The following is a 72,089-nucleotide window of genomic DNA, read 5'->3' on the forward strand; positions in this document are numbered from 1 at the left end:
CGACGTCCCAAGGCTCAGCAGGGCCGCATCTCAGGAGCCCTTCTGGCCTTCGCGTGTGGGCCGCTGCGAGGGTCCACCGCACAACTACGTTCGCATGCCTTTTGGCCTGCCGAGCGTGTCGTCCGCCTATCAGTGCAACTTGCGGCGCGTCCTGGCGACTCAGGAGGCCAGGCATCACGCCGTCCTGACGGAGATGGAGAAGGTCCTCAAGGAACCGCGTGGACCCCCAGAGCCTCCCGAGGCTCAGAGCCCCGGTGGCTCGTGAGGAGCGACCCCTTCACCGCGTACCTCCAGCTACACCGACATCCCTTCATCGACAGAACTAGGTGACATTTTCCAAGTTTATTTAGCTGGGAGCGCCCCTCGGGCTGCATCATTCCCAGGCCCCGTGGGTCCGTCCCTGTGGCATGTACCCCTTTTTTCTTATGTCTTTAGCTTACCTTGATGGGGGCACCCCTCGGGCTGCATCATCCCCAAGCAGCTCGGGCTGGACCCGGTGGCATGTATCTTCCCTGCCTTTACCTAAGCCAGTTTGCCTTCCATGCCTAATCTACATATGACTATTACCTGCTTGATCGTCACCCATCGTGGGAGCCGCGCGCCGGCCGTCTTTCTTCAGGATCCTTCGCGTGAGTAGGTTAAGCACGGCGTCTGCGCTCGGGCCCGTCCCTGCAGCGTCGATAAATCCAACGGCTAAGCTCTGTCTGGCGGACCGTCCCCGTTCACGTCACCTCCTGGGGCCGTTGGTGCTTGGCCCTCTCACGCGATAACCTCAGGAGATTCGTTCGGCGCAGGTTGTCTGACCACCTCGCAGGACCAGCACAGCGAACAAGAACCAAGCGCAACCCGCCTTGAGGTAGGGCCTCGTGAGTCCCGCGTTGGCTCACGAGTGCCCAGATACACCTTGTCTAGCCCTGTCGTGCAAGCCACGTGTCAGGGCGGGGTTGTACACGCCCCCGGGGCTCTCCGCAGTAGGGAGTCGCCCTCCCACGTACCAGTGGAAGCACCATGCTCCGCGCTGGCCGTCGACACTGCCGAGGAGCGGCTATGCCCGTGCACAAGCGGAAGCACTATGCTCCGCGCTGGTGATAAACAACTGAGGGCGGCCTCACGGCCGTACCAACCTCAGGGAGCCCCAGAGCTCAGTGTTCGGCCTCACCGCAACGCCTCCCCTCGGGAGAGTCACGCGAGGGGGCTGGGCACGGGGGCTGCTGTAACGCCCGGATAATTAAGCTACAGTAACCACACACTAATGGGACCATGTCATCACAATTAATTTTCTAAACCTCACTTTGATCAAAGCCGAATTCAAATTCTAATTTAAAATAAAGTCAAATTATTATTTCTTTGAATACTAAAACAAAAATGTTCGCTGGGTTGTAAGAATTCACTAACAAATTGTCATGAACAAACCAACATAATTTGAATTATTAAAACACCCTTAACCTATCTAAAATTGGACCAACAACTTTTAATTGATCCAATTTCAATTAAATAAATATTTTCACTTTTCAAAATAAATTGAAACTTCCTGTGCTAGCTCATAGCAATGCCTTGTATTTATGTGCCAAGTTTCATCTGTAACAAAATTCGTTTGCTCGCTCAAATAAAATAAAAAACAGTAGGAAAATACATAGCATAAAAGTAAAAAAGAAAATAAAATAGAAAAGGTCCAAGGTAACTACTTTTCAACCCGGCCTTTGGTGGCCACTGTGAATCTGGCCCAGCCCAACCTCCCAAGCGTCCCCTACCTCTCGCTACAGGAACTAGAGGCTGCGTGGAGGCCATCCCCATGACACCCTCCACGTGTCGGCCATCCCTGGAACCCCCTGATGGTTAAAAGCAACCCCGTGACCCCTCCCCCCGAACCCTAGACTATGCTACCTCGCGCCGCCATCTCTCGCCCTTCCTGCCGTGCCCGAGCACCTCGAAACATGGTCGCCGCTGTCCACACGCCCACCGTCGTCCCCATCGCCTAGGCCAGCACTAGGAGCACCGCCGGAGGCCGCCGCTTCTTCTTCGCCCATCAAGCCAAGCCGGAGAGCCCCACGGTGCCGGATCCATCGCCTTCCACTCTGCCACGGCCACCGCACATTGCCGGTCGATCCGCTCGACCTCGCCCACCTCCGGCCTCACCGAGACGCCCGCGACACTCTCTGTGAGCCCCCCGTCCCTCGCGACCTCTCCCCTCTCTTCCTCGTGTCCGTAGCCACGTACCTGATCTAGTCCGATCCCCTCCGCCGCTAGGGCTCGTCACCGGCGCCCCTGCCAACCGCCACAACATCTGTTGCCCCGTTGTGGCCGCCCATAGCGGCCTGCCGTGCTGCCCGACTCCGCCTCGCGCCCCCTCCTGACCGAGCCCACCTCCGCCTCGCGCCCATGGCCGCGACCGGCGGCGCCCAGCCACACTCGCCGCATGCCGTGCCTACTGCTTTGCTGCTGCTACTGTTGCCTGCTTCCTACTGCTGCTTCTTGCTACTGTTGTCATTGTTGGGTGCTCCTCATGCGGCTACCACTGCTATCTGTTGCTTTTGCTAGCTGCTGAGCTCGTTTCCCTGCCTGTTGCTGCTGCCTTGCGGCTCGACTGCTGTTCTAACTGATGCTGCTGTCGCGCCCGGCCGCACTCGCTGCTGCTTGCCGGCCCACGGCCTTCTACGCGCGCTCGCCGTGCTGCACTTCGGCCATAGCCCGCCAGTATGCGTGCACATAGAGCATCTGGTGTTCCTAGGCATGCCTTGCATGCTCATGTGCGTGCCTGCAGCCAGCCAACATCCTTGGATTAGTGCTAGGATTTGTTTAGTCTTAGGTAAACTTGGTTGGCCCAATGACATGTGGACCCCGTTTTAATTCTACACTAGTTTAATGTTTGTGCCAATGACAAGTGGGCCACCACCTCCACTTTTGACCAGTCATTTTGACTGTATTGACCAGCCCCCTGGGTCCCACTGTCATACACATGGGCTAGGTAGCACTAGGTAACAAAAGTATTTTACTGTTTTATTTTCAAATTAAAATAAATTCGGAAAATGATTAAAACTTTGGAAAATCATATAAAATAATCCGTAACTCAGATGAAAACACTTTGTACATGAAAGTTGCTCAGATCGACGAGACGAATCCGGATACGTAGCCCGTTCACCCGACACAAATCCCTAGCATAGCGAACATGCAACTTTCCCCCTCCATTCCGTCTGTTCGAAAACGCGAAACACCGGGGATACTTTCCCGGATGTTTCCCCCTTCGCCAGTATCACCTCCTACTGCGTTAGGTCAGCTCTAGCACCGTGTATCGCCATGTTACGCTTTGTGATGCTTTGATTGCTCTGTTATTTATTGTGTTCCCCCTCCGTTACTTCTTTCCGGTAGACCCCGAGGCTGCCGGCGACCCCCAGTTCGACTACTATGTTGACGACCCGTCCTTCTTGCCAGAGCAACCAAGCAAGCACCCCCCCTTGATCACCAGATATCACCTATTCCTTCTCTCTACTGCTTGCATTAGAGTAGTGTAGCATGTTACTGCTTTCGGTTAATCCTATTCTGCTGCATAGCCTGTCTTTGCTACTACTGTTGTTACCCTTACCGGCAATCCTAAATGCTTAGTATAGGATGCTAGTTTTCCATCAGTGGCCCTACATTCTTGTCCGTCTGCTATGCTATACTATTGGGCCGTGCTCACTCGGGAGGTGATCACGGGTATATACTTATATACATAATATATGATACATGTGGTGACTAAAGTCGGGTAGGCTCGTAGAGTACCCGCGAGTGATTCACGGATTGGGGGCTGAAAGGACCTTTGTCCCGACGGCCCTCTGTGTGGATCTTTGTGGCAGAGCGACAGGGCAGGTTGAGACTACCTAGGTGAGAGGTGGGCCTGGCCCTGGTCGGCGTTCGCGGTTACTTCATAATAACACGCTTAACGAGATCTTGGTATTTGATCTGAGTTGGGTCGTTGACCTTATACGCACTAACCGCCGCGTGGGACAACATATGGGCAACCAGCGTCGTGGTATCAGCCGAAGCTCTTTTTGACGTCAGCGACTGAGCGGCGCGCGCCGGATTGGACCGTAAGCCCGCGCTTGTATTAAGGGGGCTAGGTCTGCTTCCGGCCGCGTACGCAACATGCAGGTGTGCAATGGGCGATGGGCCCAGACCCCTGCGTGGATAGGATTTAGACCAGCATGCTGACCTCTCTGTTGAGCCTAGGTAGGGCTGTGACGTGTTGATCTCCCGAGGCCGGACATGACCCAAGAAAGTGTGCCCGGCCAGAGGGATCGAGCGTGTCGGGCAATGTGGTGCACCCCTGCAGGGAAGTTGATCTATTCGAATAGCCGTGTCCACGGTAACAGGCGACCCGGAGTTGTACCTTGACCATATGACAACTAGAGCCGGATACTTAATAAAACACACCCTTCCAAGTGCCAGATACAACCCGGTGATCGCTCTCTAACAGGGCATCGAGGAGAGGATCGCCGGGTAGGATTATGCTATACGATGCTACTTGATGAACTTATCATCTATTCTCTTCTACATGCTGCAAGATGGAGGCTGCCAGAAGTGTAGTCTTCGATAGGATTAGCTATCCCCCTCTTATTCTGGCATTCTGCAGTTCAGTCCACCGATATGGCCCCTTTACACATATACCCATGCATATGTAGTGTAGATCCTTTCTTGCGAGTACTTTGGATGAGTACTCACGGTTGCTTTGCTCCCCCTTTCCCCCCTTTTCACTTCTTCCTGGTTGTCGCAACCAGATGCTGGAGCCCAGGAGCCAGACGCCACCGTCGACGACGACTCCTACTACACCGGAGGTGCCTACTACTACGTACAGGCTGCTGATGACGACCAGGAGTAGTTTAGGAGGATCCCAGGCAGGAGGCTTGCGCCTCTTTCGATCTGTATCCCAGTTTGTGCTAGCCTTCTTAAGGCAAACTTGTTTACTTATGTTTGTACTCAGATATTGTTGCTTCCGCTGACTCGTCTACGATCGAGCACTTGTATTCGAGCCCTCGAGGCCCCTGGCTTGTATTATGATGCTTGTATGACTTATTTATGTTTTAGAGTTGTGTTGTGATATCTTCTCGTGAGTCCCTGATTTTGATCGTACATGTTTGCGTGCATGATTAGTGTACGATCAAATCGGGGGCGTCACAAGTTGGTATCAGAGCCGACTGCCTGTAGGAATCCCCCTTCCACACTGCTTGGCCGAAGTTGAGTCTAGTCAATGAAAACTGTTTACTAACATGGATGTGCGGCCCATGGGCCCACATCGCCATTGGGTGGTATTAGGATCTTTTACTCCTCGTCTATACTCTGGGACTCTGATCTCTCTTATATTTGGGTTAAATGATTTTGCTAACCCTAACTCTAGGTTCTCGTAAATACTTTTTCCCGGAGATCCCCTCATTCTGGACGGTCGCTTGCTTCACCAGAAGAGTCAGAAGATACTCTCCGAGGTTTTCCCGAGACCCTTGTGCCCACCGACTTTATGAATTCCCTACCACCAATTTACCGTTATGGATAACTACCTACAATTGTCGTTCATACATTCATCCTCAGTTGCTCTTGTTATTACAAGATGCCCTGAACTACTCTCCGCTGTTCCGAAAATCCTTTGAGCTTACTGCCTTGCAGTTCTTTACCACATGAATACCCCTATGGATAATTCCTCGCACTTATCGAGTATCCGTTCATCCCCAGTTGTTCGTATGCTTCATAAGATACTCTGGATTAGTATCCGACCTTCTGAGGATCCTCTTCAAACTATTGCTCTGCAAATACTTGTATGCTTACATTATGGATGCTCCCATATGACTAGCAATATTCACTGCTATCTTTTGACACTGACATTTTGATCCTATTGATTCGACATGTGTGCGAATGCACACAATCATCAATTGACCCTTCTAAATTATCTTTCTGGCTCAGACGTCATTCTGAACATGAGCTGGTTCTTGACCAATCAATGCCTTGATTGGTTGTGCTTCTAAGTCTATTGAACTTATTCATTTTCGATCAGAATGATTGCTTCTGATCCCTTGATTTTGGAATCATAATTCCTTTGCATCTGAGCTTTGAATTAGTCAGTTGTTTCTATAATACAATGTCTTTGCATTGTTTTCTTCCTCTGGTTGTTTGTTGATGCTCACATCAGCTCTATTATGGACCGTCAGATCCTTTATTGAATTATCATCCGAGAGTGTCCTTCGTATACAAAAGAACTTGAGAAGTTCTTTCCCTGATACATAATGCCATTGGTAAATCCTATTATCTGATTTGGCCAACCATGCTCCGCTTTTGAGCTGGTGATATTTACTCTTGAAGCTTGTGGTATATGTTTCTAAGATGCCCCGATGGGTTGAACCTATACCTTCTCTAAAACTATGTGAACCCGAATGTTTTCACGAGTCATACTCTTCTGGTGCTTCGCCAGATAAAATTTCAACACTGCAACTTCTTCGTAGACGAGAAGTGAATGAAAGGTTATGCATTAAAGAAGTGGGAGTCGACCTTGAACTTTGTGTTCATGCCCATAGACCCGATGTGGAACTTATCATGGAAGCTTCTTGCAATATATTTAATCGTTTGGGTAATTCTTTCGGTGTCATTAAATTGGATCCCTTGTAGCTATGGTTCCGACCATATTATTCTTCTTTGATCCCAATTCTCTGGCAAGTTTAAATATTTGTCTTCTACGGATCAATACCTCAGTCCAACCTTTACTTTGATCTATCGTTGAGTATTACACTCTGGCATCTTGAGAATATCATGGAACTGCATCACTTCTTATGGGTTCTTCATCAACTGTTATTTCTCACCGATTCCAATTTCCTGGGTTCTGGGTTGTCGTCAACCGAGAACACCGAATAGTGAATCGAGTCCGCACTCCGATTCAATAACTCTAAGTAATTTTCGTTGCGTACGAGTTTAATAACCCTTCAAGTCATCCCAAGCCTGATCGGCTATATCATTATCATGCTAAATTTTAACTGTGCCACCTCGTCCTTCTTCCCGGAGCACAATTTTTGACGATGAGCTAAGCTTACGTCGATCTTCCTCATCGTATCATTTCGCTTTGAAAAACAATCTTGGTTTGGAGTTTGTGTCGTACACCCTTGGTTCCATTAACCTTTCGCTTCATCATTCCTTTGACTTGATGTCATCACCGATCGATTACATCTTCATGGAGCCTCTCGACAAAATTTGCCGTGATCATCATCAACATTTTGACTCCTTCTAGGATATCAATCTAATTCATGATGGTAAGTGCCATCCTCGTCCCTTGGTAATTTGAGTTACCATCGACAACATCTTTACCTTCCTTTTATCACAAAACTTGTTCATGTTATGGATGTAACTTGCTATCCAGTTTGTGTTATGTTCTACCTTGGAGTATTACCATCTTTTATGTCAAGGATGTTGTGGGAATTTCACCACCTCTTGAGAATTCTTGATATAAGTGATACTTATCACCGTCACCATTCTTTTCTTGGCCCCGTGTTGAGTGAACTCTGTTGTGAGAATTTAACATCTCTAGCAACCCTATTGCTTCAGAGTTAATGGACAATAATTCCAATTTGGTGTGCTGGTTGCTAAATCACCATTTGGACGTTGGTCTTGCAACCCAACCCATATTTCGAGTGCACCTTTCAACCAATGTTTAACTGTGGATATTTTCCTCGAACGTACATCATTATATTATACCATTTGAATTGACAAATATTATCTCCTTGTTCACATAATTGTCGAAATCCATCTTGTTGGAATTCTCGATAAATTGTCGCTGAGTCCATCAGCCACATCCTCGTCTTCTCCTTGGTCTCTTATTTCGGAACTTGCTTCCATAGTTCATTTCCCGAGAATCTTGGAATGTCATCTCATCAAATTGTGTTGCACCTTTCTTCTCGTGCATCCTGAGTCTGAGTTATCCTGACACCAATCAGATCTGAATCTCGGTTAGATATGATGGTTGGAATATATTCCAAGAGTTATAACAATGGTCTTTATGTGACCCGGTAAGGTGATGTCGTGTCTAGTACACCTGGCCGGAGGCCCTATTGTTATGGATTCCTTTTCAGCAAGGTTATCCATTCTTCCATTAGGAAATTTTAAGACTTATTCTACAAGTTATTCCTGATGAATCCATTGAGTATCCAAAGTCCGACCTTTGCTTCAAGACCATGTCAATGCTATCTCGAAGCATGTCTGTGGTACTCCGATTTTCGACAAGAACATTTGAAGCCCAATGCTAAATGTTTTATTGCTCAATTATCCAAACACCGTTGTTTGGGTAATGTCATGAAATTCCTCTCCCCTTACCTAAAAGGTTTTCTACTTTCTATCCTGTCATGGATATCATGCTCTACTTGTCCTTGGGAATGGTATACCCCTGAAACATGTGTTTAAACACAATTTCCTTTCCATTGTTCTGTTTAATATGATAATCATATTTTACTTTCCATTGTTTGTTTGAACCTTTCTTGTGATCTATATGATCTAAGCAGCAATATTCTCCTGCTTATGTAAACACCTCGGTGTACAATTCGGTCAGCAAGAACCTGTTACTATTGTTGATGACATTCCGGTAGCCACCGATGGACGAGAACTTTGCCTATTGGCCCGCCTCGTTCAACGAGCAGGAAAATGGTTCTCTTCGTCCCTCGCCCTTGGTACCGACATTGTTGCCGACATAACTGATAGGCTATCCTCTGACATGGCTTGCTATCGTAACCGTGCAAGATGCCAGCGCCTTTTCTACTTTTAACCCACAAGGTGGGCCCATAACCCACAGTTCCACATGATCGAAACCTGATTCTTTTGTACACCCCTATTCCCAAAGTCAATCCTCATGTTTGGCTTCGTATGTAATTCATGGGTCACCTTCCTAGTGATCTATTCTGGGATCAGACACAATACTTATTCCCGTTATTTTGAACCGCTTTCACGCCCTGTTTCAGGCATCGAACGATTGCCTGCCTGCTCGAAACTTGCCATGATATCTCCTTACTTTGCTCTCGATATTTTCTTATGTTTCAACTCGAGAGATACTTATGCTTCTTCCCCTAAGTTAACCGTAGGATGCTCGATCTTGTTAGAATCCGTCCTTATAGAGTTTTCCCTTCTTACCCTTTCGTAAGTACGATGAAGATCCCGAAGAAAGGATGCCTACTTCATCATGATGACCTGAAGCAGAGAAATGAAGACATCAAAGTAATGGATCGACCGCTTCGAAAAGAGCAACCAAGATCCAGAAGACTCGTTAGAATTTCGTAACCAATTCCTTCCTTTTAACTCTACCTCTTAAATCTCGGGACGAGAATTCTTGTAGTGGAGGAGATTTGTAACGCCCGAATAATTAAGCTACAATAACCACACACTAATGGGACCATGTCATCGCAATTAATTTTCTAAACCTCACTTTGATCCAAGCCGAATTCAAATTCTAATTTAAAATAAAGTCAAATTATTATTTCTTTGAATAGTAAAACAAAAATGTTCGCTGGGTTGTAAGAATTCACTAACAAATTGTCATAAACAAACCAATATAATTTGAATTATTAAAACACCCTTAACCTATCTAAAATTGGACCAACAACTTTTAATTGATCCAATTTCAATTAAATAAATATTTTCACTTTTCAAAATAAATTGAAACTTGCTGTGCTAGCTCATAGCAATGCCTTGTATTTATGTGCCAAGTTTCATATGTAAAAAAATTCGTTTGCTCGCTCAAATAAAATACAAAACAGTAGGAAAATACATAGCATAAAAGTAAAAATAAAATAAAATAAAATAAAAAAGGGCATAGGTAACTACTTTTCAACCAGGCCTTTGGTGGCCACTGTGAATCTGGCCCAGCCCAACCTCCCAAGCATCCCCTACCTCTCGCTACAGGAACTAGAGGCTGCGTGGAGGCCATCCCCATGGCACCCTCCACGTGCCGGCCATCCCTGGCACCACCCTGATGGTTAAAAGCAACCCCGTGACCCCTCTGCCCGAACCCTAGACTCTGCTACCTCGCGCCGCAATCTCTCTCCCCTCGCCCTTCCTGCCGTGCCCGAGCCCCTCGAAGAATGGCCGCCGCTGTCCACACGCCCACCGTCGTCCCCATGGCCTAGGCCAGCACTAGGAGCACCGCCGGAGGCCGCCGCTTCTTCTTCGCCCATCAAGCCAAGCCGGAGAGCCCCACGGTGCCGGATCCATTGCCTTCCACTCCGCCACGGCCACCGCACTTCGCTGGTCGATCCGCTCGACCTCGCCCACCTCCGGCCTCACCGAGACGCCCGCGACACTCTCTGTGAGCCCCCCGTCCCTCGCGACCTCTCCCCTCTCTTCCTCGTGTCACGTAGCCACGCGCCCGATCTAGTCCGATCCCCGCCGCCGCCAGGGCTCGTCACCGGCGCCCCTGCCGGCCGCCACAACATCTGTTGCCCCGCTGCGGCCGCCCACTGCGGCCTGCCGTGCTGCCCGACTCCGCCTCGCGCCCCCTCCTGACCGAGCCCACCTCCGCCTCGCGCCCACGGCCGCGACCGGCGGCGCCCGGCCACACGCGCCGCACGCCGTGCCTAATGCTTTGCTGCTGCTGCTGTTGCCTGCTTCCTACTACTGCTTCTTGCTACTGTTGTCATTGTTGAGTGCTCCTCATGCGGCTACCACTGCTATCTGTTGCTTTTGCTAGCTGCTGAGCTCCTTTCCCTGCCTGTTGTTGCTGCCTTGTGGCTCGGCTGCTGTTCTCACTAATGTTGCTGTCGCGCTCGGCCGCACTCGCTGCTGCTTGCCGGCCCACGGCCTTCTACGCGCGCTCGCCGTGCTGCACTTCGGCCATAGCCGGCCAACATGCGTGCACACAGAACATCCGGTGTTCCTAGGCATGCCTTGCATGCTCATGTGCGTGCCTGCAGCCAGCCAACATCCTTGGATTAGTGCTAGGATTTGTTTAGTCTTAGGTAAACTTGGTTGGCCCAATGACATGTGGACCCCGTTTTAATTCTACACTAGTTTAATGTTTGTGCCAATGACAAGTGGGCCACCACCTCCACTTTTGACCAGTCATTTTGACTGTGTTGACCAGCCCCCTGGGTCCCACTGTCATACACATGGGCTAGGTAGCACTAGGTAACAAAAGTATTTTACTGTTTTATTTATGAATTAAAATAAATTCGGAAAATGATTAAAACTTTGGAAAATCATATAAAATAATCCGTAACTCGGATGAAAACACTTTGTACATGAAAGTTGCTCAGATCGACGAGACGAATCCGGATACATAGCCCATTCGTCCGCCACACATCCCTAGCATAGCGAACATGCAACTTTCCCCCTCCATTCCGTCTGTTCGAAAACGTGAAACACCGGGGATACTTTCCCGGATGTTTCCCCCTTCGCCGGTATCACCTCCTACTGCATTAGGTCACCTCTAGCACCGCGTATCGCCATGTTACGCTTTGTGATGCTTTGATTGCTCTGTTATTTATTGTGTTGCCCCTCCGTTACTTCTTTCCGGTAGACCCCGAGGCTGCCGGCGACCCCCAGTTCGACTACGGTGTTGACGACCCGTCCTTCTTGCCAGAGCAACCAAGCAAGCCCCCCCCCCGTGATCACCAGATATCGCCTATTCCTTCTCTCTACTACTTGCATTAGAGTAGTGTAGCATGTTACTGCTTTCGGTTAATCCTATTCTGCTGCATAGCCTGTCTTTGCTACTACTGTTGTTACCCTTACCTGCAATCCTAAATGCTTAGTATAGGATGCTAGTTTTCCATCAGTGGCCCTACATTATTGTCCGTCTGCTATGCTATACTATCGGGCCGTGATCACTCGGGAGGTGATCACGGGTATATACTTATATACATAATATATGATACATGTGGTGACTAAAGTCGGGTAGGCTCATAGAGTACCCGCGAGTGATTCACGGATTGGGGGGCTGAAAGGACCTTTGTCCCGACGGCCCTCTGTGTGGATCTTTGTGGCGGAGCGACAGGGCAGGTTGAGACTACCTAGGTGAGAGGTGGGCCTGGCCCTGGTCGGCGTTCGCGGTTACTTCATAATAACACGCTTAACGAGATCTTGGTATTTGATCTGAGTTGGGTCGTTGACCTTATACGCACTAACCGCCATGTGGGACAAGATATGGGCAACCGGCGTCGTGGTATCAGCCGAAGCTCTTTTTGACGTCAGCGACTGAGCGGCGCGCGTCGGATTGGACCGTAAGCCCGCGCTTGTATTAAGGGGGCTAGGTCTGCTTCCGGCCGTGTACGCAACGTGCAGGTGTGCAATGGGCGATGGGCCCAGACCCCTGCGCGCATAGGATTTAGACCGGCGTGCTGACCTCTCTGTTGAGCCTAGGTAGGGCTGCGACGTGTTGATCTCCCGAGGCCGAACATGACCCAAGAAAGTGTGCCCGGCCAGAGGGATCGAGCGTGTCGGGTAATGTGGTGCACCCCTGCAGGGAAGTTGATCTATTCGAATAGCCGTGTCCACGGTAACAGGCGACCCGGAGTTGTACCTTGACCTTATGACAACTAGAGCCGGATACTTAATAAAATACATGCTTCCAAGTGCCAGATACAACCCAGTGATCGCTCTCTAACAGGGCGACGAGGAGAGGATCGCCGGGTAGGATTATGCTATCCGATGCTACTTGATGAACTTATCATCTATTCTCTTCTACATGCTGCAAGATGGAGGCTGCCAGAAGCGTAGTCTTCAATAGGATTAGCTATCCCCCCTCTTATTCTGGCATTCTGCAGTTCAGTCCACCGATATGGCCCCTTTACACATATACCCATGCATATGTAGTGTAGATCCTTTCTTGTGAGTACTTTGGATGAGTACTCACGGTTGCTTTGCTCCCCCTTTCCCCCTTTTCCTTTCTTCCCGGTTGTCGCAACCAGATGCTGGAGCCCAGGAGCCAGACGCCACCGTCGACGATGACTCCTACTACACCGGAGGTGCCTACTACTATGTACAGGCTGCTGACGACGACCAGGAGTAGTTTAGGAGGATCCCAGGCAGGAGGCATGCGCCTCTTTCGATCTGTATCCCAGTTTGTGCTAGCCTTCTTAAGGCAAACTTGTTTACTTATGTTTGTACTCAGATATTGTTGCTTCCGTTGACTCGTCTATGATCGAGCACTTGTATTCGAGCCCTCGAGGCCCCTGGCTTATTATGATGCTTGTATGACTTATTTATGTTTTAGAGTTGTGTTGTGATATCTTCCCGTGAGTCCCTGATTTTGATGTACATGTTTGCGTGCATGATTAGTGTACGATCGAATCGGGGGCGTCCCAGCTGCGCTCGAGTCACGCCCAGGCGTAGGCCACCCAACCAGGTCTCCCGGACCTGGTCGTCGCGCGCCCCTCCTCGGCGAGGGCAAAGGTATGGAAATTGTTTGCGCGTCAAGGGGGACTCCTGAGCATCGCGACTCAGGAGCCTAACTGGTCATGTAGCCCCTCACTCCTTGGTCCATCCTGGTCTCCAGTCGGCCCAATGGCGGTTGAGGTATGCGCGGGGCCAAGCCCTGCCGACGTAGAACATTAACCTATCCTCGCATCTCCTTCCTATTAGCTGTTTGCGCGTCAAGGGGGACTCCTGAGCATCGCGACTCAGGAGCCTAATTGGTCACGTAGCCCCTCACTCCTTGGTCCGTCCTGGTCTCCGGTCGGCCCAATGGCGGTTGAGGTATGCGCGGGGCCGGGCTCTGCCGACGCGGAACACAGAGCAAATAGGATGGAAAATCGCAAAATCTCAATGCAAATATTACAAGACATATTGTTCTCACAATATCAAACGCAAGTTTAATGCTTCCACGAGGCACGATGCATGCTGCAGGAATAAAACAGGAAAGGAGCCGCAGGTCACCCCTGAACACCATCGACGCCCGCGAGAGGCACTCCTCCCCTGATGATGTCGCCTTCGTCCTGGTAACCGGCCGGAGCTGCAGGAGTGGCGGCGCCTCTGGCCGAAGGCGCGGAAGCGAAGCCGCGGAACTTCTTCAGCAGGGCCTCCACCTGACCCCTCACGGCTGCGGCGGCAGCTGTGCAGTGTTCATCAGCCACGGGCTCCAGCAGCTCGTCAAGACGAGCGCTGGGGTCATGAAGGTGCAGATGGCTGAAGACACGTGTTAGTGCAGCTGAAGAAAGGACACGAGCCTCTACCTATGCCATGGGACCGATGCCCTCCACGACTTCCTCGAGCACCCTCACCAAGTAGGGAAGCAGCTGAGCGGGGCCGTCCTCATCGGTGGTGAGCGGCCTCTCCAAGCCCTTTTCATAAAGTGACTTTAGAGCCACGCGAGACCTCTTCTCAAGAAGCGCGAAGGCCGCGCGGTCCTTAGCGAGGACCTTCGCCTTCACGACAAGATCGACCTTCTCCGCCTCCACCTTCCGCTCTGGCTCCTCCAGCCGGCCGCGTTCAGCGGCTTGCGTCTTCGCCAGCTCCCCCAGCTCGGCGTCGCGGTTCTTGATGGTGTCCTCCCGAGCCCTCATCTCCTCCTCCTTCGCCCGGCAGCCACGAGCTTCTTCTGCGTGATCATCGTGTAGGCCCTTCAGCTCGTTCTCCAACACCCGGCAGCGGTCGTGGGCGTCCTTGGCGTCCTTCAGCGCTGCCTCGCGATCGGCCGCAGCCTGTGCGGTGGCCCGCTTCTCCTCGTCGGAGGCCGTTGCGGCCTGGTTCAGCGTCACTCGGACCGCCGCGTCAGACTGAAGCCAGCCAGATGCCAGCTCCAGGCGCCCGGCCACCAGGCGCGGATCCTTGACCCGGAGATCATCCCGCAGCTAGGTCATCTCTGAAAGGGCACGCTCCAAGACAGCAGAGGAGGCAGAAGAACCTGGGAACAATGGCGCGGCAGGAGAAGGAGGCGACGCCGTCACCAGGGCCTGGGAGACCAAGGGCTCTTGAGCCGTACATCGGCACTTCCGGAGCCAGCGGGGCCTCGGGGGCTGACTCCTCGTGACGACGCTCCCCCTGGTCTCGTGAGGGCGACCGGGCCGAGGAGGTGCGAGTGCTATCGCCTCCTTTCCTTGCAAAAGGGGGCACGGCCGCTGCATCCTCCTTCCTCTTCTTCGCCGAAGGCAGCGGCCTGGTCAACCAAGGACGAATGTCAGGAGGCAGCAGTATAAGCAAGAACAAGATGGAGCTCGAGCACTTACTGGTCCACCGCGGCGTAGTCCACCTTCCGCTTGGGGAGCTTGAAGCCCGAGAGCCTCGAGGCCTGAGGTATGGGCACACAGGCTCCGGGAGCAGAAAGCGGCGCAGCAGAGGGACCGGAAGCAGCTTCAGACGGTGCCAAGGCGGGGGCGCCATCTCGAGAAACCAGTGATGATCTGCCCCTTATCGGGATGACGGGCAGCTCCCCCTTCTCCTGGCGGGCGTCGGTCTCGGTGTCGTCTGGCAGGGCGCGGAGGATGTCAGCTTTGCTCAAGGGGGAAGTTTCCCCCATCCCTTCGGGGGTCACCTCCGAGTCCTCCCCCTCTTCTTCCTTCCCACGGGACTCGTCAGAAGACAGCTCCACCGGCTTCGGCACCGCAGAGGCTCCAGAGGGCGCAGGCGGCACTAGCCCGCGCCCGTCGAAGCTTCGGCGCCGTAGAGGCTTCGGAGGGCGCAGACGGCACCAACCCGCGCCCGTCGAAGGTAGGCCTGTCAGCCACGATCTGCTCCCAGTCCTTGCGGCGAAACAAGGGAACGAAGGCACTCGGCGGGTACTCTTGGTTGTCCCCGACCAAGAGGCGCAAAACTGCAGACAGCTCATCGTCAGGCAAGGCCTCCGGGCTCAGGCAAATCTTGTCCTCTTCATCCCCGAGCCTCCACAAGGGGCGCGCTCACGCCTGAAGAGGAGCGACACGCAGCATCAGGAATTCCCTCAGTAGCATGGCCCCTGTCACCTTCGCCGCCTTCGCGTTGCCCGGCTTCAGGTTGGTCTGCATCTGCTCCAACACCGACGACGCCCGCTCATCAGTAAGCTTCGCGCAAGACCACCCCTTGTCGGACTAGGGCATCTCCGTCGGCAGCGCCAAGCGCGGGTGGACACACTTGGCGCCCATCATGACCCATTTGGCCCTGAGGTTGTCGGCCTTCTTCCCCGTGTTCGAGATCGAGTTGGCCTTGCCGGCCGCAATGAAATTGGCGCACCCGGAGATATGGCCCTCGCTGACGCGGAGGAAGAAGAAGTGGCGCAGCAGAGCCACTGACGGCATCACGCCCAGATACGCCTCGCAATAGTAGGTGAAGATGGACAAGAGAAGGATGGAGTTGGGATGAAGATGCAGCGTCTGCAGCCCGTAGTGGCCGAGGACCTCATAGAAGAAGTCAGAGAAGGGGGGAACCAACCCTGCAGTGATACTGCTCGTGAAGAAGGGGAATAAGGTGCTTCCCTTGGGCTCCGGCACGTCGGAGGCGACCCGGAGCTCCATCTTCCCCCTCTCGTTGCTCTCCCCCACCGTCAGCAAGCACGTGGCGGCGAGGTTCTTCTCCGAGACATTGGGCGCGTCGAGAGCTGGTTCGTACCAAGCCGGCGACGAGGAGGGCTTGACCTTGCGCGGTGCCATTGGTCGCTGGTGCGAAGGAGGATGGAAGCAGATCTGGGGATTTCGGAGGCAGGGCGCAAGAAAGGGGATCTGAGCAAGGTGAAGGGAAGCAGGGAAGACAAACGCTGTCCATGCCAGCCTTTTTGTCAAGTCGGTCAGTTGCCGAGGCAGCGTAGGGAAGCGGAGACGCCCACGTCCAATCAACCGCCACACATCGACCAAGGCCGCAGGCTATTGGGGCCCGCGGCGCTCCGCCCTTGACCTTTGGCTTCACCTCGAAGCCAAGCCTGAGCGCGCCTTGGGCCCGGGGGCTACTATCGGCATTCTGGAAACGGGGGTCCCCAGACTTGCCTGCCTGCGGCCCACGGCGTGGCTCAGCGCGTGGGCCCGTACGGTCCATCTTCATCAACAAGGCGTTCAAGACCCTCGCGAGGCGGACGACACAAGACCTCCTCAGGAGCGGCCTCGCCAGGTTGGCTCGCAAGGGGCGGAGAGACCAAGGCAAGGCAAACCTCGCGAGGTTCTCGTGACGTGAGCCATGACGATCAAGATCAGGCGGGCGCCAGCGCGCGCAGTGTCCTTGTTTCCCCTTTGCTGCTAAGGAAGCGAGCGCAGGCGCGGAGTACCGAGGCGTCAAGCAAAGGTTTCCATATCGGTGCAACGAGACCAAGACCAGCAGGACGGCAAGACGGAGGTCACCATGGAGCCCGAGGCGGTGTCACCACCAGAGCCTTTTGCATGCGAAGACCGCTTTTTTCAGGATAAGCTGTACTAGTTGCCGTTGTTGGCTCCCTTCCCGCTCAATATTTGGGGAGAGGACCAGGGCCTCTATAAATAGGACCAGCCACCACGGTAGGAAGGATGAGGGGGAATCCTCACCCACACACAGAGCGCAAGAACACCTCAACCTCATGAGGTTGTTCTTCCCCTTGTAACTGTTCATCCATAGCCCAAGAGGCAATCCACCACCACCACACTAGAGTAGGGTATTACACCACAACGGTGGCCCGAACCAGTATAAATCTTGCGTCCCTCGTGTTGTGAGTTCGTTGAGTTTGCCCTTGAGATCTTAGCAAGCTAGGACGTGGATCGGTAGGGGGAGAACTTCGCGCGCTCCCCAGAGTTCGAACCTTAAGGGTTTTGCCGGAACCCGTGATCCGACAGAAACTGACAACATAGGAGACTCTCTATCATGAAGATCATGGTGCTACTTTGAAGCACAAGTGTGGTAAAAGGATAGTAACATTGTCCCTTCTCTCTTTTTCTCTCATTTTTTCATTTGGGCCTTTTCTCTCTTTTTTATGGCCCTTTTTTTATTCCGGAGTCTCATCCAGACTTGTGGGGAAATCATAGTCTCCATCATCCTTTCCTCACTGGGACAATGCTCTAATAATGATGATCATCACACTTTTATTTACTTACAACTCAATACTAAGAACAAAAATATGACTCTATGTGAATGCCTCCGGCGGAGTACCGGGATATGCAATGAATCAAGAGTGACATGTATGAAAATTATGAACGGTGGCTTTGCCACAAATACGATGTCAACTACATGATCATGCAAAGCAATATGACAATGATGGAACGTGTCATAGTAAACGGAACGGTGGTAAGTTGCATGGCAATATATCTCGGAATGGCTATGGAAATGCCATAATAGGTAGGTATGGTGGCTATTTTGAGGAAGGTGATGGTGGGTGTATGGTATCAGCGAAAGTTGCGCGATACTAGAGAGGCTAGCAATGGTGGAAGGGTGAGAGTGCATATAATCCATGGACTCAACATTAGTCATAAAGAACTCACATACTTATTGCAAAAATCTATTAGTTATCGAAACAAAGTACTACGCGCATGCTCCTAGGGGGATATATTGGTAGGAAAAGACCATCGCTCGTCCCCGACTTCCACTCATAAGGAAGACAAACAATAAATAAATCATGCTCCGACTTCATCACATAACGGTTCACCATACGTGCATGCTATGGGAATCACAAACTTTAACACAAATATTTCTCAAATTCACAACTACTCTACTAGCATGACTCTAATATCACCATCTTCATATCTCAAAACAATTATCAAGTATCAAACTTCTCCTAGTATTCAACGCACTTATAAGAAAGTTTTTACTAATCTTGGATGCCTATCATATTAGGACTAATTTCACAATTTAAGAAAATTACCATGCTGTTTTGTAGGACTCTCAAAATAATATAAGTGAAGCATGAGAGAACAATAATTTCAATAAAATAAAACCACCACCGTGCTCTAAAAGATATAAGTGAAGCACTAGAGCAAAAACTATATAGCTCAAAAGATATAAGTGAAGCACATAGAGTATTCTAACAATTTTCGAATCATGTGTGTCTCTTTCAAAAGGTGTGTATAGCGAGGATGATTGTGGTAAACTAAAAAAACAAAGACTCAAATCATAAAAGACGCTCCAAGCAAAACACATATCATGTGGTGAATAAAAATATAGCTCCAAGTAAAGTTACTGATGGACGAAGCCGAAAGAGGGGATGCCTTCCGGAGCATCCCCAAGCTTAGGATTTTGGTTGTCCTTGAATTTTACCTTGGGGTGCCTTGGGCATCCCCAAGCTTAGGCCCTTGCCAATCCTTGTTCCATAATCCATCAAATCTTTACCCAAAACTTGAAAACTTCAGAACACAAAACTTAACAGAAAATCTCGTGAGCTCCGTTAGCGAAAGAAAACAAAACACCACTTCAAGGTACTGTAATGAACTCATTCTTTATTTATATTGGTGTTAAACCTACTGTATTCCAACTTCTCTATGGTTTATAAACTCTTTTACTAGCCATAGATTCATCAAAATAAGCAAACAACATGCGAAAAACAGAACAGTTTGTAGTAATCTGTATCTAATGCAAACTTGTGGAACTCAGAAAAATATACCAAAATAGGAAGATCCAGATAATTTGTTTATTAATCTACTGCAATTGGAATCAGTATTTTATCACGTTCTGGTGATTTTAAACAATTGTTTTCGTGAACAGAAAGTTTCTGGAATTTTTAGCAAGATCAAATAACTATCATCCAAGAAGATCCTATAGGTTTCACTTGGCACAAACACTAATTAAAACATAAAAACACATCTAACCAGAGGCTAGATCAAAGATTTATTACTAAACAGAAGCAAAAAACTAAAATAAAATTGGGTTGCCTCCCAACAAGCGCTATCGTTTAACGCCCCTAGCTAGGCATAAAAGCAAGGATAGATCTAAGTATTGCCATCTTTGGTAGGCAATCCATAAGTGGCTCTCATAATAGATTCATAAGGTAATTTAATCTTCTTTCTAGGGAAGTGTTCCATGCCTTTCCTTAACGGAAATTGGAATCTAATATTCCCTTCCTTCATATGAATAATTGCACCAATCGTTCTAAGGAAAGGTCTACCAAGAATAATAGGACATGAAGGATTGCAATCTATATCAAGAACAATAAAAATCTATGGGCACATAATTCCTATTTGCAACAATAAGAAAATCGTTAATTATTCCCATAGGTTTCTTGATAGTAGAATTCGCAAGGTGCAAGTTTAAAGAGCAATCATCAATTTCACGGAAACCTAGCAAATCACATAAAGTTTTTGGAATCGTGGAAACACTAGCACCCAAATCACACAAAGAATAGCATTCATGATCTTTAATTTTAATTTTAATTGTAGGTTCCCACTCATCATAAAGTTTTCTATGGATAGAAACTTCCAACTCGAGTTTTTCTTCATAAGATTGCATCAAAGCATCAACGATATGTTTAGTAAAGGCTTTATTTTGGCTATAAGCATGAGGAGAATTTAGCACGGATTGCAACAAGGAAATACAATCTATCAAAGAGAAATTATCATAATTAAATTCCTTGAAATCCAAAATAGTGGGTTCATTGCTATCTAAAGTTTTAACCTCTTCAATCCAACTTTTACCAATTTTTGCATCAAGATCTAAAAACTCCGAATTTTTGGGACGCCTTTTAACTAAAGTTGACTCATCTCCAGTCCCATCATAATCAAGTTTCATATTGCAAAACAAATATTTAATAGGAGACACATCAATAACTTTCAGATCTTCATCTTTATTCTCATAAAAACTAGAAGAACACGCCTTCACAAAGCAATCTTTCTTAGCACGCATCCTAGCGGTTCTTTCTTTGCACTCATCAATGGAAATTATCATGGCTTTGAGAGACTCATTGATATCATGCTTAGGTGGAATAGATCTAAGTTTCAAAGAATCAACATCAAGAGAAATTCTATCCATGTTCCTAGCCAATTCGTCAACCTTAAGCAATTATTCTTCAAGCAAAGTATTGAAATTATTTTGTGAATTCATAAACTCTTTAACACTAGTCTCAAATTCAGAGGGCATCTTATTAAAATTTCCATAAGAATTGTTGTAGGAATTACCATAATTACTAGGGAACGGCCTAGGATTAAAGTTTCCTCTATACGCGTTGTTGCCAAAATTATTCCTACCAACAAAATTCACATCCATAGATTCATTATTATTCTCAATCAAAGTAGACAAAGGCATATCATTAGGATCAGAAGAAACACCCTCATTAGCAAACAACTTCATAAGTTCATCCATCTTTCCACTCAAAACATTAATCTCTTCTATTGCATGAACCTTTTTACTAGTGGATCTTTCGGTGTGCCATTGAGAATAATTAACCATAATATTATCTAAGATTTTAGTAGCTTCTCCTAAAGTGATTTCCATAAAAGTGCCTCCCGCGGCCGAATTTAAAAGATTTCTAGAAGCAAAATTCAATCCGGCATAATTTTTTTGTATAATCATCCATAAATTCAATCCATGTGTAGGGCAATTACGTATCATTAATTTCATCCTCTCCCAAGATTGTGCAACATGCTCATGATCAAGTTGCTTAAAATTCATAATATCGTTTCTAAGAGAGATGATTTTAGCGGGAGGAAAATACTTAGAGATAAAAGCATCTTTTCATTTATTCCATGAATCAATACTATTTTTAGGCAAAGACGAAAACCAAGTTTTAGCACAATCTCTAAGCGAAAACGGGAATAGTTTCAACTTAACAATATCATTGTCCACATCTTTCTTCTTTTGCATATCACACAAATCAACAAAACTATTTAGATGAGTAGCGGCATCTTCACTAGGAAGGCCGGCGAATTGATCTTTCATGACAAGATTCAACAAAGCAGCATTAATTTTACAAGATTCAGCTTCAGTAAGAGGAGCAATCGGAGTGCTAAGAAAATCATTGTTGTTGGTATTGGAAAAGTCACACAATTTAGTATTGTCTTCAGCCATCGTGAAAAGCAAGCAATCCAACACACAAGCAAACAAGAAGCAAGCGAAAAAAAGACAAACAAAAAAGAGGGCGAATAAAACGGCAAGGGTGAAGTGAGGGAGAGGAAAACGAGAGGCAAATGGCAAATAATGTAATGCGAGGGATAAGAGTTTGTGATGGGTACTTGGTATGTCTTGACTTGTGTGTAGACTCCCCGGCAACGGCGCCAGAAATCCTTCCTGCTACCTCTTGAGCACTATGTTGGTTTTCCCTTGAAGAGGAAAGGGTGATGCAGTAAAAGTAGCGTAAGTATTTCCCTTAGTTTTTGAGAACCAAGGTATCAATCCAGTAGGAGACCACGCTCAAGTCCCACGCACCTACACAAACAAATAAGAACCTTGCAACCAACGCGATAAAGGGGTTGTCAATGCCTTCACGGCCACTTGCAAAAGTGAGATCTGATAGAGATGATAAGATAATATTTTTGGTATTTTTATGATAAAGACTAAAAGTAAAGAAAGCAAAATAAACGGTAATAGAAATAACTTGCTGACGGGAGATTAATATGATAGAAAATAGACCCGGGGGCCATAGGTTTCACTAGTGGCTTCTCTCAAGATAGCATAAGTATTACGGTGGGTAAACAAATTACTGTCGAGCAATTGATATAATTTAGCATAGTTATGAGAATATCTAGGTATGATCATGTATATAGGCATCACGTCCGTGACAAGTAGACCGACTCCTGCCTGCACCTACTACTATTACTCCACACATCGACCGCTATCCAGCATGCATCTAGAGTATTAAGTTTATAAGAACGGAGTAACGCTTTAAGCAAGATGACATGATGTAGAGGGATAAACTCATGCAATATGATATAAACCCCATCTTTTTATCCTCGATGGCAACAATACAATACGTGTCGTTTACCCTTCTGTCACTTGGATCGAGCAGCGCAAGATTGAACCCAAAGCTAAGCACTTCTCCCATTGCAAGAAAGATCAATCTAGTAGGCACCAAACTGATAATTCGAAGAGACTTGCAAAGATAACCAATCATACATAAAATAATTCAGAGGAGATTCAAATATTGTTCATTGATAATCTTGATCGTAAACCCACAATTCATCGGATATCGACAAACACACCATAAAAGAAGATTACATCGAATGGATCTCCAAGAGAATCAAGGAGAACTTTGTATTGAGATCGAAAGAGAGAGAAGAAGCCATCTAGCTAATAACTATGGACCCGAAGGTTTGAGGTAAACTACTCACACATCATCGGAGAGGCTATGGTGTTGATGTAGAAGCCCTCCGTGATCGATGCCCCCTCCGGCGGAGCGCCGGAAAAGGCCCCAAGATGGGATCTCATGGGTACAAAAGGTTGCGGCGGTGGAAATAGGGTTTTTGCTCCGTATCTGGTGTTTTCGGGGTATGTAGGTATATATAGGAGGAAGAAGTAGGTCGGTGGAGCTACGAGGGGCCCACGAGGGTGGAGGGACCGCCAGGGGGTAGGCGCGCCCCTGCCTCATGGCCTCCTCATTGATTACTTGACGTCCACTCCAAGTCCTCTGGATCACGTTTGTTCCAAAAATCACGTTCCCTAAGGTTTCATTCCGTTTGTACTCCGTTTGATATTCCTTTCCTTCGAAACACTGAAATAGGCAAAAAACAGCAATTTGGGCTGGGCCTCCGGTTAATAGGTTAGTCCCAAAAATAATATAAAAGTGTATAATAAAGCCCATTAAACGTCCAAAACAGAATATATAATAGCATGGAACAATAAAAAATTATAGATAAATTGGAGACGTATCAGGTTGTCATGCTTGCAGCAGCCTAGGACTTGTAATTGCCTTATGCTCATAAAAATTTCAATGAGTGTAGCCCCCAAGTGCCGGGTCATTATGCAATAATAGGCAGGGACTTTATAGATATGATCATGTAGACTTGAACAACAACTTGTAGCCCCCAAGGGCCGGCTCAGCAAGACAATACTGAGCTGGGACTTTATATATACTTTATTAAAAATAACATCATATGATGTAACCCCACCATGGGGCTTGAACCCACGTCCACAAGGTTAAAAGTCTTGTCCTCTACCAACTAAGCAATGAACCCTTCAATATAATGGATTAAGACTTGTGTACCTTGAAATTTTTGATAGGAGCAATTGGTAGCCCCCAAGGGCCGGCTCATTACGATGTAATGAGTCGGGTATTCAATAAAGTGAGCAAAAAATGACTTTGCATTAGCCCCCAAGTGCCATGGTGCATGCTGGCAGTGACATGGGACTTGCATTTTTGATGTAATCTCAACTTGAATAATGCAGCCCCTCGGGTTGTAAGCCTGCAGCGACTCGGGACTATTCCTTTCATTGTAGAGTAAATCATATCCATTGATAAATACCAGCCATTGCGCTGAAGCGAATTTGAAAACCTTAATCATAATACTGGTTATTGATAACCATAATAAAAAATCCAGCCATGTTGGCTATTAAAGATTTGAGTAGTATAACCTGGTTTGAAAACCGGTTCCTGTGATATTTGATCATATTGTTGGTTTACCAAGCCAGTGTAGTAAGGGTGATAACCCAAAACTTGAGCACTGGTAATTATCATATATTGCCGGCTTGAGAACAAAGCCAGGCCGGGTTAATAAACATAGGTAAATTATATTCATAAAGCATTATAAACCTAAAAAATCAAGAAGGATTTAAATAGTCATAATTGTGGTGTTGTACCGATCAAGAGGGTTTTAAGCTATGGTTCGAATACGACCAAGCCCCCAAGTGATTTCCCAGGTGGCCTTACGCCAATCAAGAGGGTTTAAGCTATGGTTCGAATACGACCAAGCCCCCAAGTGATTTCCCAGGTGGCCTTAGCCAATCAAGAGGTGTTAGCTATGGTTCGAATACGACCAAGCCCCCAAGTGATTTCCCTGGTGGCCTTACGCCAATCAAGAGGTGTTAGCTATGGTTCGAATACGACCAAGCCCCCAAGTGATTTCCCTGGTGGCCTTACGCCAATCAAGAGGTGTTAGCTATGGTTCGAATACGACCAAGCCCCCAAGTGATTTCCCTGGTGGCCTTACGCCAATCAAGAGGTGTTAGCTAGGTTCGAATACAACCAAGCCCCCAAGTGATATTGTGAGTTGTGCTCAAGGGGCACCTATGTTTGAGCTGTGCTTTTGCAACAGACTCTCTTTGGTCCCTTTAATTTTTCCTAAGAACTCGAACTTGCGAGAGATTATTCCTTTGAACCGGAAATTCTTAAACCGGATATTGAGAGCTTCAAAGCTTTGTGGGAGACAGCTTTCCCTTGAGCCGAATTAACCGGAATCCTTTTTTAAGCCGGAAATTTTCTGACGGCCTTTAAATTTGCACCAATATGGCGGTTTAGGGTCCTGCATTAGATAACTTTGCAAGCCGGAGTAATTTCTCTTTTTAAAGAAAGCAATATATAATATAAAAATATACTGGATGGATTTCACCTGATACGCCAGGCCAGTAGTTATCCACCGCGGAGTTGATGATCACCATGGTGAAGCGGAAATCAATCATGGGCGAGTCCGCCGTAGGAGCAGACAGATGAGTCGGCCGCGATATTATAGGCTGGTTCGGACGGGCAAGTTGTCCTCCACGTTGTAAACCTGTGGGGACGCGTGAACTGGCCATCCGTTCATCAGGTAATGTGACACGGAGGAAAATGCCGTTGTAGAATGTTGCTAGTGCGTGCTTTATACCCGCAGTATAACAATAATTTTACCTGTATATAAAACACCAATAGGGCAGTGTAATGGTGCTCAGAGGAATAAAAATGTACTGATAAAATATAGAGAAAGGATAGTACCTGGTATTTTTGTCGGATGAACGCGGACGGTTGCCTTCCTCCCTTCTTTTTTATCCTTACGTAGGTCAGAGAGGCGCCGTCCACGGGCGGCTCAGGAGGCCGTGGTTGATCCATCTTCCAAAGCTTGACGGTAATATCAGTAGCCACAGCGGCTTGGAAAAAGAAGCAGCGCCCCTCAAAGGGCGGCGGCGGCCGGGTTCAGGGACAGCAGCGGTGGCTCATCAAGCGCGTGAACTGGGTGCATAGTTTAAAAATACACAGGCAAAGCGGCAAGATCGCGTCAATGGAGGAGGCCCGGCTGGGCGAACCACAGCAACCTGCTGGTCCGTGGGTGCAACAGTGGCGGGTCGACCCGGAGGCAGCTGGCGTTCTGAGGCCGCACCCACAACCACAGTAGCAGGGGCTCATAGGCGCGTCCCTGATGATGAGGGCCGACGGTTTGGCAGGGACCGCAGCGGTTTGTGGAGGCCCGCGCTCGGCGGTTTGGACGCAGAGGCAACAGCGACTTGAGATGAAGCCTTCTGCCATTAGCAACAATCGGACACACTTGTAAGGACGGTCATGGTGGCTCGGGAACAGCGGCTCAAGGCGACGGTAGCAGCGGAGGAGAAGCGGCCATGGAGGGGCAAACGGCGATGACGACTCCAGCAGGTCTCGGTGGTGGCGGTTCAGGCGCGGCCGGTTTGACGAGGCGACGGTGGATTGTGGACGCGCTCGTGACCACAGCAGCAGAGGCGAGAGACCGCGACGGAGGTGTGGCCGGCTCACGGCTGCGGTGATGAAAAACGGCGGTCTGAACACCGAGGGGGCGGCTCGTGGCCGAGGCATCAAACCGGCAGGGCGGTTTAGCAAGCCTGCAAGTGCAGCAACCCACGATAGTGGTTTGGAGAGAGGCCATGGCAGAGGCATCAAGCCGGCGGGGTGGCTCAAGGTCGAAACATGGTATAGCAGCGGGCGAAGTGACGCGCCGGAGGCGGCGGTTCGTGAGCAGTAGCGGCAACTTGGCCACTGTTAGTTCGTCGGGTGGATAGGCAACCTGCACATCAGCGTGATGGCGCATGTTCGGTTCCAGGTCACAGCGATGTTTTGCTCTGCAGTCAGCAGCAGGCTTTAGCAAGGATAGTAGCAGCTCCAGGAGCGGCTGGTGACGTTGAAGGCACACAAGGCGAGGGCCGGATGGAGTGGCGGGTCAACCGGTGCGCGGTGGAGATGGAGGATAGCGGTGACTTAACAGTGGGTGGCGACTCGGCTTGGTCTGAAGGCAGCTGGCGGAGGCGAAGCCGTTCGGTGGCGGCTCAGGCACGGCGGCAACCAGCGTGGAGATGGCGGCGACTCAGCCGAGGTAGAGCAAGGCCGCAGTGGCGATTCAGAGACGGAGGTTTTGAATTAATCCGGAGTGCGGCGATTCAGAGACAGCGGCGATTCACTGATTCCCTCTTCTTTTCATCGTAGCACAGCGATTCGCTCGCGGAAGAAAACGGTTTAGAGACTCCTCGGCGGCAGGTGGCTCTCAGTCAGACAATGGACAGAGGCGGCAGCAGTAGCTCGACATGGGAGATGGCAAGGTGAATCCAGGGCGGTTTAGCGCGGCTTGAGATTCTCTAGTAGCAAGCGGAGCGAAGCGGCCTGCTGTGACTCAAAACAGAAACCAAAGCTGAGACTTGAGGCCACTTGGCCCAAAGTAAAGCGGCAGAGCGCGGCCGTGTACATCTGGTTTACAAAGTTGACCGCAGCAAAGGCGGTTCACAGCAGCGCGAGGCGCGACGACTCAGAGGCCAGGGTGCAGGTCAACCGTGGCAAAGGACCGGCTCCAACCGCAGACCAAAGGAACTGTCAAGCCATCATTGAGTCCTCCGAGTCATAGCACTGCCGCTCTTTAATTTATTCCTCCAAGTACATCAAAACTGACAGGGACAACCATGGCGGCGAGTTGGTGGTGAAGATGACTCAGCGGTGGTGGCTCGGGGCCGCGAGATCGGCTGATGTAGGGCAGAACCAGCGTTGAAAAACGGGACGACCCGGCGCGGCGGGTTGGTGAGTTGCGTCCGGGTTAAGGGTCAGTTTGGTTCCCTTCCTCACCTCCATGCTTGGATAAAACACTAGCCTGGCCTCGGCCTGAGAAACTCAGAAAAGCTGCCTGACGAGGCTAGACGTGTTTGGATCATGTCCTCTGCCTGGCCAGCTGTAACTACCTGTACCAATCTATAAACAATTGTTGGCCCACATCTGTACATAGCTACCCCCACAAAAAGGTGTCATTAGCACCCCAGGCCAGCACCCAGGCTAGCACCAGGCGTCCAATTCTCGGCGCCTGGGCCAGGCTAATGACTATGCCTGGTGACCCGCCAGGCTAATCAAGATGGCAGATGCTCCAGGCCAGGCTATCATCCATTACCCAGGACATCATCCCAACAACGTCCAGGCCAGAATCAGGCAAGCTCCAGGCCAGGCATAAAAACATGAGGAAGCGAACCAAACTGACCCTAACAGCTTGAGGATTCATGACCCGCTCAAAGAAATAGAGGGATCCGCAGGCAATACGAAGCGCGCGTGACCCGGAGAGTCCGAGGCGGAGACGGTACAGGGAGGCCAAAGCGCCAGGGTCACCACGGGCGGAAGACTGCACAAGCGAGCTGAAGCGACCGTGGACCGACGAGGGCGGCTCAGCCGCGGGGTCGCGGGCAATGTCGTTGGCCGATGGCTGGTTTTTGGAGTTGGCGACTCGGAAGAGGCCGACGGTTTTTTCCATCCTGGTCCGTGTATGTTGATGTATGACACCTTGTACTATTTATTGGCTTGATGGATGTAGTACCAGCATGATCCTGACGTGGCTTCGGGACTTGATCCATCGTATTAAACAACTGATGTTTTGGCTGCAGTGAAAATACTCTGTTGATCTCGGCGATTTGTGCCTCGTTTCGACTGATTTCGGCGAGACTCCGACCTGCATCGACAATGCAAATTAACCCGGCCTCGACGGATCATCTGATCGTGTGCGCTGGCGATCAACGCAACCCTAATTTTCCCTTGATCTTAAATCTTGTACATGTCACTTTGATTGCTCGTCGATGAAGTTATCTTCTGCGCCGGCACTTTTTCATCCGGTACCTCACGAACTTCTTGATCCCTGAAGAAGTCCCTCCAAGAACTCAACACCACCGTGCGCAGGCCCCACGGTGGGCGCCAACTGTCGTGGAATCGTCACGACAGATGTCCTTAGCGTGAGGACTTAGTCGTGAGGCCAATGCATCTATGTGGTAGCTTGAGAGGGGTTGATCGGAACCGAGAGACACAACATAAGACAAGGGTTTAGACAGCTTCGGTCCCCGGGAAACATCATCCGGTAACAACCCTACATGATGTTTGTGGCTAGGTCTCATTATCATCACGAGGGAGTCGCCGTATGTCCGGCTCTCCTAGTTGTGTCTAGCCTTAAGATTATTTCCTCTCCCTCTTGGGGTGCCCTGCCCCTCCTTATATATGTTGAAGGGCGGGTTACATGACTAGTCCTAGTCGACTAGGATTACTTTATTACAAGTGGAGTCCTAGTCTTGCTTCCTTTGTGGGAGAATATTCCTTATGCCTTTCCTCTTAAGCCGGCCCACCATAACATGACCCGGCCTTCTGGGCCTTGGGCCTTGTCATCCATCTGAAACACCCGCCGGGTCACCAATGAGTTTTCAGGCTCGTGAGTCGTCAGACCATGAGCCGCTAGACTCATGAGTCGCCAATCCTCTGGCGGGTTACCAATGAAACGCCAAGTCCCAGCCGGGTCATATATCCGGCCGGGTCATACCCCGGGATATATCCCTGACAAGTGGTGAGAAAAATTCTCTAGTGATATGGTAAATGGATTTTCATAAAGTTTAAATGACACCCTAGACTCACGGGGATGAAATTTAAATCCTTTGACAAATGATTCAGTGAGAGAGTGGTGTTGATCGCACTTATCTGAAATGTAGGGACCGAGACCGGCATTGTGAACATCTTGCTCAAATTCCCCCTTAATGCCCACACGCACCATATAATCATCGCATGGCCATAGGCATGTTTTGGTGGCGGCATCTCGAATGGAACTTTCACTTGGGTCAACATAAGACCGACGAGCGGAGTTGTCACAAGAAGATGCCCCCGAGGATCTCCTCCTTGAAGAAGCCCTTCCAAATAGGTTCATCATGTTCACGTACAATTTTCTGAAATTTTTTGGGTGACAAAAATTTATCAACAAAACTTTGTACAATTGATAGCGACTACTCATAGGGATACATAGAGGCCATAGCAAACATTTAAACTACTTAGAACTCTGAGAATTCAACATGCAAGCTCATCTACAGCAACACCAAGAGTAGCTAATTATTCAAAATATAAACCACTAAACAAAAACTAATTAGACAAACGGTGGAGTCACATACCAAGCAGCAATCCCCCAAAACAGTTTCAGAAACGGAGCTTCGAGCAAAGAGATCAAAATCTGCGGGTTTGAGAGCAAGAACACGAGAGAGAGAGCAATGGAGATTTTTTCTGGAGGTAAGTGAGGATGTGGTGTGAAGGGATAAGTGAGGGGGACACGTGGGGACCACAACCCACTAGGGCGCGCCCAGGTGGGTTGTGCCCACCTGGTGCACCTCCCTCTGATATTATTTGCACCAGAAATTCTTAAATATTCAGAAAAAAAATCATATCAAATTTTCAGGGCATTCTGAGAACTTTTATTTTTGGGTCATTTTTTATTGCACGGGAAATTCAGAAAACAGACAAAATATGGCATTTTATTTTATTTAACTAATAAAAACAGAAAATAAAAGGTATGGACAGAAGGTAGTGCTTACTAAATTCATCAACTTCATACCTCCCAAAAATGATCCATTAATAAGGTTGATCATGTCTTATTAACAACCACTTTCGATTAGCATGAAACCGAAGAACTTTCGTAAATCACTAAGTTACCTCAACGGGGATGTGAATATCCCCAACAATAAGCATTTCATATTTCTTTTTAACAGTAGGTAGGGGTAGTTGAAAACTTCCAATACTGATTGTCAGAGATTTTTCAATAACATTAATACCATTCACTTGGAATTGTTTCTTCAGAAAGTGCACAGTATGCTCATTACCATTGATATGAAAAGTGATCTTGCTTTTATTGCAATCAATAACAGCCCCTGCAGTATTCAAGAAGGGTCTACCAAGGATAATCGACATGTTCTCGCCCTCGGGCATCTCAAGTATAACAAAGTCAGTCAAAATAGTAACATTAGCAACAACAACGGGCACATCCTCACAGATACCGATAGGTACGGCAGTTGATTTATCAGCCATTTGCAAAGATATTTCAGTAGGTGTGAGTTTATTCAAATCAAGTCTTTTATATAAAGAGAAAGGCATAACAATAACACCAGCTCCTAAATCACACAAAGCAGTTTTCACATAATTTCTTTTGATGGAGCAAGGTATAGTTGGTATTCCCGGATCTCCAAGTTTTTTAGGTACTCCATCTTTAAAAGTATAAGTAGCAAGCATGGCGGAGATTTCAGCTTCCAGTATTTTTCTCTTATTGGTGATGATGTCTTTCATGTACTTTGCATAAGGAGGCATTTTAAGGATATCAGTCAAACGAGTACGCAAAAAGACTGGCCTCGGCATTTCAGCAAAGCATTCAAATTCTTCATCATCTTTCTTTTTAGTTGACTTAGGTGGAAAGGGCATAGGTTTTTGAACCCACGGTTCTCTTTCTTTACCGTGTTTTCTAGCAATGAAGTCTCTTTTATCATAACGTGTATTCTTGGGTTGTGGGTTATCAAGATCAACAGCTGGTTCTATTTCAACATCATTATCTGGTTCTTTTTCATTTGCTTGAGTATTTTCATGAACCTCATCATTATCTTTTTCATTATCAGAAGGTGAGTGTTCACTACCAGGTTGAGTTTCAGCATCAGAGATAGAAATTTATTATTATTATCAGGAGGTTTTTCTACTACAGGTTCACTAGAAGCATGCAAAGTCCTATCATTTTTCTTTTTCTTCTTTTTTTAGAAGGACTAGGTGCAGTGGTGTTGTTCCTTTGTGAATTTTGTTCAATTCTTTTTGGGTGTCCCTCAGGATAAAGTGGTTCCTGAGTCTTTTACCTCCTCTAGTTGCAACCCTAACAGGAAAGTCATGTATGTTGTTATTCATTTCATCAAGCAATTCTCTTTGTGATTTAGCAACTTGTTCTAACTGAGTTTGAACCATATAAGCATGCATCCCCACACCTCTAACATCATTTGAGATTCTAAATAACAAGTCACTCAAGCAAGCAATCATATCAGAATTGTATTTCGGTTGTTTCATATCATCTGCATTGAAGTGATCTTGCTTTCTAATATAATTCTCAAACTCATAAAGGCATTGGCTAGGGTGCATATTGTGAGGGTTGTCATTATCATTGAATTTCATTAGAGAAATTACCTCTACCACCTTAGGCAGTGGTGGTGTATTAAGCCCATGTATTTCTTCAATGGGAGGTAAATTTTTAACATCCTCGGCTTTAATACCTTTTTCTTTCATAGATTTCTTTGCTTCTTGCATATCTTCATATACCCCTCTTCTTCGGAGTGGGTTTAGGCGGTGGTTCGGGAAGAGTCCAATCATCATAATTTTTCAATATGTTATTCAATAATTCTTCAGCTTGTCCAACAGTTCGTTCCCTGAAAACACAACCAGCACAACTATCTAGGAAGTCCCTAGAAGCATCGGTTAGTCCATTATAGAACATATCAAGTATTTCATTTTTCTTAAGAGGATGATCAGGCAAAGCATTAAGTAACTGGCAAAGCCTCCCCCAAGCTTGTGGGAGACTCTCTCTTCTTTAGTTTGCACAAAGTTAAATATTTCCTGTAAAGCAGCTTGTTTCTTATGAGCAGGAAAATATTTTTCAGAGAAGTAATAGATCATATCCTGGGGACTACGCACACAACCAGGAGCAAGAGTATTGTACCAAGCTTTAGCATCACCTTTTAATGAGAACGGAAATAATTTGAGAATAAAATAATAACGAGTCTTCTCATCATGAGTAAAAAGGGCGGCTATATCATTCAACTTAGTAAGATGTGCCACAATAGTTTCAGTTTCATAACCATGGAAAGGATCAGATTCAACCAAAGTAATTAACTCTGGGTCGACAAAGAACTCATAATCCTTATCATCAATAAACATAGGTGAAGTAGCAAACTTAGGATCATATTGCATTCTAGCATTCAGAGATTTTTCTTTATACTTGCATAATAATTTCTCTAGATCATCTCTATCCTTACAAGCAAGAATATCTCTAGTTGTCTCCTCATTCATAACATAACCTTGTGGTACCTTAGGCAATTCATATCTAGGAAGGCTAGTTCTAGCAGGTGTTTCAGGAGTGTCAGATTCAAGCTCATCATCAGATTCAACAACATCATGTTGTATTACTCTAGCAATTTGTTCATCAAGAAAATCACCAAGTGGCACATCATCATCATCAAGCAACTAGCATCATTCATAGTAGAAGTAGCATCATCAATAACCTGCGACATATCAGGATTAATAGCATGTGGTGGTGTTGCAAGTTACTTATAACAGAAGGTGAATCTAAAGCAGAACTGGATGGCAGTTCCTTACCTACCCTCGTCTTAGAGGGATAAATGTTAGTCTTAGCATCCTTCAGATTCTTCATAGTGATAGATTGATAATAATCCCAAGTGACTCAACAAATATAGCTATGGTCCCCGGCAACGGCGCCAGAAAAAGGTCTTGATAACCCACAAGTATAGGGGATCGCAACAGTTTTCGAGGGTAGAGTATTCAACCCAAATTTATAGATTCGACACCAGGGGAGCCAAAGAATATTTGCAAGTATTAGTGGCTGAGTTGTCAATTCAACCACGCCTGGAGATTAATTATCTGCAGCAAGTGATCATAGCAAAGTAATATGATAGTTTTGATAATAGTAGCAACAACAATAGTAATGGTAACAGTGATAGCAGTGATTTTGTAGCAAGTGCAACAGTAACGGTAGCAGTAGTAACTTAGCAAGAACAATATAAGATAAATTCATAGGCATTGGATCGGTAATTTGTTGGATAATATTCATCATGTGACAGTCATAACCTAGGGCGCTACGGCACTAGCTCTAGTTCATAAATATAATGTAGGCATGTATTCCGTAAATAGTCATACGTGCTTATAGAAAGAACTTGCATGACATCTTTTGTCCTACCCTCCCGTGGAAGCGAGGTCCAATTGGAAACTAAGGGATATTAAGGCCTCCTTTCAATAAAGAATCGGAACAAAGCATTAACACACGGTGAATACATGAACTCCTCAAACTACGGTCATCATCGGGAGTGGTCCCGACTATTGTCACTCCGGGGTTGCCGGATCATAACACGTAGTAGGTGACTATAACTTGCAAGATCGGATCTATAACATGGATATAATGGTGATAACATAAACGCTTCAGATCTGAAATCATGGCACCCGGGCCTAAAGTGAAAAGCATTAAGCATGGCAAAGTCATAGCAACATCAATCTCAGAACATAATGGATACTAGGGATCAAGCCCTAACAAAACTACCTCGATTACATGATGAATCTCATCCAACTCCTCATCGACCAGCGAGCCTACAAAGGAATTACTCACTCCCGATGGGGAGCGTCATGGAATTGGCGACGGAGAAGTGTTGATGATGACGAAGAACGAAGACCCCCCTCTCCAGAGCCCCAAACGGACTCCAGATCTGGCCTCCCGATGAAGAACAGGAGATGACGGCGGCTCTGTCTCGTGGATCACGATAATTCTTTCCCCTTATTTTTTTATGGAAAAATAGGATTTTATAGCGTTGGTTTTAGGGTTTGCAGGGCCACCTGGTGGGGACAACCCACCTGGGCGCGCCTGGGGGGCAGGCGCGCCCTGGTGGGTTGTGCCCACCCAGGTGCCCCCCTCAGGTGGCTCTTGGCTGCAGAAAGTCTCTTTATTGATAAAAAAATCCACGCAAAGTTTCATTCCATTCCGAGAACTTTTATTTCTGCACAAAAACAACACCATGGTAGTTCTGCTGAAAACAGCGTCAGTCCGGGGTTAATTTCATTCAAATCATACAAATTAGAGTCCAAAACAAGAGGAAAAGCGTTAGGAAAAGTAGATACGTTGGAGACGTATCACGGGGTTGTCACGCCAACCATGCTTCTACAACTATTGCTACCGTTTAGCGATAACGTAAAGCATTACATAGCACTTAATGATTGACACATATGTCATTTTAACATATAATGAGGCTAGCCAACTTGCCTCCAGATAGCTCCCTCGCGCGCAGCCCTTTATAGCCGTCTGATCTGGCCTTCGGCGTGTCTAAACCGTTGGATATTTGCCTTACGGTCAAATCTTTTTCACCTCACGGTTGTTTTTCGTGTCCAATGACGGGTGGGCTCGCCTCGAGCTTGCATTGGCTGGGTCAACCCCGCGCTTATGCGAGAGGTTTTTGCCCAATCCACGCCTCACGCGCCGCATTGACCTGCTTGCCCAATCCCCTCGTCCCACACCAGCTGAACCCTAGCCCCCTTTCCCCGATACCCACAGCAGCCGCCTCCTCTCCATTCCCCCAGGCCGCCGGCCTTGCCTCTTCGCTCGTCTCCTCCTCTCCTCTTCCATGCCACCATGGTTCCAGATTGGGCGCAGGTCGCCGTCGTGCAAGAGCAGGGCATCGGGGTCTTCGCGGAGGAGTGGAGGGGGAGGATGCGGAGGACAGGGCGAAGGAGGTGGCTGGCGAGGAGGACAAGCAGCAGGGAGAAGGAGAAGGGTGATAGCTCGCACACCGTCCTCCTCCCCGCGGCGGTTGGCTGGTTGACTCGTCGCGCCAACGCGTCCTCACCTCCTTAGCGCCATGAGAGGCGCGGCCTCTGCCTCTGGAAGAAGCAGCAGGGATTGGTGGAGCATCGAATGCGGTCGGGGTCAACGGTTGAGGGAGGGTCGCCCACCGGAGCAGCAGGAGAAAGACTTTGAGGTGGTTCAGATTTGCCTCTACATCCTTTCTCTCTTTTCCTAGGTTTTGATCTCCTGTACATATTTTGGCCACCTAAGTTCTATCCGCTCTCTGTCAATTTCAGTGAAGCTGCATCATCCAACATAGCGAGATGAAGTACTCAGAAAAAATCGCAGCAAGTGCGATTGATACTCAGGGAATTGATCTGATTCTGAATCTTCCCTTCTTCCGGTACTTATTTCACACTCTCTCTGATTGGTCAATGTGCTATGCAAATCTGTTTGATATATGGATTAAATTTGCTTTTGTACATGTCTGCATCGTACTTAATGTTATTCCCTTCTGAATTAGCAAGATTTAGACGATAATTCACAACAATGTCAATGTTAGGTTTGATTCACCACCAGTGCTCTTTAGTTTACAAAGGGTTTTTAATTCAGCATTCAACTCCGCCTTCGTCAGTATAAAAAATTCATAAAGAGATTTGGTCTCTTCTTTATTATCTCGGTGCATTATGTACTATGCATGGCACTAACCGTGAGTATTTTTGCCAGTCAGTATGCATTGGTCTACTTTGGATCTTTTTTGTCTTACTTTATACTTGTTTTGCTATTTGTCGTGTATGCACATGATTTGGATTGATCTACTTAGAAGCATGAGTTTATGAAAATTAATATCTACTAGGATTGCTCTGCTCCTGTTGACATGCGATGGCAATTGTGACATGACAGAGTTGTCTGAAGTGGAATGGATTGTCGTCACCTTTGACTAAGCTGTCGAGCCCAAGAACTGTGGCAGACTGGTGGCCCAGTTGTTCAACTTCTCAACACCGTTTAATTTTGTCTTTGGCTGTCCTTGCATCCACTCAGCAGAGAACTATCTATACTGAATTTCTGCTCTAGATAACTTATACTCATATAATTTATCTCTAATACCCAGTCCAAAACATTAGTTTCAAAATGTAACTCTTTGCAGCCCTAATTTGACAGTACTTTGAGTGTTCTATAGGAACAGGAGTGAGCAAAGACGAAGTCACCTGAGACGGGAAAAAACAGAAGTATATGTTAATAACCAGATTTTCAACTTTTGTTGACCTTTTATTTTAACTGAATGATATGTTCTAGCATTTGAGCTACTAATCATAAATATTCAGTCGGCTATCCGTAAGACGCCACATGTTCTTAGCTGCTATATTTTATACCTGAAATTATTTTCTAAGTCCACATAACGAAGGCAGAAGTCATGAAAATTATGAAAGCCTTTTTGAAAAAATGAAATTACAGAAAGGATCTTGGAAAAAAGAATTACTTGTGAACAATCATTTTGACTGATGAGCTGATCTCTGCCTAATGAATCCACTGAGAGATTGGAGAGCTTTTCTGCTGCATGAGAAAGAGCCACAGATGGCCGACTAATACCCATTATAGCAGGATTCTGCATATGATGTGCATACACAAGGTGCCGCTGGGTGATACGGCAGTTCTCTGAACATAGAATACTAGATTAAAGCACTCACAGTATTTCTTCAGGCACTCAGATCTCTTGCAGTGGCACCCCTTTGTATGCTTACCCACAGGAGGGCCTTCTGCCAGTTTGCATGATAAAAATACAAGTGATTGTTTGAAAATATACATTGTGCTCTACCTCGCCGTTCTGGGCTGCATGTGGAGGGATATTCCCAATTTTGGGCATAAAGGCCACAGGGTTTCTTTCAAGGCACTAGGCAATCACGAATAGCTCATATATTCAGGGTATGCGCCCCTTGTGCTATATTTATAGCAGGTTGTACTCGGCATATATTGTGAGATTTAATCTGGTAGAGAAGAAGGACCGAGATAGTCTGGTCTTACCTACATATATGAGTCGTTATTGAGGACTGAGCATCAAGCGTGATTCCGTTTCCAGTCCATGTAGATTAGGCATTGGACGACTTAGCTAGAAACTTTATAGGTTTTTAGTATATATATCTTCAGTTATGTTGTCATGATTTGCTTCTTCTGAACCTTGATAATACTATCCTGGATTTGTGACAACAGTCTACAAATTTTTCCCTTTATTTTTTATCATTGTGAAGAACAAATCTACAAAATTCAACTGGTTGTGAACTCATCAAGTACGAGACCTCTGTCTAATATCATTTCTGCAGGTCAAACTTGAAAGGATGTCAGCCGATTGCTTTTCCAAAACTGATGTTTCATGTCTTGAAACTTTCCCCATTTTTCTTTTCAGAGGACAAAGGACATCCGGATTAGTTAGCTTCTTTTTACAGTTCCTATCCATTGAACTATATGCAGTTTTCAGCTAGACCTCGTTTTACAGTGCCTATCCATTGAACTATATGCAGTGTCAACAAACATTGTGAGATGCGATGGCTGCAATGGTGGGGCCAAACAATCCTACGGCAGCAGCAATAGTCATCCCATGATAAATCTCTGTTAAGTGCTCCTTTCTCTTTACCTCTTTACTCCCGTGTCTCTGATTTTGATGTCATAGTCTATGTTTTTAGCTAGACACCGTGTTTGCGGATTTCATAAAGAAGGGTAGATGAAGAAGCTATCAGAAGATTTTGTTGAACGAAACTTGCATTCTGATGTTACGAGTGTAGAAATATATTCTGCATTTTTAGGAAATTAGATAATAGGACCTGCTAAAGGAGAACTTTGGTTAAGCTATTTCTTTATTTGTTTGTGCAACCAACCTTATTTGGTTCTGATTGGAAGATAATACGACCGGCTAAAGGAGATCTTTGGTAAAATATGTCTTTATTGCAACCATGCTTATTTGGTTGTGACGAGCTAAAGTATTGAAGTATATGCAGTGTCAACAAACAGCGTGAGATGATATAGCTGCAATGGTGTGGGGCCAAACAATCCTACGGCAGCAACAATAGTCAGCCCACAATAAATCTCTGTTAAGTGCTCCTTTCTCTTTACTTCTTTACTCCTGTGTCTCTGATTTTGATTTCATAATCTATGTTTTTAGCTAGACACCATGTTTGCGGATTTCATAAAGAAGGGTAGATGAAGAAGCTATCAGAAGATTTTGTTGAACAAAACTTGCATTTTGATGTTACGAGTGTAGAAATATATTCTGCATTTTTAGGAAATTAGATAATAGGACCTGCTAAAGGAGAACTTTGGTCAAGCTATTTCTTTATTTGTTTGTGCAACCAACCTTATTTGGTTCTGATTGGAAGATAATACGACCGGCTGTACAAACTTCTATTGAGTAAAGCTCATTGTTAAGTTCAGATATAATTATGTGTCTCGAATTCTTGTTATTTTTCATTTCTTATGTGAAATAAATCATCAGTGGCATACTTGGTTTCCCATATTGTTTTTGGTTATTGATTTAAAGTGACCTTTTCTGATTTTGCAAACCAGAGGGGTTGTTCCAGTTATAAATCTATATTGCTACTTCTTTTGGCTGCTATAAAATGCTAAGCACAAATTGTTGCAATATTAGTTCTTAACTTCATGAGCAATGAATGTAATATTTTACCGGAGATCATACTCACCGACGACACCGTACACAATACAATGTTGATTACAATGCCCTTTGTAGCGCCATCATTGGACAGTTTCTCCCGACCTTTAACCTATGTGTAGAATGTGGAAACAATTGAGGATAGGGTGGCTATCCCTATATCACAGGTCTGACGGTGCATCAGGAATTGCCATGTAGTTGCATGTCTGTCAAGAGTCTAAGCATGTGAAAGTTGGGTTACCTCTATATTTGTAAGAGTTGGAACTTGGTACGGTTTTGCTAAATAAGATGATAGCTCGCGTTTTCTGGATGACCCAATGCTTCTTTGGTGAAATTTGATCAGTCTTACATATACATTTGAAATATTATGTTGTATACAGTTCATCAGGCACTGGAATTTGCCGGACATCAGAAGCTATCGGCACTTTCGTCTGAGCTGCTGTCCGAACGTTCGTCAGAGCTACTATCAGCACTTCCATCGGAACTAATATCCACAGGAGATCTCCTCATGCTCAGCCGTGGCAGAAACCTATGGAATCATGGATTTTCAATCAAAACAGCCTAATAAAGGCACATTAATATGCCAGCGTAAAAATCCGGCACATCATATACCCATGGAAATGCGGTTGAAAAAGCAAGATCGAATCGCAACCTAATCAACCTATACACCAATAACCATTGGAATAACTACAAGGATTTATTTGCATCCGTATACATACCTAAATAGAAAGAATTATAGCACAGGATCTATCATGCCTAAAAAAAGACACAGGAGGAGTAAAAATCGGCATAGAAAGAGGGGAAATGCAAGATCCAGATAAATGAGAACTAAATCCATGCATGCAGAGAAATCCGAAATCAAAGGAAAAAAGAAATCTCACTTGAAATGCTTCTCTCCAACTGAGGAACCGAGGAAGAAAATGGGATAAACAGGTTCGGTGGATGCAGTCCCTACCACTTCAATATTCTACTCCTGACGGGCCACACACATTGTTGTTCGTGCGTTAGGCCATGTAACATATGGTCCATTCGAATATCTATGCCTCCATACACACAACACAAAGAGGTTCTTTTTTCTTCGTGCACATGGAAAATAAGAGTTTGGTGCAAACATTGCTAAAAATACATCCATAGCTGGTCTATACATCTTATACAAATGTCTTTTTTAGCTTAGGTTTCTCATCATGATGACCATATTTTAAAACTAAAACAATGCTTGCTTAGCTGGTCTGTACATGTTATACAAATATTTTCTTTTTCCAAACTCAGATTCCACAACATGATAAACATATTTTCAATATAGCATGGTTTAACACATGATCCTTGCAAAATGAAACTATTTTCATCGACAACATGGCTTTAGCGGGTCTCTGCGCCATTTGGCGCAACGGGTCAACTAGTACAATAATTAAAGACAACCCTATGGCTCCTACCGGTTGCCGTATTCATCGACATGCAAGTCGTGATAATCTATACAAAACATGATTATCTCATACATCAAATATATCTCATCATGTCTTTGACCATATCATATCAGAACATACCCTGCAAAAACAAGTTAGACGTCCTCTACTTTGTTGTTGCATGTTTTACGTTGTTGTTATGGGTGACTAGTAAGAACCGTTCTTACCTACGCAAAGCTGATACGTCTCCAACGTATCTATAATTTTTTATTGTTCCATGCTATTGTATTATCATTCTTGGATGTTTTACAATCATTTTATAGCAACTTTATATCATTTTTTGGGACTAACCTATTGACATAGTGCCCAGTGCCAGTTGCTGTTTTTTGCTTGTTTTTTTACTTTGCAGAATATCAGTACCAAAGAAGTCCAAATGCCACGAAACTTTTTGGAGTTGTTTTGGACCAGAAGACAACTTGGGAGCCAAGGAAGCACCTGGGGGAGGCCTGTGGGGCCCACAAGACACCTGGGCGCGCCAGGAGGCCCAGGCGCGCCCTAATGGGTTGTGGGGCCCATAGGGGTCTCCTCCTCCACCTCTCAGCTCAATAAATCCTCAGAAATTCCAGAAACCCTAGGGGAGCAGACGAAACACAATTCCAGCCGCCGCAAGTTCCAAAACCACGAGATCCAATCTACACCATCACGGAGTGGTTCATCATCTTCTTTGGTGCCTCTCCGATGATGCGTGAGTAGTCCACCATAGACCTACGGGTCCGTAGGCAGTATCTAGATCGCTTTCTCTCTCTTTTTTGATTCTCAATACAATGGTCTCTTGGAGATCTATTTGATGTAATGACTTTTTGCGGTGTGTTTGTTGGGATCCGATGAAGATCGAGATTATGATCAGTTTCTATCCATGAATATTATTTGAGTATTCTTTTGATCTCTTATATGCACGATTACTTATAGCCTCCTATTTCTTATTCAAATCTTTGGTTTAGTTAGGCCAACTAAATCGATTTTTCTTGCCATGGGAAGAGGTTCTTTGTGATGGGTTCGATCTTACGGTGTCCTCACCCAGTGACAGAAGGGGTAGCGAGGCACGTATGTATCATTGCTATTAAGGATAACAAGATGGGGTCTATTCATACATGAATAGATCTAGTCTACATCATGTCACCGTTCTTATTGCATTACTCCATTTCCCCATGAACTTAATACACTAGATGCATGCTGGATAGCGATTGATGTGTGGAGTAATAGAAGTAGATGCAGAACCGTTTCAGTTACTAATCTTGGACGTCATGCCTATATAATGATCATTGCCTTGGATATAATCATGATTATCTAATCTTCCATCAATTTCCCAACAGTAATTTGTTTACCCACCGTATGCTATTTTCTCGAGAGAATCCACTAGTGAAATCTATGGCCCCCGGGTCTATCTTTTATCATATTGCTTTCCGATCTACTTTTTATTCGTTTTTGTTTTCAAATCTATTATTCCAAAAACCCAAAAATACCTTGTTGCACTTTTTATTTGCATCTTTTATTTCGTGTTTTATTCAGATCTATTTATCCAAACTCATACTATTTAATCTATCTTTTACCGTAGAGGGATTGACAACCCCTCTTAGGCGTTGGGTTGCCAGGATTTGTTCATTCTGTGTAGGTACCGTTTACATAGTGTTGCCTGGTTCTCCTACTGGTTCGATAACCTTGGTTTCATAACTGAGGGAAATACCTACCGTAGTTGTGCTGCATCATCACTTCCTCTTTGGGGAAATGCCGACGCGGATACAAGCAATCAAAAGCCACAACAGTGATATTCAAGTTGCTATTTATCCTTCTACAAGGACCGCCTTTGTCGAATCCGATTCAACTAAGGTGGGAGAGATAGACACTCGACAGCCATCTTTATGGAATAAGTTGCATGTTAGTCGATGGAACCGGTCTCATGTACGTGGACATGTAAAGTTGGTCCGGGCAGCTTCATCCCACAATACAGCTGAATCAAGATAAGACTAAGGAAGGAAGCAATCTGAATATCAATGCCCACAAACTCCTTTGTGTTCTACTCATGATGTCATCTACGCATATACCTAGCTCTGATACCACTTTTGAGGAACGTTGCATGAGAAACAAAAAATTTCTACGCTCACCAAGATCAATCTAGGAGATGCACATCTATGAGAGAAGGGATTGGATCTACATACCTTTGTACATCGCTAAGAGAAAGCGTTAAGAAACGCGGTTGATATAGTCGAACGTCTTCGCGATCCAATCACAATCCGTCCATGAACTCCCAATCAAGTGTCGAACGTACGGCACCTCCGCGTTCAACACACGTACGGCTTGATGACGCCTTCACCTCCTCGATCCAGCGAGCGATGGTGAAGTAGTAGCTCAAGTTCTCCGGCAGCACGACGGCGTGGTGGCGGTGGTGGTGGAGCAATTTCAGCAGGGCTTCGCCAAGCCTAGCGGAGAATGAGAGGAACTACGAGGGAGATGAAGGGCAGCACCGTGGCAATGATGGGTGTGGCTGCCCTCCCTCTCCACCTCGATATATAGGGGGAAGGGAGGAGGGGTGGCGCCCTAGGGTTTCCCCCTAGGTGGGGGCGGCAGCCACCAAGGGGAGGCGCCCCCTAGGTGCCTTGCCTCCCAAGCAAGGGGGGCGGCTGCCCTAGGGGGCGCCCCACCCACTTGGTCGAGTGGGCTAGGGTTTGGGGTGGCCCCCAGCCCCTTGTGGGTTGGTGTGCTCCCTTCCCTTGGCCCATGAGGCTCCCAACACTTGTCGCCCCCCCCCCCCCCGAAACCCTTTTCGGTGTTCCGGAGATAACCCGGTACCTCCCGGAACACTTCCGGAATCCGATTCCCTTCGTCCTATATATCATTCTTCACCTACGGACCATTCCCGAGTTCCTCGTCATGTTTAGGGTCTCATCCGGGACTCCGAACAACCTTCGGTCACCAACATAATAACTCACCTATACTTAGATCGCCACCAAACATTAAGTGTGTAGACCCTGCGGGTTCGAGAACTATACAGACATGACCGAGACACCTCTACGGTCAATAACCAATAGCGGGACCTGGATGTTCATATTGGTTCCTACATATTCTACAAAGATCTTTATCGGTCGAACCTTGATGCCAAGGATTCTGCTAATCCCGTATGCAGTTCCCTTTGTCCATCTGTATGTTACTTGCCCGAGATTCGATCGTTGGTATCTCCATACCAAGTTCAATCTCGTTACCGTCAAGTCTCTTTTACTCGTTCCGTAATAGAAGATCCCGTGACTAACTCCTTCGTCACATTGCTTGCAAGCTTAATGTGATGCAGTATTACCGAGAGGGCCCAGAGATACCTCTCCATCATACGAAGTGACAAATCCCAGTCTTGATCCATGCCAACTCAACAGACAACCTCTAAGATACCTGTAGAGCATATTTATAGTGACCTAGTTGCGTTGCGATGTTTGATACACACAAGGTACTCCTCCGGTGTCAGTGAATTTCATGATCTCATGGTCATAGGAACAGATACTTGACATGCAGAAAACGATAGCAATAAACTTGATACGATCATATGCTATGTTTATAGTTTGGGCCTTGTCCATCACATCATTCTGCTAATGATGTGATCTCGTTATCAAATGACAACTCATGTCTATAGCCAGGAAACCATAGCCATCTTTGATCAACGAGCTAGTTCGGTAGTGGCTCACTAGGGACATATTGTTGTCTATGTATCCACACATGTATTTGAGTTTCCAGTCAATACAATTATAGCATGGATAGTAAACGATTATCATGAACAAGGAAATATAATAATAACCACTTTATTATTGCCTCTAGGACATATTTCCAACACCGGTGATGAGAGAAGGAGCCCCACTCCTCACTCGGCCACTAAATCATACCAGCCCGGTGGAACTAAGAAAGTGAAGGGAACCAAGGCTGGAGACAATTATCTCAAGTAAGGATTTGATGGCATTGTCATGGCAAGGAAAGAGTATGCCGACAAAAAAATTGTTGAATCTCAAAGGAATTGAGGAGAGGGGAGATACGGAGTGGCAGAGGGCGGCGACTGGGGAGGGAAAGGTTGAATTCAAGGAGAGGAATGCGACGGCAGAAGAATACAGAATGGTGGATGAGAAGGCACTCAAGTTTATGTTCATGGACATATCTACTCTTGGTCCCAAGGCACGAGCGTATGTCGAGCTTTGTCGTGATGAAATGATCATGAAGAAGCAAATTCTCATGAGAAACATGATGGGAGGAGGAATGGGAGGGATGAGAGGTGGAATGGGAGGAGCCATGGGAGGAATGGGAGGTGGAGTGAGAGGCTACATGAATATGATGGGAGGTGCTATGTGATATGTCTCCAACATATCTATAATTTATGAAGTATTCATGCCATGTTTACAACAATTTTATATGGTTTTGGTATGATTTGAATGGAACTAACCCGGACTGACGCTGTTTTCAGTAGAACTACCGTGGTGTTGTTTTTGTGTAGAATTAAAAGTTATCGGAATTGGACGAAACTTTTTGACCTTTTTTTGGAAGAAAAGAAAAATACCGAAGCAAAGAACCACTTGAGGGGGGGCTGCTGCCCACAAGGCACCGGGGCGCGCCACCCCCCCCCCCCCCCTGGCGCGCCCTCGTGGGTAGTGGGCCCCCCTGAGGCCCATCTTCGCGTGAAACAGACGCCAAAAATTCCTATATATTCAGAAACCTCTAAAAGTTAACCTAGGTCAGAATTTCCACCGTCGCAAGACTCTGTAGCCACGAAAAACCAATCTAGACCCTGTTCCGGCACCCTGTCGGAGGGGGGAAATCATCACCAGAGGCCATCTTCATCATCCCGGCAGCCACCATGATGAGGAGGGAGTAGTCCACCCTCGGGGATGAGGGTTTGTACCAATAGCTATGTGTTTAATCTCTCTCTCTCTCTCGTGTTCTTGATTTGGCACGATCTTGATTTATCGCGAGCTTTGTTAATATAGTTGGATCATATGGTGTTTCTCCCTCTCTATCTTGTTGTGATGAATTGAGTTTTTCCTTTGAGATTTCGTTATTATCGGGTTGAATACTTTTATGGATTTGAGAGCACTTGATGTATGTCTTGCTATGAATACCTGTGGTGATAATGGGGTATGATATTGATTCACTTGATATATGTTTTGGCACTCAACTCACGGACCCAGGTGACATTGGGGCTAATCTATGCATAGGGGTTGATGTACGTTTTCGTCATTGTTTCTCTGGTAGAAATCTTGGGGCACTCTTTGAGGTTCTTTGTGTTGGATTGAATATTATGAATCTAAAATTGTTTGATGCATATCGTATAATCAACTCACGGATACTCGTGGTGACATTAGAGTTGGTTAATGTGTATCATATGGTGTTATTTTAGTACAAACTCTTGGGCTATTTGTGACACTTATAGGGATAGCTCGATAGATTGATCGGAAAAGATAACTTTGAGGTGGTTTCGTACCCTACAAACAATTTCTTCTTATGTTCTCCGCTAGATAAGAACTTTGGAGTGATTCTTCATCGCACGTTGAGGGACGGTTATATGATCCAATTATATTAGCATTGTTGAGAGATTGCACTAGTGAGAGTATGAACCCTAGGCCTTGTTTTCAAGCATTGCAATACCGTTTGTGCTCACTTTTGTTATTTGCTACCTTGCTGTTTTATATCGTTCCTATTACAAAAATCAATATCTCCTATCATTACTACACTTGTATCACCATCTTTTTCTGAGCTAGTGCACCATCTCTCCGTCTTGGTTTATTGCTCCCATAGTACTTTATGCTAAACTTTGACAATAGATTTAAATAAGAAAATAATAATGCAAGTCAAAAATAATTATTCGTTGAATTCGTATTTGAACATAGTTTTTAGTGATATTATTTTCTGTTATACACATTAACATTTTGGCAGTCAAATCTAAAGTCAAAATTTAGCACAAAATGCGAAGGGACCAATAAACCAGGACGGAGGTAGTAATACATTTGGTCTGTACTTTGGGATCCGGTAATGACTAAGAGCGTCTACAGCCGGGTGCTCCACATTCGTATCAAATGCTCGGGCAGGCCGCCCGGGCGCCAACCGAGCGTGCAACCCCTCCATTGGCGCGTCGAGGGGTTGGCGAGGCGGAGTCCGACTCAAACATGGCACGGCGTGCCCGCCGTGCGAGGCAGTGGGTGCGGGAGGCGGCAGCAGCTCTCGCGGCGGTTGACATCGGCGAGGCAGAGTCACATTCTCTAACGCCCTGTATGGTGCAGCAGTCAGGACGCCGCAACCGCGTCGTGGTGGATGTCGCCGGCTCGTCCCAGGACTGATCCATTATCGATCTGACGTCCACTAGCACCGTTCGGTTTCCAGGCTCTGACGAGAAAGAGTAGGGCATGGGAGACGGCGGCGCCTTGTTCGGTGAGCCGATTCGTGTAGCATGCCCTACTCTACCTTGCCGGAGACCGGACCAACACTCCTAGGGGCGCAGCCGGCCGCCGGGCATGGGCACAGCGAAGCTGGACGAGCTCTGCTCAAAGATCGCTCAATTGTATGTAATAATATGGATTTGAGGTATCCCAATGTGAAATGCATTATTAGAGACGTGACCAGTCACTGTCCACGGACGCGCCGAACGTTTGATGGGTCAGATTTGTCAAGTCCGGCTATAGATGCTCTAATGAGTGTTGCCTTGTTGGTTTGGCCGGGGCAGTGCATCCATCCATTATCATCATGGAGAAATAAAGGGCAACATATGTAAGCGCCACCGTCTCGGTGCAACTCCGAGCTTTTCTTGGCAAAAACCAACCTGAACTTTGGACGTGTGAGCAGACATGGCAAGCAAGTTTTCACCGTCGACGCAAGGAGAAAGCGCAAGACCTTTCACCGCCTGAACCATAGGTTGTCGTTGCCGTACAGGGAAGAACAATCCAGAACCAGACGGTGAGTATTAACACACACCCCCCCCCCCCCCCCCCCCCCCCCGAGCACCTCAGCCTCAAATCAAACTAATTTACAATCATTTCTGTTGAATTTCTCGGTTCCGAGCATTGGGCAGCGCAGGCATTGGAACGTTTCTTTCATCATCTGCGCACAAAAAGACCTTCTTGCGTGGCTTCTGTTCCTTTTCCTGGTCATTTTCTCTCGGAAGAAGTTTCCTGAGTTGACTAATTACATAAACTAGAAGATACCCCGCACGTTGCTGCGAGAACTTGTTGTGATTTTTCGTAGTGCTACATGGAAAAAATGAACAATGTCGCGGTAGAATAGCATGCAAAACTACTTAAAGAGACAGTATATTTCAAATGTGAGAGGAGGCAAGGAGAAGACAGCATAAAACACTGGGTACATTGCGGAAGCTTCTGAAGTTGTCCATACAATTAACTTTCTATTGAGCATAAACAAATTATCTATTCTATTTGAAATTCATCATCCTATGTGAGGTCCCTTCTATTTGCTATGAATGCCTATACAGTCGAGAAGGTGTTCCACTTGTCAATTCCCCGGAACAACAACAAATATGAAATGACTAAAAGTATATGAATTAGTTATGGAGCAAAGTCGCACGCAAGAACCATGAGGAAGCCATAAATATGTGATCTTGAGAAAACCACAGCTGGAGGAAAATAGCCTGTTTTAATGACGATCTCTAACAAAGTAGTTGACACATTGTTATTCAGTTGCAAAAAATATGATAAGAGAAATATGTGTACTTTTACATATGAGAAAATGGCAACATGGATCAGTCAGAAGTTATTAGTTGGTTAAGTGTAATTTTTATTAAAGGTATATGCTACTGTACTACCCTTTGCTAGATACATAAATTAGACTTGATGCAATAGATATGCTACTGCACTAACTTTTGTCAGATATAAAATTATACTTGATGCAGTAGTTTTTGGACGCGCATTGTGTGATCATGAAAAAAGAACATGCTCTTTGCATTCTTCTCCCAAATAACTCCAAAGTGAACAATTTTAATTATCGTCCACATTAACTCAAAAATTAATGTTGATAAAAAAATAACTTGGGATTAGCTGCCATTGTGACTTGAGAATCAATAATGTAAAAAGATGGTGAGCAGCCACACTTAGAATAAACAATCCTACATCGGATAAATTGACGTTTCTTGTTGAATCCAAAAGAGATCAAGATGGCATGCCCTCAAACAAATGCAATGTATGATAGCCATGTGAGCCATGTGTCAGATCCCCTATTGTACTGCCATCTCTTTTGGATAACCTGCGATATCAACATAGTTTAAACCTGCAATCTGTCGGATAGCCTGCAATCAAGATAAACATGGTTAAAACCATGCGCTTTTTTCCTGAATGTGCCAAAACAAAATTTGCGTCACTGCATAATCCAAAAAGACGGCATCAGTATGCAGATCACAATTTGTCAATTACACATTCCCAGAACATTGGCTGACAAAAATAACCGGCAACTAAATTAACTGCTAGATACTGTGGCAGTAAAGTAGTAGGGTGATTGAAATAGGACGCCTGCAATGTAGAGGCCTCCAGATTCATCCCTACAAGCATGCATGGTACCAGCAGGCGTGAGCGTGGACGGCTGAGGTTGCAAATTCATCTTGTCATGGAGAAACCTTGGAATAAAAAATTATGCTCGGGGTGGAGACAGATGCCATAGAGAAGGTGGAGACAACAAGTTGACTTGCCGAGGGAGATACCTGGGAGGGGTGGAGACTGGAGACAGATGCCATAGAAAATGTGGAGAAGAAGAAGGGGATGGCTCACCGGGGTTGATGGGTTGAGATTTCAATCGAGGGGGGACGTTCACAGCCAGCAGTTGCGGCGGAGACGACCGAAGGGGCAGGTCCACGTACCACTGCTTGAAGGCGAGCGAAGCTGCTATATATAACTCACTGTATGATATAACTACTCCATCTGCTACTCTTGCTCGGAGAATATGTAGAGGAAGGATTAAATTCATCAATGCCATCTGCTTTTAGTACGTGAGTGGACATTGGAGAAGATGAAGAGGAAGCGTATCAAACTAATAATGGGGAAGATGAAGTGAAGCGTACAGTGGATTTGCAGGAGAAGAAGTGTCCGTGGAGACGGGGGAAATAGAAAATGACGTGAGATTGTTAGCGGTAACATGGGTGACATGGTAGACCGCACGAACAGAACCGGAATTTCTCTTCTACTAGCAAAATGGCCCGTGCGTTGCAACGGGAGAAAAGAATACCACACGCTCTTAATTTATAAAAAATGATCTATAATCTGAGTATTTGTAGCTACGGCCCAAACAAAGATGGTCTTTGCCAACAAAAGCGCAAGTTCAAGATTCCACGTGTCTTCTATTTAAACACGGCTTGCATCTAGATTTAATACGTAGAAAGAAACAGGCAAGTGATCTTCAATTTCGTCTCCAATCCTGATTTTGCTGAGATGTTCATCCACAATCTGGATCAGTACCGATGTGAAACAAAGACGGATAATGCACTGTTGATTAAGATCGCACCCCATATAATGTTTTTTTAATGGTTAACAGGTAAAATATCATCATATTCAGATTCTATATATTTTTCTAATCAAATTCCATATATATAATGTTAAATTTGAAGTTACGGTTTAAAAGATATGAGTATTTAAAAAACATTTGATATGTACTGCGGGTTTAATGTCGGAAACATCGGAGGGTTTTCTATAAAATAGTATGACGGACTAAGAATACCTATTTCTTTTATTAGTAGGTATAGAATAGAAAACAAATGGAAAAAAATACGAAACGGAAATCCCTGACATGGCTTGTTTGTCGACTTGCTGAGGTTTAGCGAGTAGCAGTGAAAAAACTCCAGAAGGAGAAGCTTAGTGAGTAGCAATGAAGTAAATGCGGCATGATAAGCTATGTGGAAAACCGGAATGTCAGTCCTTTAGAAGACGTTGTTACTGATAGAACTGGGCTCCTCGCCATCAATGACGGTCGCGGAGCAGACCAACGGCGCCATTCTGGGTGTCGGTGACCAAACGGCGGACGACCCGCGTCCCAACCACGCCTTAGGCTCGAGTGGCCGCAGAATTCGGCCAGACGGTGGAGGAAGCGTACAGGGGCGTGCATGGCATGCACGTAGAGGCATGGTCGTCGTGGGCACAGCATGCAGTGGGAGGAGAAGGAGACCGGAGGGAGGTGAGGAGGAAAAGCGGCGGACGTTCGGCGCTCCGGTGGCAGATTGGGCTGGGATCGCCTGTGCGGGTTGACCGACGGCCGTGCGATGGCTGTCCGGGATGAGCAGGCATATTGGATTGGGATCCCCTGTGTGGGTTGTGCGGCGTCATCGTGGGAGGGAAGAAATTTGGTCGTTTTCCACCGTCGTCCGTAGCTGCATGGTAAGGCCGGTGATCAGACTGATTTGTTTTAGGAACGGAATCAGACTGATTGGTTCGTGTTTGTAAACTGAATGCTGACGTGGCATTAAGAGAATTGTTTGTAGTGGGGAGCAACTTTTTAAAAATGTAAGATAAAATAGTCTTTTGGTCACCCGCAAAAATTAAAATAGTCCTCTCGAGCAAGAATTAATATCACATTCGCAAACGTGTGAGCTCGGCTGTTTCTATGTGAAATAGCGGTGAGCCGATACGACATCATCCTTGGAAATATTTGATGAATTCATGGAGACAGAGCACCTACACACATGGACTTTTCAGGTTTCTTTACAAGATAGGGCGTGTGGCCAAATGATTCGGTTTGTCTTTGTATCAATGGATAAGATGTTGCTAGACTCCTACAGGACGTCCTATAATTGGTGGAAGATATTGTGCGTAGGGTAGTTCAGATACGGCACGAGCATGCAGCTACATGCGGCGTCTTGTGGAACAAACGGACAAGAGTCTTTCAGTTTCTATAATCTACTCGGACAAGCATACAATGATGACCCATGAAGCAATCAAAGCATCAGCTTATACAACTGCTACACACAAAAGTATATAGGGCACGTCAGCATTGCAATAACAACGTTGGCTCTAGACAGTAACGCTTTTGACTCGAGCACACGGATAAGGAACTACTTGTATATAGTACTCCCTCCGTCCCATAATATAAAAGCGTTTTTTACACTAGTGTAGTGTTAAAAATGCTCTTATATTATGGGACGGAGGGAGTAGTATGTAGGAATCGAATTCCTTGGCCTAGCTTGCAACTAGGATTAAGCAGAAAACTAGCTTAGCTAGCTTCAAGCCGGCTAGCTAATTGCCCCACTAAAAGTTGTACTACGTACCTACTGAGTAGTAGTTAGGTTCTAGTACCAGTTGGGCCACTTGATAGTATGATGGCAAGGGTGAGCTAAGACTAGGCGGCAAAACTAGTTCGTCTACTACCCGTAACAACTGCCTGTAGCAAAATTAGAAGTTGTAACTCTTGACATCGTGAGGCACTGCCTCGGAAATAAATTCGAGCACTTTTTCTACCTTCCGGCTATCGATACGAGGGGCGGGATACTTCTAGCTTGGGACGCGTCGATCGTGGCGGTCTCGAACCCGCACTACACCAGCAACACCTTGACTGCGCTAGTTCGGCCTTGCGAAGGCCAAGAGTGGTGGCTCACCGGCGTCTATGGTCCGCAGCGGGATTTTGAGAAGATCGAATTCATGCAAGAGCTAATCGACATTCGTGACTTGCACGCGGGACCCTGGGTGGTCGTGGGTGACTTCAATTTGCTAGTAAACCCCGAGGATAAGAATAACGAGTTGATCAACAGGCGGATGACTTCCCGGTTCCGTAGGCGGCTTAACTTGCTCGAGCTCAAGGAGCTCTATCTGAATGGTAGAAGGTATACGTGGTCAAATGAACGGGATCGGGCAACCATGGAGAAGATTGACCATGTTTTTTGCACCAACTCTTGGGAAGACATGTACCCTAACAACCTCCTTACGGCGCTGCACGGCAGTTTCCGATCATTGCCCCATGTTGCTGAACCTTGATGCGGAGTTGAGCATGGACGGAGATTCAAGTTTGAGTCTTTTTGGACGAAGGCGGACGGATTCTTTGACACGGTCAGGGACGCTTGGGCGTCGATCTCACAGGGTGGAAACCCGTACGTTGTGCTCGATCAAAAACTTAGGGCCACGGCCAAGGCTCTAAAGAAGTGGAGTGACCGGTGGGTGGGCAACGTCAAGATGCAGATTGCAATAGCCCTAGAAGTCATTTTTCGCCTAGACACGGCCATGGATGTAAGGGAGCTTTCTTCTCTGGAGCGGGAGTTGCGCAAAATTCTAAAAAGGAAGATGCTTGGGCTATCCTCCCTTGAGCGCACAATTGCACGGTTGCGTTCCCATCTCCTCTTCCTCCGTGAGGGGGAAGCGAACACCAAGTTTTCTCATAGCCACGCCCGTCACCGCTAACGACGCAACTTGATCACCGCTCTCAAGGAAGGGGAGGCTGTGGCCTCGGGCCAGGAAGAGCTTTCTTGCTTGGTGGATGGCTTCTACGACGGCTTGTTGGGGGCGGCACCGCTGCGGGCGCAGACTCTTAACATGGAAGCGCTGAACCTGCCGCGTAGAGACCTGGCACACCTCGAGGTGCCTTTTTACGGTGGATGAGATCGAGCAGGTAGTCAAGTCCATGCCCATGGACAAGGCGCCGGGACCGGACGGCTTCACCGGAAGATTCTATGCATCTTGCTGGCCCATAATCAAGGACGACATCATGCGCGCCATGGACCTCTTCCACCAAGGTGACATGCGCGGGCTGCCGGCGATCAACAAAGCTATTGTTACTCTCCTCCCCAAGATCGATGGGGCGGAGGACATCAAGGACTACCGGCTGGTCAGCCTCATGCATGGGGCTATGAAGATTTTTGACAAAGCAATGGCAGTTAGGTTGGCGTCAGAGCTGCCTGAGCTGGTGGGCATTCACCAGAGTGCCTTCATCAAAGGTCGGTCGATCCACGACAATTTCATGTTGGTCCAATGCATGGCGCGTCGATTGCATGCTCTCCGGGAACCCACGGTGATGCTCAAGCTGGATATCACGAAAGCATTCGACACAGTTCAATGGCCTTTTCTTCTCGAGGTGCTGCGGGCAATGGGTTTTGGTGCGAGGTGGATCAAGTGGGTGTGTGGACTTTTGGCCACCTCTTCGACACGGATCATGGTAAACGGACACCCCGGCAGGCCAATCTTCAATGCCAGGGGCATGAGGCAGGGCGCGCCCCTCTCACCAATGCTCTTCATCTTAGCTATGGAGCCGCTGCACAAGATGTTCCAGCTGGCCGCATCTCGTGCCATCCTGTCTCCGCTGGCTAGGCTAGGGCTGCAGTAACGACTATCGCTGTTTGCTGATGATGTGATGCTCTTTGTCAAACCGAAAGACGCTGACCTGCGGGCAAGTGCTATGATCCTTCACAGCTTTGGAGAGGCTTTGGGCCTTATGGTGAACCTCTCCAAAAGCATGGCATTGCCCATTCAATGCACTACAACTGACATGGAACGAGGGGAGCAAATCCTGGGATGCCCGACGGGTGTATATCCTTGCAAATACCTCGGCCCACCGCTTACAATTCGAAAACAAACGTCGGCTCAGCTGATGGGGCTCGTGGACTGTCTTGCGCGCAAACTGCCAACTTGGAGGGCCACCTCCATGCCGAAGAGCGGCCGTCTTCTGCTGATAAAATCGGTCCTCTATGCAACTCCGATCCACGCAATGATGGCGCTTGACATTCCTCAGAAGGTGCTCAAAGCCATGAGAAGAATTTGCAGGGGCTTCCTCTGGTGCGCCCGCGCGAGCGCCAATGGTGGGCAGTGCAGAGTTGCCTGGGAGGCCGTTTGCGCGCCCAAGTGGGCGGGCGGCTTGGGCCTTCCCAACCTCTGGTGGCTGAACATAACTATTCAAGCCTGATGGCTCTGGCTCCAGCACACCGATCAGTCCAGACCATGGGCTGAATTCCAAATTACAGTTCCTGTGGAATCGCGGCAACTCTTCAGGGCAGCCGCAAAAACTATGCTTGGCGATGGCAAGAGCGCCCGCTTCTGGGAAGATCGGTGGCTCGGCGGCTTTACGGTCCAAGACCTTGCCCCATCCATATATGCAGTTGTCGCTCCCAGTGCGCGGGGTTCTCGGACGGTCCATCAGGCGGTTTCAACGGGAGACTGGGCATTGGACATCGGCCCCGACCTCTCCAGCGAGCAGTTGAATGAATACATGAGCCTTTGGGACCGGGTAAGTAACATGGCGCTCAGACCGGCAGAACCGGACCGCATGACCTGGAGTTGGGAGGCCAATGGGGACTACTCCACTAAATCTGCTTACGAGGCCCGGTTTGTGGGGCGGGAGGTAGAGCCGACGGCAAAATTCACGTGGAAATCAAAGGCCCCGCTCCGTTGCCGTTTCTTTCTCTGGCTGGCGATGCACAGCAGGTGCTGGACCTCGGACAGACTCGCGAGGCGAGGCTTGGACCACCAAGAGGCGTGCCCCTTCCGTGACCAGCACAAAGAGACCATCGATCATCTCCTTTTGGGTTGTGTCTTCGTGAGGGATGTTTGGCATGTCATTTGTGGAGCTCTGGGTAGGCCACAGTGGACGCCGAGCCCGGACTCGAGGCTGCGGGACTGGGGCGCCGTCACAGCTACTCTTGGGCCGGCGACGAAGGACGCACGCGCATTGCTGCTGCTAGTGCTGTGGGAAATTTGGAAGCACCGAAACGCGATCGTCTTCGATGGCGCCTCCCTCTCTTCGAAGACGCTCGTGAGTAGAATTGACACCGAAGGACGCGCATGGAAGCAAGCCGGCATCTTCAAAGGCAGCGTAGAACCTCTTCTGGAAGGTTTAGTTAGGTGGGCTAAGGGGAGAAGTTAGGCTTTGGTAGTACACGGCTAAGCCGGCGGTGTTGGTCCGCATGTAACATTGCAACATGTAAACGCCAACGTGGACGGGCTCTTGTCCCCAACCTCTTCCTTTAATATATAGTACGTACACTCGTGCGTATTCGAAAAGAAAAAAAAACAACTGCCCGTAGCAAAGACGCACTAAGTGACCTGAGATCAGAACGATTGAGATTACTTGTAAAACTATTCTGATGATAACTTTCCTTGTTTGCACTGCATGGCATTATCCGGTAAACACATATTCCTTGTTTCCCCACTGATCCGTTGTATACCACCTTACTTATCCTACTCCGTCTATATATCTTTCCCTAATAATAAAGCACGAATTGACTCTGTGGGTTCACCATCACAATACGCTTCTTCCTGTGAATTTACGCTTTCAATTATTATTTTTCAACACGTCCATATTTTTTACGTCAATGTGGTACTAATTTGGGACATCCTATATACGGTCGTACATCTGGTCATCTAGCAATCAGGCGGCCCATCTGGCCGCAGCAGCCCATCCGATCGATTGGATCTCCGCATATCCATCAGCACGGGAAGAAGCGACCTAGCAATCAGAATCTGGGGGCCCATCTAGCGCGCGAAAAATAATCCCTGGTGGAAATAAAATAGGCACTGGAGCGAGCGATCCAACCAACTCCTGCCATGGTGTTCAGTCCCCAAGGGCATATGCAACCAAGTCACGCCTGATGCTTGTTTAATGGAAAGGCAAGTTGTTTTTTGAGGTAAATACACTAGAAGTCCCAGAACTTGCACGCAACATTCAGTTTAGTTCATAAATTTGTAAAATACGTGTTTCTGGTCATCTAACTTGTCCTCTTGTTCATATACGGTGCTTTCTAGGTATCCAGTCGTATCCCTATGAGTGCCACATGGAGGGCCCACTGTCAGTGGCTGAGATGATGGTAATCCGCATGCACTTTTTTAGATAGCACCCTTGTATTTTATTTATTGACGTAAAAAATCTGAAATAAATAGAAAACATTGGAACGTTTGTCGGATTTGAACCCACGACCTGCTGTGATTCGCCCAAGATAGACAGCCACTCGACCAGCTGAACTTTTACATTAAATGTATACAATTTGCTTTATATAACATAGACCATACGAATTAAAGTAAAAAATCAAACCGGGGAAAACGGAAACCCCACTTCAAACCGGCGACCTGTTGCACTAAAGCGGGCGTCCTAACCAACCACCTAATGTTACTTCATGTTTATTTGAGACTACTAAGATATATATCCAAGTGTAAAAGTACACGTTCCGAACTATATTTTCTCTTATCTAGATTATTAATTTAAAATTATTTGAATTTTGACAAAATTCCCGTTCATTTGTCCGAATTTTTTCATTATTAAAACCGAAGTTACTTGGACTACTATTATGAAAAAGTTCAGACCTCGGCCTCGAGGACGTAGTCTGAAAGAAATTTGTAAACATTCATTCTGAACAATATTTTCTTTTATCTAGATATTCACATTCAAAGAAATTTTTATGATTTGTCACAAAAAAATATGTGCATTCATTTTGACCTATATTTTTCTTTATCTAGATTTTAAAATTTCAAATTATTCAAATTCAAAACACAATGTCGTTGATTTATCCAAAAGAATTTAGGTACATTCATTATGCACTATATTTTCTTTGATCAAGATTTTAAAATAAAAATTGTTCCATTTCAAAAAAAATAGTTGATTTGTCCGAAAAATTAACGTACATTCATTCTACATTATATTTCCTTTTATCTCGATTTTAATTTTTAATTTTTCGAATTCAAACAAAAATATATTTGATTTGCCCAGAAGAATTTATGTATATCCATTCTGCACTGTATGTTCTTTTATCTAGATTTTTAAATTTACATTTATTCGAATTCAAGCATAAATTGAGTTTATTTGTCCGAAAAACATATGTACATTCACTGTGCACTATATTTCCTTTTATATAAATATTTAAATTTAGAATTATTCGAATTCAAACAAAAATTCCGTTGATTTGTCCAAAAGAATTTACGTATATTCATTCTACATTTTATTTCCTTTATCCAGACTTTAGAATTTTAGAAAATCAAATTCAACCAAAATTTTCGTTGGTTTGTCCAAAATAATTTGCATTCATTCATTCTGCACTATTTTTCGCGGGAATATACATTTAAAGTTAGGTACTATGTGCAAAAAAATCTATCTTTGCGTAAAAAAATTAAACATAGCTTGCTGCCATTGGAATACATAAATTTTATACTATACAATACATAGCACTTTTATCTTTTTTATCTCTATTTATCACTGATAAACTAAAATTAAATCTATCTTACATAGAAAAAAACAATACACAAGATAAAATTTGTTTATGTTATTAAGTGTAGTTGTGGCCTGATGGTTGGCACTTGTACACGATGTCATAGTATCAAACTGGGGCTTTCCCTTTTCAGCAAACCGTTTTGTCGTTTTAATTTCTATTTTTATTTATGCAATACGTGTCAAATAGCTTTTTAAAAAAAACTGTTAGTTGGTCTAGTGGCTCTCTATGCTAGGCGGATCGTGCTAGCTCCTCGGTTTGAATCCCATCATGCGCTGCAGCTTCTTTCATTTTATTTGAGGATTTTTTGTGTAAAAATAAATAGAATGTATGGGTCCTTTCTTACAAAAAAACAGCCTCAGCCACTAACGGTGGCCCTGCCACGTTGGCACGCGTAGGGATACGGTAGGAAGCACCGTATATGAACGAGATGACAAGTTAGATGACCAGAAACACACGTATTTTACAAGTTTATACACTAAACTGAACGTTACGTGCAAGTTCTGTGACTTCTAGTGTATTTACCTCTTGTTTTTTTATACAAAAAGTAGTCCCACCTCGGCTCTTGAAAGCCCATCCAACCAACTTATATACACCTATAATTTAAAATTAATAAGCTGCCTAAAGAATTAAAGTAGAGGGTCAGAGTGGGTCAGGAGAAATTAAAAGAAGGAAAGGAATGGAATTATAGGCAGTACACAGGAAAGACAGGGGTAGGTAGCACCCTATCATTTAGTATTTTGCGATTTGGGCTTCCAATTTATTTTATGTATGGATAAGTTTCTACTTTCTTTGTTTGTTCGTCGAAAACCTCACGAAGGACTCCGGCTCTCCGACCACTTGACTGTGCCACACACCCGTGAGATGAACCACGACAGTGTCTCCAACATGAGACTTACAGGATTTTTTTTCCCTGTTGCAACGCGCTAGCTTATTTGCTGGACGTTTAAAACTCCCTGACGTTTCTGACATTAAACTCGTGGTACATATCAAATGTTTTTTAAAATACTCATATCTTCTAAACGTAACTCCAAATTTAACATGTTATATATAAAATTTGATTAAAAAAATATATAAAATCTGAATATGATGTTATGTTACCTGTTAACGATTTAAAAAAACTATCTAGGGTGCAATCTTGGTCAACAGTACATATCAAATGTTTTTAAAAATACTCGTATCTTTTAAACCGTAACTCTAAATTTAACATGTTGTATATGAAATTTGATTAGAAAAATATATAGAATATGAATATGATGTTATTTTACCTGTTAACCATTTAAAGAAACTATCTATGGTGCAATCTTAATCTATGCTACATATCAAATGTTACTTTACCTGTTAACCATTTAAAAAACTTGCGCTTTTGTAGGCAAAGACCATCTTTGTTTAGGCCGTAGCTACAAATACTCAGATTATAGACCATTTTGTGTAAATTAAGAGTGTGTGGTATTCTTTTCTCCCGTTACAATGCACGAGCCCTTTTGCTAGTAAAAATTTAAAATAAAAGGACATTCCACCCTAATCCACACCAGCACAACTTGCACCGCATCGCATGCGATGACTAATCATAAAGTTTACAACGACAAGAAGTATGGATCAAAGGTACTAGTAGTATTATTATCACACAAAGCAAGGTTTGCAGTTTACTCTAGCAGGTTCGTGCAATGCTTAAGATGGTTGTTTATTCCCGAAACGACTAAATCTTTCGTTCCTATGTGTAAAACTTACGAAATTCAATTTTGTGCCAGTCTACACAATTATACTTGCATACTAATTATACATAGGCCGGGTATTACTCATAATGTTTTGCATCTTCTTGATGCTACCTTTTGAGATAATAGAAACACCCCGTTATCGAGAAAAAAACACAATTATATCTGCTCCCACCCAAATAAGCCAACGTTTTCTTCTCTCTAGCTTAGGGTCAATTCTTTTGCTGGCTCCTAGAATAAGTTGTCCTCTACTGACACTAGTTTAGAAGCCCAACCATAAAAAAACAAATTTAGCTGGGCTTCTAGAATAAATTGAGTATGGGGCAGCTTATGCTAGAAGCTCAAAAAAGCCAACAAAAAAACAGATCCTTAGAACTAAACAACACTGTATTAATCCGTACTGAATACAAAAGTAGTAAGCGAAATAGACAGTAAAAAAAGTAAGCTTAATTCTATTTTTTGCTTTGGACTAATATAATGTTTACTTGGTAAAACGTGGTAACAAATATTTTTGCCCAAAAATCTGCCGAAGAATCTTACGAGTGCTTCCACTTCTCCTGCTTCGTTTGTGAATTTGGAAACTTCCAGTCCTTGGACCATTCCATTCCACTTTCCACCAAAACGGCTCTGTACAGCATCACACCCAAACTAGAATCTCCCAAGGTGAATGAATTTTCCTTTTCTGCAGGCTGAAGGCAGCTGTAGCACAACCGATGAAACCGATGGCGACAGTAGCTGAAAACCACGTCTACTAAACCTAATGAACCTGTGGAGCTTAGGGGTCAGTTTAATCGTCCTAGCACTACGTCCGATGATGGTCCACCCCGGACAACTTTTTACCATGAAAACGAACCCGCGGCTGATGTGGTATATGAAACTGCGGATTGATCGATCGCTCGGGTTCAGTAACGCATAGCCAGTGCAATCGCTTGGGTTCAGTAAGCGAACGCCTTGCTCAGGTTCAGTTAGACCCCAACGCCTCGCGCACACACACGCGCGTACGTATACGAGAGAAAACGCGCAAACCTCCGTTCATCATTCGGCCCCGACCACCCACCGTAACCGGGAACTCCCTGAAATTTTTCTTGCTCTCGCTTCTACCATGATTTTTTCCGTCATGAACGCCCCAAAGAATGTCATGCAGGTGCGTCTCCGGCCCGCCCAGGACGAAAAGCTCATTTTCTGTCATGATTTTTTGTCATAGAAGTAGGAGCCCGCCACATCTATGATGATACCGGGTTTTGTCACAATTATCGTCATAGAAGTGTCATAAGCATGACAGAATTTTTTTTCGTTCGGCCCAAAATGTCACAGATGTGTCTTTTTTTTAGTGAACTCTTTTGGCCCCTTCTAGCTGGTTCAGTGTTTTGTAATGCCTAAGAATCTTATGATTGTCCTATATGTGGCATATCATTGCACTGTGACATTTATGCTATTTAAATCTATATCGGCTTGAAATATTTGCAAAGTTCCCTTGTGCGATTTTTTTACTATTTGAATATGTTGAGTACATATATTTGCAACATGAACTTCCAACCTTGCCCATGTAACCTTTTCTATCCAACACCGATGGAAACATGGGGTACGGTTGTTCATTGAGCAAAACTCTGTAAAATATACATGTGAAGGGGTGGAGCTGGCGGCTAAATGTTTTACCAAATTCCAAAATGTGTTAGTGGAGTGGAGATTTTTGATTTGTAAGGACTGGAGGGTTGCCGAACTGGCCATTAGTCTGCCCCTATTTGTAGAAGGTAGGAAAAAATCGCCTTTTGGATTTTGCTGATCTAAATCCTGAAGATTGTTGAGGTTGAACATTTTTTTATGGATGTCCATTTTACAATAACTAATCAGTAAGATTTGTTAGCTTGTAGGATTGACTCTATTGTAGGACGGGATCACTAGTTTATGGGACCGGTTGGGACAACAATTAAGCATTACGACTCCATTTATATGTTAAAGAGAGCCCACATCCGAGCATCACCCGCACCTTGTTGTCTTGAAGGGTCGAGATCCATGTTGTTGTTCACAAGGATTTGAAATTTCTTCATAGGCAGTTTAGTAATCCGACCGAACAGATAGTAAAATTTAAAGTGGTAATCTACCATAGGATGCCAGTCCAAAACCCCCAGTTTTGTTCATAATTTATACTCCCTCCGTTTTTGTATACAAGGTCACTATCTCATTTTTCAGATACCAAGAAAACAAAGTCAACTAATAAATAGCATAATTAGTTATGTGGAAAACCGAAAACCTCTCATGTTCTGGACTAATTAAACATTTGCATGTGGTGCCTCTTTCTCTATGGATGCATGCAACATTTTCCTAAATAAGCACCATCGTACGAGGCAAAAATCTAATCAATTCTTCTTGGGAAGAGATAGTAGCCTTGTATAGATGCAAATTGTATTTTTGATAGTGGTATTGTATTTAAAAATGGAGGTAATAGTATTTTTTATCAAACATCAAATATGGTGTGAAAATTGAAATTTTGTTGTAAAGTTCAGTTCATAGAACCTTGGTGTCATACTTGTGATTGAAAAAGGGCGTACATAGTTCTAAAAGCTCCCACACAAGGTGTGGTCTGGGGAAGGCAACTTCTGGATGCCTTACTCTTGCATAATAATTATGCAAAGAGGCTGGTTCGAACCCAGGACCTCCATAGCACAAGCAGAGAGACTCTACCCACCGCCACAGCCACCCTTCTGTCATACTTGTGATTGACTGCTAATAAATTGTTCTTTTGATATTGCTTTAGATTAGAGTTTTAGATTGTTTAATATACTAAATATTTTATTTATGTCTCCATAGTTGCTGAAGTTCAAGGTTGGACATGGATCTCGACACAGAGAATCGCCTAGCTTCATTACTCCTTGAAGAAGCACGGAGATTACAGTCAGAGGCTGACTGGGAAGGTGTTCATGCATATCTGCGAAAGCCCAATATTAGGCATCATCCAAATTCTCGGTTCCTCACAGCCACAGTTCGTGGAGTTCAACAAGGTTAGCATCATGTTTCTTTTACATTATCCTTGCCTCCTTGTGTTGATTACCTGATCAAAGCAGCTGTAATCATGCTTTTTTACTGAAGAAAATGTTTTTTATGTCCTTGAAACCTTCTCATTAGGAGAATTCACCCAAAACTAATCACAACAATTGAAGGCAGTTACAAATTTGCAATCATGTAGGCACCACTTTAAATTGCTTCATCTAACTCGGGGTGGTTAACTAAATAAGCATTAATGACTACTTTATAAGTATTTTTGAACCGGAAGTGTAAATCTGTGCGCGAGCACAGATGCTCCGCTTATCTTGCACATTGTTTCTCTCCTAGATTCATGAAGGTTCTGGTACTGTATCTTGTATAAAGATCGGTATTTCCTCCATCACTGTTGATCTGGCCCACACTAGTAACTGAGTTATTGTGTCAACTACCCACAGATGTCTTCTGGCCCAGATGTCGTTTCACGATGGGCCATCTGCACCTTTCTCCATCATCCTGAGAAATCCCATTAATGCAATCCATCCCGGAAACTTCCATAAAAAATATCCCAGAAACAACTTCACTTCCACCAGCAACTTTCCCCCTTCAAGATTCTTCTGCTACCAATATGGCCATACCAAGCACAGATACCCCCCACTCACTCCCTTCCTAATCCTCGATCGTCCTCCCTGCCGCCACAGATGTCAACTGCTACCTCGTCCTCAGCTACCAACAAAATCCCCCCGCTGATTTCTTGCCGGGACAAGGTCATCAACTTCGTCTCTCGTACCCGGATCTAGAAATGCGCCAAGAAAGATCCCTTGCCACAAATCTATATGTAATGACTCGATTATAGCCTAGATCTAGTCCCTGCTAACCTTATCAGTGCATGCACTCCACGGACTGGTCTGTATGGTTTTTCAGATGGCTTGAAGGCTACGTCGCCGAGCTCGAATGCCATCCCGTTGCCCAGCAAGACCAAGCCCAGCAGCCTTCGGTAGGTGCACATCAAGTTGCACCTTCGAACTGCTTTGCCTCTCCAATCTCCTGGTTTGCAATGAAAAAGTTGAGGAACTCTGTCCGTCCCTACTAACCAGAGAGCTATTTTTCTGTTCCATGAACTAGATTAAAGCAAACATTATGAGTTGTGGCTCACCACCAAAGTCTCCAACGGAAGTAACAATGACTCACACACCCCACAGACGTCTGCCGTTTTCCTTCCCCACAGAACATGACACCAGCATACGTATGCCAAACAAAAGCACATTTAATACCGCTCAGTATTTCCCAGGTAGTAAAAGAACTGGAGCGGATCGTGAGACAATATTCAGTGGCGCAGATATAGTGACCATATGTGCTCGGAGTAGAAACCCCACGTCCTTTTTTGAACTCATATTGCTCATTATATCATGAAATCAAAACATTTAAGTTTCTCATGTGATTTTATTATTAAATTGATACTTGATTGTCCCCCCCCCCCCTACAACAAACTGTGTTGTGGAGGTTGATGAAATGTGGCGTGCCAGGGAGAATGATCTTGAACTTGAGTCTAAGCTGAAAAGAAGAGATAAAGAGCGTGGTGACTCTAGAGGGGAGAAACGCAAAGGTGACTCAAGAAATATGAGTTCCAGCTCAAAGATTGAAGAAGTAAAAGTTTATAATAGTTCTTACTCAGACCAGGATGATGGTCTAGGGGATGATGAAGTTGAAAAGTTTCTACATTCAAGGTTAGTTTAAATGCCTACTAGTTTCTTCATAGAACAAGAGGGCAATATATTGGTTGACACCCGCCAGATAACTAAGAATTTCTCTGCTTATGTCAAACTATTGATGCAAATTATCTACAGTAGTATAATCATAGTATCACATTATTCCGTTGAGATTGCCATATCCTATTAGGTGATGTTTCAAGGGGAGTGTTATGTTTAACTTGCGCACATTTGCATCTGTTGCATATTTTCATTTTTGTTGAAAAAATATGTAATTTGGTGCTATGTTAGGGTAAAGCGAGGAAGACGGGGCATTGGCTCTAGGATGGATGAACCTGGTCCATACCTAAAGGCTTCATCGCATTATCGAGACAAAGAACCTAGCAGAAGAAAAATGGGAACGCCGAGTACAAGGTCCAGAGAGACCGCTGTTTTTGAGATCCAAGTCCCGTGATGATTGCTGGCATGGGGAAACATTAGATAAGATACCATCCAGCTCTTCTGAATGTCACAGCCCTAGAATAGTTGCCTGCAATAGTTGCATCAGGGTGCATCATGCATCATGTCTAATTTCCAGTGAAATTTGAATTGAGGGAATTCTCAAGCCTCCGAAATCTTTTAAAAATGATTAACATTAAAATCTTTTCAAATGAGCCCAATAAAAAAAGTTCCTGTTAATCTCTGAAAATATTGGCAAGAGTTAAAACTCAAACCAATATTTTCGGAATCTCAGAAATGATTATTTTGGGACTTTGAATTAAATCAATAATCATTTGAACTGGATTTATATTTGCTAGGAATATAATATAAATCCAATAATCCTGAGAACATGTGAGTGGCTTTGAATACTTTGTATCAAGCCACATAAATCTTTTTAGAAGCTACTAAAATGATTTGATATTTTAAATCAAATCAAAACAAACTTCAGAAAATAGAAAACAAAAAGAAATAGGAAAGATAGAAGAGAGGGCAGGCCTACCTGGCTTACCTGGTGGCCACTGTAGCGGCCCAGCCCACCACCGTAGTGCCAATCGTCTCCCACCTCGCGCCAGAAGGACGCGAGGCGTGTGCTCGCCGCACGCCGGCACGCGCCGGCCACCTCCTGCCTCTCTGCCTGTCTCCCCGTCGCCCTGAGGATGCCACGCAACCCCCCTCGATCCCCTCTCACTCTCCCCTCTCTCCTTGGACCTCCTCCCCTCCTCTATCTCTCGGCCCCAAGCGAGACAAAGAACCGCCATCGCCGCCGCTCGTCACCGTCGTAGCCACCACCGTTGTTCCGCTCCACCAGAGTGACCAAAGGCTCCGCCTCGACGCCCTCGCCCTCTCCATCGAGCTACACGTTCCCTGGAGGCCTGCTTCGTCGCCACTGCCATCGTCTTCAACCATGGCCGACCGAGATCGCCGCCACCGTCCCGTCGCCTCCAGGCCTTCCCCAAGCACGCTAACCATCCATCGTCTCCGCTGTGAGCCCCTGGCCACTTTCCCCCTTCTCCCCTCGCCGAGTTCATGCCGCAGCCATCGATCCCCGCCATGCCCGAAGCCTGCCGTCGCCGGCCAAGTCACCGTCGTGGCCACAGGCGCTGCACCTCATAGCCGAGCACGCACTTGTGCTCAGGGCACTGCCAGGGAGCCTCCCAGCCCCTCAGCTGGCCTCCTAGCGCACCGCAGCCCTGCGCCCGCTCAAACCCGAACTCCGGCCACCGCCGCAAGCTCCGCTCCGGCAAGCTCAGGCCACCCCAGCTCCTCCCGTTTGCTCCACCAGATGCGCGAGAACCACAACTAGTTGTAGCCGCAAACCGCGAGTAAAATGGTGCCCTGTAGCGAGCGCACGGTGCACCTCCGCCGTCGGCTGTGGTCGTCGCCAGTTAACCTCCGGCGATGATGACGTGGTACGGACATTAGGACTAACCCCCACCATTAGCCACCTCACTGCCACTGACAGCGGGCCCTACCTCAGGGTCAAACATAGTCAGCGCTGGATTTGACTGGGCATAACCAGTGTGTCACTGACCAGTGGGCCCCACTGGTCAGGTTTGACCCTGGTCATCCCCGGTTGACCTGCTGATATCATGCTGCTGTCATGCTGACGCGACTAATAGTTTTCTGGATTAAAAATAATCCAGGAAATTCCAGAAAATAGTTAAAACTTCTAAAATTCATAGAAAATCAACCGTAGCTCAGAATGAAATAAATTATATATGAAAAATTATCAGACAAATCCAATCTATCCATCTGTAACATTTTCATGCATGTTTGAACAACCTACAGCTACTGTATATGACAATTTGAATTAATGACATTTAAACAATTACATATGGAGTTTAATTTTGAACCTAGGGTTCAAACCAACTTCATTTAAATCATTGCTAGTTGCATTAGCTCAAATCACAGCATATTGCTGCTACCTCTTGAGCACTGCGTTGGTTTTCCCTTAAAGAGGAAAGGGTGATGCAGCAAAGTAGCGTAAGTATTTCCCTCAGTTTTTGAGAACCAAGGTATCAATCTAGTAGGAGGCCACGCACGAGTCCCTCGCACCTACACAAACAAATAAATCCTCGCAACCAATGCAATAAAGGGGTTGTCAACCCCTTCACGGTCACTCACGAGAGTGAGATCTGATAGATATGATAAGATAATATTTTTGGTATTTTTATGATAAAGATGCAAAGTAAAGAAAGCAAAATAAAAACGGCGCCAGAAATAGCTTGTTGTCGGGAGATTAAATATGATGGAAAATAGACCCGGGGGCCATAGGTTTCACTAGTGGCTTCTCTCAAGAGCATAAGTATTTACGGTGGGTGAACAAATTACTGTTGAGCAATTGACAGAATTGAGCATAGTTATGAGAATACCTAGGTATGATCATGTATATAGGCATCACGTCCGAGACAAGTAGACCGTCTCCTGCCTGCATCTACTACTATTACTCCACACATCGACCGCTATCCAGCATGCATCTAGAGTATTAAGTTCATAAGAACAGAGTAACGCTTTAAGCAAGATGACATGATGTAGAGGGATAAACTCATGCAATATGATATAAACCCCATCTTGTTATCCTCGATGGCAACAATACAATACGTGCCTTGCTGCCCCTACTGTCACTGGGAAAGGACACCGCAAGATTGAACCCAAAGCTAAGCACTTCTCCCATTGCAAGAAAGATCAATCTGGTAGGCCAAACCAAACTGATAATTCGAAGATACTTGCAAAGATAACCAATCATACATAAAAGAACTCAGAGAAGATTCAAATATTGTTCATAGATAAACTTGATCATAAACCCACAATTCATCGGTATCAACAAACACACTGCAAAAGAAGGTTACATCGAATAGATCTCCACGAGAGAGGGGGAGAACATTGTATTGAGATCCAAAAAGAGAGAAGAAGCCATCTAGCTAATAACTATGGACCCGAAGGTCTGAGGTAAACTACTCACACATCATCGGAGAGGCTATGGTGTTGATGTAGAAGCCCTCCGTGATCGATGCCCCCTCCGGCGGAGCTCCGGAACAGGCCCCAAGATGGGATCTCACGGGTACAGAAGGTTGCGGCGGTGGAATTAGGGTTTTGGCTCTATATCTGGTAGTTTGGGGGTACGTAGGTATATATAGGAGGAAGGAGTACGTCGGTGGAGCAACAGGGGGCCCACGAGGGTGGAGGGCGCGCCCAGGGGGGTAGGCGCGCCCCCTACCTCGTGCCCTCCTGGTTGATGTCTTGACGTAGAGTCCAAGTCCTCTGGATCACGTTCGTTCCAAAAATCACGTTCCCGAAGGTTTCATTCCGTTTGGACTCCGTTTGATATTATTTTTCTGCGAAACTCTGAAATAGGCAAAAAAACAGCAATTCTGGGCTGGGCCTCCGGTTAATAGGTTAGTCCCAAAAATAATATAGAAGTGTATAATAAAGCCCAATAATGTCCAAAACAGAATATAATATAGCATGGAACAATCAAAAATTATAGATACGTTGGAGACGTATCAATTGCCATGTCACATTCATGCATGATACTGTTGTATTGCATTGATTGTGTTTCCCGGTGTTTGTTCCCTTTCGATAGACATGGTTCCGACGATGAGTTCGATGACACCGATGAAGAGTTATACTATCTTCAGAAGTGCCAGGCAAGCAAGAGCCCCTTGTTCATTCCGATACAATCCCACTCTCTCGTTCCTGCTCTCTTTTACTGCATTAGGACAACAACGATTCAACTATTACATGCTGCGGTAGTTGAACCCCTTTCCTCTGCATGACCTGTCATTGCCACAGTAAATAGATGAAACCCACTACCATGAGTAGGAGTTGTTTGAGCCCTGATGTGCCTACTCATTCATGCTTGTTTGTCATGCCTGCTATTGCTTAGAGTTGTGTCAGGTCTGATTCATCGGGATGAATTGGAAAGTTGTGAACATGTCCTACTATTGAGAGCTAAGTGTGTGAACACGATTTGGTAAAGGTAGCGGTGAGAGGCCATGTAGGAGTACATGGTGGGTTGTCTCATTGAAACCGTCCTCAGGAACTGAGTTCTGTGTTTGTGATCCATGAACAGCTACTACCACACATTGGGTTCCGGTAACTCGGCCCCTCTCGGCTTATTAATCAACCTGATCTCTGTCCAGGAGTTGCAACTAGTTTCTGGTGTTTGTAGGTAGTGCTAGTAGTCTACCAAGTGGCACCCGGTACAGGTGGGCTTGGGACAGACTAGGTGCAGTGGCACGGTGTACCAAGTGGCACCCAGATGGTGGACTTGGGAACCCTGCTCACGTCGTTTGGGGCTGTGAGCGACACCCCGGCCGGATCTCCTTGTGGATGGAACCCGAATAGGCGATAAACCTGGACTAGAGACTTGCGTGGTTAGTCAGGTCGTGGCCGACACCCTCGCCAGGCTTCTGCTTGAAGGTTGCCGAGATACATGATGTGTACATGGCGGTAAGTGGCGAGACCGTGTGTGAAGAAGTACATCCCTGCAGGGTTAACATCATCTATTCGAATAGTCGTGTCCGCGGTAAAGGACTTCTGGGTTTCCTGTACAGTTCATAGAGAAGTGAAAGTGGATACTCTAAAATGCGCAAGATAAGCGTGAGTGCTATGGATGGCGTTCTCGTAGGGAGACGGGAGCGGATCCATAGTGGTGTATTGATATGGTGAATATGTGGACTCGCGTGCGCCACCTCAAAAGAGTTACTTGCAGTCGTAGTTCAGGTTAGCCACCGAGTCAAAGCTGGCTTGCTGTAGTGAAACTGCACCACCCCTTTGTTGATACTGATGCATATATAGCTAGTTCTGATATAAGTCTTGCTGGGTACATTTGTACTCACGTTTGCTTAATTTATGTTTTTGCAGAGAGACTTCAGTCTCGCTAGTAGTTTCGCGTGGACTTCGACGTTTAGCTTGTAACCTCAGCTACGATCTTGTACCCTTGGGAGGGTCTTGTAGTTAGTCTTGTAGATAGTCAGGCTTCTCAGCCTTTTTCTTCTGTAGTTGTCTGTACTCAAACATGTTTATGCTTCCGCTTGTTGCTTGTATGCTCTGTATGTTGGGTCATGAGACCCATGTTTGTAATACTTGGCTCCTCGGAGCCTAATGAATAAATACTTTGAGTCATAGAGTTATGTTGTGATGCCATGTTTTATTTGCACATATTGAGCATATTGTGTGTATGTTATTGAAATGCTTGGTATGTGTGGGATCCGACAACCTAGTTGTTTATTCTTGGTAGCCTCTCTTATGGGGAAATGTCTCCTAGTGCTTCCACTGAGCCATGGTAGCTTGCTACTGCTCCGGAACACTTAGGCTGGCTGATACGTCTCCAACGTATCTATAATTTTTTATTGTTCCATGCTATATTATATTCTGTTTTGGATGTTTATTGGGCTTTATTATACACTTTTATATTATTTTTGGGACTAACCTATTAACCGGAGGCCCAGCCCAAATTGCTGTTTTTTGCCTATTTCAGTGTTTCGAAGAAAAACAATATCAAACGAAGTCCAAACGGAATGAAACCTTCGGGAACGTGATTTTCGGAACAAACGTGATCCAGAGGACTTGGAGTCTACGTAAAGCAATCAACGAGGAGGACACGAGGTAGGGGGCGCGCCCACCTCCCCCAGGCGTGCCCTCCACCCTCGTGGGCCCCTCGTTGCTCCACCGACGTACTTCTTCCTCCTATATATACCCATGTACCCTGGAAACATCATATACGGAGCCAAAACCCTATTTCCACCGCCGCAACCTTCTGTACCCGTGAGAGCCCATCTTGGGGCCTTTTCTGGCGCTCCGCCGGAGGGGGCATTGATCACGGAGGGCTTCTACATCAACACCATAGCCTCTCCGATGATGTGTGAGTAGTTTACCTAAGACCTTCGGGTCCATAGTTATTAGCTAGATGGATTCTTCTCTTTCTTTGGATCTCAATATAAAGTTCTCCTCGATTCTCTTGGAGATCTATTTGATGTAACTCTTCTTTTGTGGTGTGTTTGTCGAGATCCGATGAATTGTGGGTTTATGATCAAGTTTATCTAGGAACAATATTTGAATCTCCTCTGAATTCTTTTATGTATGATTGGTTATCTTTGCAAGTCTCTTCGAATTATCAGTTTGGCTTGGCCTACTAGATTGATCTTTCTTGCAATGGGAGAAGTGCTTAGCTTTGGGTTCAATCTTGCGGTGTCCTTGCCCAGTGACAGCAGGGACAGCAAGGCACATATTTTATTGTTGCCATCGAGGATAAAAAGATGGGGTTTATATCGTATTGCATGAGTTTATCCCTCTACATCATGTCATCTTGCTTAAAGCATTACTCTGTTCTTATGAACTTAATACTCTAGATGCATGCTGGATAGCGATCGATGTGTGGAGTAATAGTAGTAGATGCAGAATCGTTTCGGTCTACTTGTCGCGGACATGATGCCTATATACATGAACATACCTAGATATTCTCATAACTATGTTCAATTCTATCAATTACTCGACAGTAATTCGTTTACCCACCATAATACTTATGCTCTTGAAAGAAGCCACTAGTGAAACCTATGGCCCCCGGGTCTATTTTCCATCATATTAATCTCCCGTCAACAAGCTATTTCTGGCGCCGTTTATTTTTCTTTCTTTACTTTTACTCTTTATCATAAAAATACCAAAAATATTATCTTATCATATCTATCAGATCTCACTCTCGTAAGTGACCGTGAAGGGATTGACAACCCCTTTATCGCGTTGGTTGCGAGGTTCTTATTTGTTTGTGTAGGTGCGTGGGACTCGAGCGTGGTCTCCTACTGGATTGATACCTTGGTTCTCAAAAACTGAGGGAAATACTTACGCTACTTTACTACAGCGCCCTTTCGTCTTCAAGGGAAAACCAACACAGTGCTCAAGAGGTAGCAAGAAGGATTTTTGGCGCCGTTGCCGGGGAGTGTACGCACAAGTCAAGACATACCAAGTACCCATCACAAACCTTTATCCCTCGCATTACATTATTTGTCATTTGCCTCTCGTTTTCCTCTCCCCCACTTCACCCTTGCCGTTTTATTCGCCCTCTCTTTTCCGTTCGCCTCTTTTTCGCTTGCTTCTTGTTTGCCTGTGTGTTGGATTGCTTGCTTGCCACGATGGCTCTACCTAGACCTGGTGATCTTCACCTTAAAAGGTTAGAAGAGATCGAAAGCAACGTCAGGAGTTTTATGACTTTACAATTTGAGCATAATAATTTCTTTAGAAATGAGCTTAAGGAACAAAAAAGCTTTATGGGATATATGAATAAAGAGCTCGATGATATGTCTTAGGAATTTTGTGGTTTGAAATCTCAGATTGCTCATCTCGAAAAATTAATAGCTGAAGTTTCGGATAAGCAGGCCACCTTAGTTAATAAGATGGCCGCTAAACCGGAATTTTTTTGTGCGAATAAAGATGAAGATCTAAAAGTTATTGATGTGTCTCCTATTAAATCTTT

General features: G+C 45.7%; 1 long non-coding RNA gene and 1 pseudogene across 1 annotated transcript; both read left to right on the forward strand.

Moving 5' to 3' along the window:
- Window positions 1-35,218: 35,218 nt before the first annotated feature.
- On the forward strand, window positions 35,219-38,924 carry LOC120965133 (uncharacterized). Its single transcript, XR_012184820.1, has 3 exons — window positions 35,219-35,688; window positions 35,792-35,898; window positions 36,399-38,924. It is a non-coding gene; the product is annotated as an uncharacterized lncRNA (long non-coding RNA).
- Window positions 38,925-62,280: 23,356 nt separating this feature from the next.
- On the forward strand, window positions 62,281-64,805 carry LOC109776828 (uncharacterized; annotated as a pseudogene).
- The last annotated feature ends 7,284 nt before the right edge of the window (window positions 64,806-72,089 follow it).

Source organism: Aegilops tauschii, chromosome 5 (genome assembly GCF_002575655.3).
Source record: "Aegilops tauschii subsp. strangulata cultivar AL8/78 chromosome 5, Aet v6.0, whole genome shotgun sequence".
NCBI lineage: Eukaryota > Viridiplantae > Streptophyta > Magnoliopsida > Poales > Poaceae > Aegilops > Aegilops tauschii.